Here is a 72,089-nt window from a genome sequence, read left to right as displayed (position 1 = left end):
AGGTCTGGATCCAATAATGTGTCATTTACCAGGTCTGGAACAGATTGGGCCAGATGATCGGAGTGAACCTTTGCCCGGGTGAAGAGTACTCAGCATCACTCGGCCTGGAGGCCTTACAAGCAACCTCTCCTCGCCCCACCTAACTTGCACCTTTCACCTCCTCATCCCTTGTAAACGCTGCTCCACGCTTCAAATAAGATAACATTGTGTGACTAAATTGTACAATGTTTCAGATGTGACATAGTTATATTAAAGAGTTTTTCTCAAAGATTTTTGCTCCTAATGTCAGTGTGGTGTTAGAGTTAGCTCAAAATTTCTAGCCACGAACTCCATTTTCGTACCAAGGCACACATTTCCACGTAGATATGCAGATGGCTGACAAATTAAAAGGAAGAACAAACATTTTGATTTGAAATGTTAACAGCCAAGTTATGGAGGACCTTGCAGAGATGATGTGTATTAGTTGTATTTCTACGTGTCCCAAGTGAACACTTTAACAGTGTTGGCTTGAAAGCCTCCATGCCTCAACAAGGCTTCATCAACCCACCACTAATGGCCTTCACAGGCTCCAGATCTCAACCCGAACTTTTGGAATAATGTGTTAGACAGTGTTCTGCAAAAACATCATCAAAACACCAAATGAGAGAATATCTTTTGGTCGAATGTTGAGCACAGAGACTTGGATAATTTATGACAAGGAAGCAATGAAGCTGTTTTGCAGGCTCAAGGTGGAATAACACCTTACTAAGACACTTTGTGTTGGTTTTTCCATTCATTTGTCACCCATCTGTACGCAGACTTCAGAATGTGGTTTCTGGAAGCCAAACTCCCCAATCTGTCAGTGCCTCTGATGTTTCAAACAGCACTTTGAAACATGCAGCAATATTGAGACCATTCAAAACAAACTCCACCAAGTGCACACCGTCCAAATGGTTCACCAAACCTCAAATAAAAACCATTACTGTCAATAAAATTCTCCATCCAGAGGGAAAAGAACAGGTGCATCCGAATATCATGAAGATAAGTGGAAGGTGCTCTGTGTTTCAAATACAAACGTTCACTACTCTCCCACTTGATGCTAGACCCAAAGACATTGTTCCTACCATCATCACTAGTTTGACATCAGTGAACGGCAGTATGTTCACAGGCAAAGGCAGAGGTTGAGAGGTTGTTGGCTGTGGTTCATCACAGTAAGTGTTTTCCTTCAACAGCATCAGTTTTGGTGGATCTCGTACTCTTAACTTGTGGTGCTCAGTGAAATCCCCTCACCATTGATAATGGGGTGGCACATTGATATTGAGATACTGAGATAAGAGATACTGATAATTTTGGTCCGTTGCTACATAAATTATATCAAAGACCTAATTTAAATGCAGAAAAAGGTTTTCTCTACATCCAAGTATGTCTCTGACCATCCTGCAGAATTTGACATGGGGGCCAAATCACTCTCATTAAGTCATACAAACACTTGAAAATTTGGCTCAACAGACTGTCGTTAAGTTGCATATTCAACATTTGACCCCAAGATGACTGCATTCATCTAAAAGGCTCTGTTGTTAAAGCCTCTGCACCACTTCACATCTCTTCTCTCATTTAAGTCTAGTGTAACTACAGTACTGTGCCAGTAATATCCATAACCTTAGATATTCCATATGTACATATTTACCTTGGCAGAACTAGTTTCAGGTGCTATGCACCTTTTAAATTGAAGAGCTATATAATTTCACGCCCCTGGGAGATTTTAAAGCTTTACTACTATCCCATGTTTTTTTATGACTATTGTAGATTTTCACTTTTCAATTGATTGTCAGTTGTCTGGCATTAGGACTGTTTCTCTGCTGGTTATGTGGCTGTCTGACAATAAATGTTCCTTGTTCTCAGGTCTCTTTTGAAAAGAATTCTTGATGTCAATGACACCTGCTGCTAAAATAAAGATACTTGTAGCATTAGCCTAGTAGCCAAGGCTGTGCATTTTATATTACCTTGTTACATTCTGGAGTCACTGCTTAAGGTTTCAGAGGTTTGGTGCTTGAGTGCATGCTTGTTAGGGTAGATTGGGCAGCTTCAGATTATTGACTTTGGGATCTTAAGGTAACATGTTGTTCAGGTTAAAAGTGTATTTGGTAAAATCTGTCATGCCTACAAGTAAATAAACTATTATTACAAAATTAATGAATACAATTAATTTCAAGATCATATTTTAAAAAACATATATAAATATAATAATGATTGATATCACTTGCCCGCTCACTTTTTTCAGGCATTACTGTAAGCCAACTATCATGTAGTCTCCCTCCCTTGGATCTTGTGTTTTCACAGGCACCATGGTGGGTATATAAGATCATGTTGCTAATGACTGGTAGTAGTGAACTGTGTTTTAGAAAAGCAACTTATCAGCAATTTGTATCCGAGGGAGAGTGCATTTGCTCACAGTGGTAATTACAAACACAGGGGCCAATGGGGTTGAAGGAGAGCAGGAAGTTGGGGCTAAGGGAGCATGTGTGTGAATTTACCACTTCGTCCCTGGTTGACTGGGTCCTGGGCCCGGCCACAGGCCCACACAGAGAGCTGGGGGCCCTGGTCGTCCATAGTGGAGGATGAGAGAGAAGAGAAAGGGAGAGAAGGTTTGAAGGATATAGAGCTATAACCAACTGGCTTCTTCTCATTGTGGCTTCAATCTTTTACAAGATAATAAAAACAAAACTGTCCTAGCCTGGAGAAAAGTGGACAACAACATTACAGGATAAGTGAGAGAAAGTCCATGGCTATTTATACCATTCCACCTTCACCAAGCTCAGAGGAATTTCCTAAAATGTTTTTTTGCTAAGCTAGAGAAGGAGGAAGAATAAAAAGGTGAGAGGAGGGGATACAGACAAGATTTCTGTCTTTAAAAACTCCCACCCCTCCTATTACATAGTTCAAATGTGCAGTGGTGTGCTCACCCAGGCGAAGTCATTCTGGAGGCACCTCAGGAGTATTGTAGCTCCCCTCCGCGGCACAGACTCTGATTTAGTACTGTTAATAAACATGATGTAGTGCTTACAGCGATTGCCCAGACAGGAATGTTTCTTTTTTACTTCTCTTTTTCATACCTACACACACTTTCACATGTTTGCTTGTGGCGCTGAGAGAGAAGAAGAAAATGTGGTGCTGGATGGTTTATTTCAGACCCTTGCTGCTTTAATTATTTAAGCAGAGGACACAGACAAATTCTTTTGGGGCAGGTTTAGCACTGTAAAATGCCACCCCATTTCCTAGAATTATTACAAGGGCTGCGACTGTGGGCTGTTGTTTCCTGGAGCAGCTCCAGCAACTTGTTGGCTGAAAACACCAAGGAGACAGTGCTCAGACTTAAAATACATTTCATCCAATATAATTCTGTGGTGTTTTTATTCTGTTATATTTATACAGTGCACATGTTTTGCTGCTCAGTATACGTACGGAAAGGTGCACTGTCAAAAGTAAATGTCAGGTGAACAAAGCTTTTGTAACTCTGCACAATACCTGACAGGGTACGCATGCAGTAGCATTCAGATAAGGCAAACTTTTGCTCCCTTCTGTGCATAGCTTTGGAGCTTCATTGGTCTGATCATTTACTGTATGCCCAGGAGGGACTATTCACAAAGGTAGTTTGCTTGTTTTGAACCTCCTCAAAAAAAAAAAAAAAAACATACCCAACAACCTGGATTTATGATGGGCCTGCCAGCTTCTCCTTGGCTTCCAGCAACATGCTCCAGGCACAGAGCCCACACGGTCATCCACAGCTGGCTCTTATTACAAATCCATACAGTAGCCATTCTTTTTCACTTACCCCCCTCCCTGTTTGGTGACGCTTATTAGAAATGTAACATACTAGTCTAGGAGTTTGTTACAGATTTATGTGTCACAGGTGCACCCTTTAAAAAAAAAAGAAAAAAAGCGTGTAAGGTTTTACTGTGCAATCTGGGACATGACAACATATCTACATGCAAGAAGGGAAGAGTGATTTTTTTTTAAAAGTCTGGTTAGTAAAGAGAAAGTAAGAGTTCTGAAACTGGGAAACAAATTCTGCATTTGGCCCAAGGCTGGTGAGAAATACGAATTTCTCATGAAACCAAGACTAAATGTAAATGTGGAGATGTTTTTTCTCAAATTCTGAATTCTGCAACAGATGTTAATAAGTGATGTAATTTTGATAGATTCATACATTTCATGATAGGTAATGTAAAGCAGTTATTTTTCCGTAATCACAGATTCCATTTCTACTATTCAGATATATCAAATACAATCTTGTTTCTCTGAGCTCGAGTATTTGCAATCTTAATGTTCGTAAAAATTTCACAAAGTAACATGAGTGTTCACCCTCTCTTGTAAGGATTGTCTGTATTCGAATGAATTTCCTGAACTGCCTCCTGATGGACTCTGACTGGTACCTGGTGTGTCTGCTGCCTGTCTGTCAACACCAGACACCCTGTGCGTGAGCCTTAGTGCCGGCAGACCGTTTCACCCAGAGTCTGCAACTGCTGCCAACACGTGGATGGATCACACCCCTGCCCAGAACACTAGAGGCATAATGGAGCCCTGAAATTACTCCTGACTGACTCCTGGCTTTGAGCAAGCATGGACACATTTAAGAATTAGAAAGCATTCTTCTCCGAGCTTCTCAACATGTGACCAAAGGTGATGAGTTCATGGACTAAGCTTTGAGTTGTAAGCTGGGGTTCTGACAGTGTCTGTCTCTTTCCATCTTTGCCTCAGTCTTCAAGTTTCACAGGCCGCTCTCCCTCAGATCCTGTCCCTCCCCTGCCCCTGTCTCGACTCCTCACTTTGTCTCCATGCTCAACTACACCTCTCCAGTTACGTGGCACCACACCTCCCGGTTGTTATCCCCCTCAGCCTCTCTCCTTTGACTCAATCCCCACCCTCTCATGCTGAGTGGGAGGACACTCAATGCCTTTAATGTGGCCTTGGCCCCATGTTCCTCCTGCCGGTCGGGCTGATCCAGGAGCAGTGGGTCCCAGCTACACCCTGGGTGATTGATGGCAGGGATGCCCTCTCCTCTCACCCTCCATGCCCCACCCCTGGCTAGGCGGACAGCATAGCGTTTCATGAGCTCATCTGTGTGGCGCCCAGGCACCTCAAACGCAGGCACCACTCTTGTCTCGTCCCGCATGACTCCCTGGGGGATACAAAGCATGTGTGACCTCCCTTTACCCAGCCTGCAACCCCATCTACACATGACCCTCCAGTACCCTCACTGTATCATCACTGTCTCCATGCTCAATCCCTCTGACAGCCAGACTTTAACTCACACTAAATACCAGAATATCCCTTCACTCTGTATTTAAATGTCCATCCTAATCTGCTCATTATAGTAGCCATGAAATGAAATGTCTCCATTTCATTCACTACAGGTACATTTTCATGCACCCCCAATTTCCTTTTGTGCTTTAAAAAAAAAAAAAAAAAAAAACCTGAGCGCAAATACATGCATAAATATTACAAAGAAAATGTTCTTGCTTGGCTGAAATGTAACATTTGGCCCACTGAAAAAGAAAAAATAAACAATGGCTTTGCCAACCTTGACATGGCAGTAATTGCTTATACTTCCACTGTAGACAAAATATTGATGTCATACTTTTACATCGACCCCACTATCAGCCCAGTATACCAATGGGTCCATATATGGTAGCTCATTTAAATCATTGAACGAACCAATGGTAAAAGAAAAGTTCGGTTTCACGAACAGCAGTCTCCTGTTTTGGGAGCCATGCAGCCCAACCTGGATTTGATCATTCTGTGTACTACAGCTGATTTACAATTCAGAGGCCGCATCCTTCGGAAGACTATCACAGTCTTAATAGTTGTACTGTTGAGCCTTTGTTGCCCAGGAAAAGAAGGTCACATTTCACGGCTGCATTTTAAGGAGCCTTTGAAATTGGACAGCCTAGTCGCACCGCTGTGACACAATCAGCCTTCAAATGCAGCTTCCGAAGGATGCTGCCTGTGGATGAGAACACACTTCCTCCTTTGCTTCGCCTAATGATAAAACATAACTAGGGGTTGTAATAATCCACTTGCATCTGCTTGATGAGCTATGGGTTCATTTCTCATTAGATTTTTCCATGGGCCTGTGCAGGAAATGATGTTCATGCATTGAGGTGGAAAGTAAGGATGTGGAAGTCATGGTGGTGGGTGGACAAGTATTGTATCAGACCTTCATATGCGAGACTGGAGTTTGCATTCTGCAATCTGCAGTTAAAATGTTTCAGATGCTTACCCCAACCATACCTTAACCATTGTTAATTTGCCATAACCACAACCATACCATTGTTGCCATCTGCAGAAAGTGAGAATTTAAAAAACAAACAAAAACATTAGCACTGAATGAAATTCTGGGTTTTGCACAATTGTCTAATATTGATGTTCTTGTCTGATAAGGCTGCCACTGGAGATCACAAAAAAGAATCAAATTAAGACGGCAAGGGTGTCGCGACTGTGTAATGACAAGATTTGAGTACAAACAAGAGCCCTTGTTCCATGTCAACCCCCACCTGATCACAATAGCAGTAAAACACACCTCAGGGTACACCTGGATCAGAAGAGATAAAACATAAATGTCATTTTAGAAAAGTAGGGAGCAATTACATGTCGTTATGTACACATGTCAGAATTGCCCTCTTGTCCTCTTGATAATATTCACGCAAAGATAGTATTGTGATTAAAACCTGCACCAAATTTTATTTTGTTCAACTTTCATTAGTCCACTTAAAATTTGCACATCATCTTAACAGAAACATAACATGATTATTAGATTTGCGTCATGGTTCTTATCAGGGCTGAAACTACATAACAATTATTTTCATTATCAGTGATTGTTTTCTCAGGCAGTTCTTTGGTCTAAAACATGTCAACAACAAAAAAATCTGTTACCTGTACAATTTCTAAAAGCCCCAGCTACGGTCTTGAAACTTGCCAGACCAAAAGTTCAAAATCCCAAAACAATAAATTAACCATCACAATCAGTAGCCAGAACAAAGGAATCTGGGGTATTTTTGCATGAAAAATGTAATTAAAGATTTATTGATAATCAGACTATTCGCCAAGTCATTTTTTGTAGATAACGAATTGATTAATTGACTAATGATTTCTAGCTCTTACTCTCAGTATGGTATGAAAGGCTGCCCTCATTCCTCAACAACTCACCCTCACCCTTTCATCCAGCTGCCCACCTTACCTTAACCTCCCCTTCAGGAAGCCGGGAGAGGCCTGTCCTCCTCTGCATGTGGGACATTCCAAGTGGGAAGGAATCTGAGGACACTGATCACCTAATCTCTGCGACTGAAGCAGCACCTGTTGGTGCAGCACTGGAGAGGAGGGAAATATCCAGATCAGTGGCAGCTCTTGGTTGACCTGATACACTTCCCTCTGTATCAGATGGTGCTGGCTGCTACTTGACAACCACTCGTCAGTTTACACAGACAGGATGAATGATGGACTTTAATTTCTCACAAAGTTTTGTTAATGTGTGAATTGTTAAAACAGAAGTTGATGACTGATCGAAATATTTGGCTTTGTAATGTTGGCAGTTTGATATCTTGCCTTGTCAACCCTTACTACCCATGCGGTCACTCAATCAGCCCTATTTTGGGGCAGCTCTCCCGCCGCAGAAATATTAGTTTCATCGAAACATTAGAGCAACCTTGATTGCTGTGAGAGCATTGCTGAGGGAGCCATCTGACCCAAATGAAACTAGATCATTCATGTAAGAATAGAGCACCAATGAAAAGACATACAGCACAGTCTAAGAGTCTTGCCTGACAACCAATCAAATATCTTGCCCAGCTGTTCATGAGGTGACCATGTGCTGAAGAGGACCCTGAGAGACTGAGCAGGGACATAAATCACAGAGCAGGACGCTGCAGTTGTTGCTCGTGTCTGCACGTGGTGAAGACACTGAGATTTTTGCCATAGCTGCTTTTGAGAGCTTGTCATTAGATGTGTTTGTGTCATTATTCTGTTTACACTTGGGTTTTGTAAATGTGTCTCTTGTGATAAATCGCTTGCTGCCCATAAACACCTCTGTTTCTTAAAAGTAACCCACCACAATGACTCTTAAATTAGAGCTGAAAAACAAGCAGTTCTATAAAAATCCTCTTTTTATTGGTTTCAGATCATTTCTAAATCTGGAACCCATGATGAATGTTCACTGCTGGCTTCTGCAAATTCACTATAGATGAGTAATATATGTGACATGAGAGCTTGCCTGAATGCCACATGTGTTCTTTGTGTAGACTACAGTGTGAGTGTACCCATGCTTCGGTTGATCTTGATAAATGATCTGGATTGCTCGTGGAGTGAGATTGTTAATGTGGCCAGAGGAGGTCTAGTTTTTCCTCTTGTCCAAGGTTATTTAAACTAAACCAACCATTCCTTTAAATGTCTCAAATCCCGTACAGCATGGGCCACAGCCTTAATGCCTGACAGAGGAACGCTGTTTTGCATGTAGCCTGATTATTATCTGCTACACAAATTGCTAGCAGCTGGGTTGTTCACGGCTGACGGTTCCATAGTTTATGTATTGAAACTGTTGGAATGTGGACAATTACCACTTTCACTTTCTCACAAAAACCCTAATACAGTTTACATAAACTATTCTCTTGAAAATCCTACTTTAAAAGAGCTTTATGAGCCTCCAGGGCTGGTGCAAGCAGATAAAGAATTTGCTTCTCATTTCATGCAGCTCTGTGGTAGCAAGGACAAACAAAAAAGGAAGCTATTTTTCTTGAAAAAGATGATTTTTTTTCACATAATTTCACTTAAACCACGCAAGTCTTTTACATAATTGAGTTTTAACAAGGCTTCATGTAAGTGAAATATGTTGTACCACCCACCTCTAAGGTCCGCTGAAGGTTAAATTTTACCAGACCCGAAGCTGGACTACTATATCTCCGTTGTGATTTAAGGGTCACAGAGAGAGGAAACCGCAAAGAGGGTAGCCAGCAACCTGTTGAACTCCCAATAACTTTCTCCTCAGAGTTTTTGCTGCCCATTGTGTGCCGATTTGTCACAGTGCAGACTTTGTCGGAGTTTTCCGACAATGTGAGTAGATGAATGTCTTTTTATGTTTCATTTTGGCAATGATCATGATTGCTCAAGTAAACGAGAAGACACAACGCGCAAATTTCTAACAGGATCATTTGCAATGCAAAAGTTGATCTAGCTTTTAAGAAAACACAATATTAATATGGATAATCCTGTAATTTTGATTTTGAGTGTCTATTTTTTCAGAGGAGAAGTGGACTGAAAGGAGTCAAGCTGTCCTCTCGTCAAAAGCTGGTGAGCACCTTGCGAGTGGTCGAACAGTTTAACCTATAATTACTACAATTAAAATAATACTCATATTAACAAAGAGAAATTGCTTCCAAATGGTCTTTCACATGCGCAAGAAAAGAAAAGAAAAACAAAAACACATGGCACGGTTTGGCTTCAGAATTTTGGCACCAGAGCGTGACATGTCAAATCTGAATTATGAATCTTGCATATATAAGTAACTGTAGCTGGTTTTATGAAACAGTACAAGAAGGGGTTTTGCTGTGTGACAGTGAACTCACAATTTCAACTTCCAGGAGCAGAATTCATGCTTCACTCTTGTTCTGGTGATGGAGATGGCCATTTTGTTGCTGTACTCTCACAATGCATGCTGGGAATTCCCCATGTACTTTGTAGGGAATGAGTTTGACTACAGGCAAAACAACTCTTGATGTGTGTTAAGCCACCGAGAGGATTTTGAAAGTTGTTCATGGACCACATAACTAAAGAGGTCAAGGAAGGGAGTGGAAAACAAGATGGGGTGTGAACACAGTACAGTGTGTGTGTGTGTGTGTGTGTGTCTTTGTGTGGATTTAGGAGCTTCAATGACTGATCATTTCCATTCTAATCTCTCACACCAAAGTGGTCTCTCAGGACAAAGAGTAAGGTAGAGTCAGGGAAATACAGTAAATATTGCACATACCACCTCGACGTGTCACAACCTTTTTTTACAGGGAAAATTGCAGGGGTTGACATCAAAGTCAAAAGTACACTGCCGAAATCAAAATGTCAGCCGCATGCCCAATAAAAATCACTGGACCCCTCACTCCTGTGATGAAGAGAAACAAGGGAGACTCCAAAGTCAACATAATTTTCCCTCTTTCTTCAGGAAAAAAAAGCCCACTTGCAGGTTTTGCCCTTTTGCTGCTCACAGACTAAGGAGCGCTGTTAAAGAGACCTCCAGCGGCATGACTGCTTGAAGATTTTTTCTTTTTACCTCTGGTAATAACGACCTCATGTCCAGTAAGTGCCCTCCCAGTGAAGTATTGATGTACAGGCCTGTTTTGCTGTGTGACTGTGAGGGAGTGATCAGAGGAGTCCTGCGGACAAAAATCGCACTGCTGACCCTGGACATCAGTGATTGATGTCAAATGTGACCATGAAACCCAACAGGGGTTGTTGTACTTTTGATTTTATTGGCCACCATGTCAGGCTGTCTGCTCTCTGTGGTAAAAAAGACCTGCTTTGCTACAAGTCTTTGCTATAAGTCTTTGTACATGAACGCTGTAGAGACACTGCTGAACAACAGTATAATCATACATTAGGGTTTGGTAAATAAATTCTTGTCCTATTTGTAGAGGCAACAATAAACAGTGATATCCATATGACCACAATGATATAGAATATTATACCCTGGGTAATTCTCTGCTTCTTAATTGTGGAGCACAGAATGATCCATGTTTGGTTTCACGTAGAGATAATGTAGGAATTTACTGTTAAAATAAGATTAAGAAAACATCGGCAAATGGATCTTAAAGAAATTATGTAACTTTCACTAAATAGCAGCCACTGTGGCCTCAGTGTGTATTGAATTAAATAAGGGTGTGTTTTATTGTTTATAAATTTAGTGTTTCATTTGTAAGATTATGTTTTGATTCTATTTTTGTCTATATTTAAAGCAACAATACAACATTCATATACAAAAATATGATTTACCAAAAATATTTTTTTAGGTAAGATAAGATTTTTATCAGTGTAAACAGGAAACTTTTATATTCAACCTGCATCTCCACAAAATTACATTAATATTAGCTACTAATTTGTTTTCCCTGTGATGTTTTGATGGTAAGTTTAATTGCTTCAGTTTTTGTTCTTTTTTTTTTTTTTTGTTAGAAACATATTCCTGTCTTAGAGTGATGGTCATTGTGGATGGTTGGTGTACAATGTGCAGGACTTTGACACAGGAGAGTGGAGTTTAGGGAATATAAGCACAAAGATTGTGGTTTGGGTTAAATGTCAATAAAGTAAACATGTTGTATCTCAGGCTTCAGGTCATAGTGGGCTGTTTCTGTATGAAACCAAGACCACAATGTGTCCCCAACCTTAACAAACTAACAAGTTTAATCATGCTTGAGTGGATATTGTAGGAAACCAAATGAAATGTTGTCAGATTAGTAGTATATTTCTTGGGATGCGGTTGTTATTTGAAACATATCTGCAAAGTATTCACTGCCAACACAAAATACTGAGGGCACATACAAAACGTTGACTTGAAGCATGAGACAGGGTACATTAACTTTTTTTTAATATTTAATCAAAACATGATCTTCCCCCCAACCTCAACCATGTTGAGCCTAAACCTACTGTAACAACAATGTGGGAAGACGGACACCAACCCTGGTCTCTGTGAGCAAAGTTTTGTGCTTTGTGCAGCCAACCATTCAGCCCTCACCCCCTCACTACAACCTCCTTACAATATAGAAGTCACTCTTCCTTGACTGCAAAAAATATTGCCAATGAACATAACCAAGCAGCAATTACAAAGGAAATTAGCTGTACATGATTATATTTTGAGGAGATTGTGTTACAGATAAGTAAGGCGAGATATTTATATCCATCTTATTAGGATAAATAACAGACTTCAGTAGAAAAGAGGGCGTGACCATTACTGAAAGCTTTTGTCTGTACATGCTTCCCCCAGATGTGACTTTTTGAAATTTAATACCAAACTATACTCCTTTTAAAATTCATCAACAGGAGTAAACTGTTGAGAGACCAAAAGGAATAAACACAAATAAAATGAGCACAGACTGACCAGGTTTGTAAACAGGAGCAAGCTGTGTGCAATTTACTGACATCATGTTGCACAATTTCTGGGATCTTAAGTTCAAATTCAAGTTCATGGTGCTACCCCATGCTGCCTTTTCAAGGTTCAAATATGCAAAGCTGATACTGTTGGCAACGGGTCATTTTGTCCGTGCCTGACCAGTGAGCGAGCCATAGCCAGTGGGTGGGGTTTGACCACAGGGACCAACAAACTTGGCTTGATCAGGGTGGGTCTCTGACAAATACTGCGCGGGCAGAACTGCCTATCTGCTGCCTGACTAATGTGTTGATTCTTTATGGAGACTGACTGGAATATGATTCCCACACATCATCATCCATCCATCTATGCCTTCCCTGTGTTTTGCTTGAGCCTGTATACACATACGATTTGTGGAGGCATTTATGTACACACATATGCACATAAATCTACATTGAATATACTGGTTACATAAAATATCATGACTTTCAGACATAACTTTACAGTATTTGTTCTACAGATTACAATAATTTTACATTGGCCAGTCAGGCAGCAGAGGAGGTTCTGTTGTGTTGAATCTAAACTGACTGCTGCTGTTATGTACCAGAATATGTCTCATATGTGTATGTGTGTGGGATTAGTGCAGAGGCTAGATGTGTAGAGAAAAGCAGCGAAGTAGAACACCCTCCCCTCAGCGTCCTCAGAGTGCAGTCAGAGCAATGGGGGAGATGTAAAACACTGGCTGCATTTTTCTCCACATTTGTGCATACTCAGAGAGGAGAAAAATAGACCTGTGGTTTATAATTCCCTGATTTCTCTGGAACATGTATTGAAATGTAAACGAGTACAATAAATTCACTTCTAACGGCCTTCCTGGGAATTAGCCACATAGTCTGGACTTAAGGAACTCTCGTACTTTCATTAAAAGCCACATCATTCCTTGTTAAAGTAACAGTGTCCATCTCAGAGGCTGCAGCATGTGCGTAGTGAAACTGGGTGATAACATCTGTGCTCAGAAACATTGTGGTTAAAACATGGATGCAATGAGTGTGTTGGGTTTTCACCAGTATCTCCTCACACTTTCCAAAATTGACCTTTTTATGGCTACATTGCTGATTATTTTTCATATGGCTCACCTTGTTTATGTAGTGTTGCTGCAGCTGATGGTGCGCTCACTGAAAGATGATGACAATAGCTTCACAAAAAGCTTTCAGTAATGACATTTTAATATGCATCTCCGGGGAGGCCGGGTGGACCAGGTCAGACAGAGGAGAGGATTTCTGTTATGAATGTATAAATGAACTCTTACTTCAGTTGCATGTTCTGGACTCAGAAGTTTGCGCTCTCCTTTGGGTCTGCAGGATGTAAGTCAGCCCAGGAGAGGAAACAGAAGAAGGTATCTCTTTTGCTCTGAAACCTCAAAATTTGCAAATGTATTGATATGGAAAACACATTATGCATGTTATTCATAGACTGTTCTTGTGCATCTGTCATTATAAAAAACAGTGAAGCTTAAAAAAAATTATCCTAATTTCCCTTCTTGCCTGGACTTAGATAAGAAAATTGGTTTAGCTTTGTCCAATCTTCAATGACGGGAGCCCTTATACACTGGGGGGATGGGGGTATGTGCCAGGCTATCTATATCTTGGCTGGGAGAAGTAACTTCCTGGAATCTCCACTGGTTGCCTAGATGCCACCGCTCCTCTCATCTAACTTTGAGCAGGAATGCAATTAAACATATTTCCCAAAATGTCAAACTATTCCTTTAAATACCTCCTGGCATTTTCAAGCAAAAAAACAATGCGTTTGGTCTGTATCAGCTGTTCCCTGGAGCCTTTATGGCATCAATCAGCCATCTAGCCTGTTAGCGTCTGGTGGTATTGCCAGAAAAACATAGCTTGGGAGGCAGTTGGAGCCAATAGGGATGGAGAAAGCAAGGTAGAGAGAAAGAGGAGAAAGACAGCAGGAGAGAGGGCAGCTATGTGCAGGGGAACTGGGGAGGCACTAGGGCGTAATTTAAACAGGCGACGGCTGTTGCACAGACAGGAAATGAGAGGAAGGCTAGTTCCTGGGATGGAACTGAATTGGATGTTTCAGACCCAGACCAGTATCAGAAAGAGGAGACTTATGTGGCGTTGTTAAGGGTAACAGTAAGGTCATTGAGAGCAGCATTTCCCTTTCTGATCACTGAGTGAGCTTGTCAGCACCGCTATCTCAGTTCCCACATCCCTCTCAAATCATTTCAATGGGCTGGATTCAAAGTCTGAAACTCAGGCCGGAGCTGAATAAGACCTCCTGTTGCTCCGCCTGTTTATAAGCTCCGCTCTTATATGCCTCCGCTTTGATTTGAAGTTTTGGGCAGTTTCATCCGATGGAAGGAAGTCAAGTTGAAAAGGCAAGAATTATTTCAATATTACATCAAAAAACAGGATAAAAATTCTGCTTAGGACTTGTCTGAGAATGCCCAATGTGACTGGGTCTTTTTTTTTTTTTTTTTTTTTAGTCTGCAGCTTTGATTTAAAACAGACACACAATACCATAGTCAGAACCCCACTCTACCTAACTGTTCACATGTCAGTGTGCGGGAGGAGCAGGCAGGCCTAAGCTGCTCTGGACTGTGTAACATCCAGCCATCTTGTGAGTTCTCACTGCTCAGACTCATGAAGTGCAGAGTCCAGTGCCAGCCCAGCAGATTACTGCCCCTAATCAATCTGATTAGCCTGAGAGGGTGGACACCTAGGCCCACATCTGGACTGCATGCTCTTGTTCCCCACAGTTTAGTCTGACAGCAACAGAGCCGAAGCATTTGGCTATACAGGAAGCTGATTCTGATCAGTGACGGTGGTGGCAGCAGCCTTTGTGCGCTTGCTAGTGTGTGTATGTACTTAACTGTTGCGTTAGACTCAACCAAGCCAAGTCCTGATAAATGAAGCATGGTAAATACAATCATTGGAGGGATTTCTCACACGCATTAAATTTTAAGTTTAATAGTTGATATGAGGTTTTATTATGACAGATGGCATGAGAGGAACGTGTGGGAACCAAGACATCCGCACTTTTAATGCGATCCCAATTTAACTGTTCAAATGAATTAATTTCTATAGTAAAATTTCATGGCGCTCCCCTGTGAGCTCATTTCAACCATGCTCTAAAGATGGTGAAATACAAGGCCACACGCATCAGCCCAGTTCCCCTCACTTTCACTGCAAGAATAACAGCCACATAAGTCATTCCAGGCCTCCTATTATAAACAGGTGTCACTTTGGTGATAAAAAATGACATCTTAATTCAGAGGCGAGACGCTTTGTCAGAGCGGATTAACACATCATCAGAAGCGATTTATTTTTATTGTGCCAGCATCATTTGGGTGGAGGTCGAGCATGTCAGTGTGTTCTGGCCTCTGCTTCTCTCTGGGGAGAGCCACAGTGACAAGTTCAGCCTTGATGTCTCTCTCTGGATGAAGAATCTCCTGACAGGAGATTAGTACTGTACCGTCGCTCCTGGGAACAGATGAGAATGTTTAAGAGGTGTTTTGTTTTGGTTTTTTTTCCAAAAGTTGCTTCAGTTTCAGTTTAAACATCCATGTTTGTACTTAGATTGTAGGACAGTTTGAAATGTGTAACATTACAGCCAGAATAAAAAGGAAAAGTTAAACATGATAGTATTAAAGCAAAGTTATGGACAATGACAAAGATGTTGATAATGATGAGGATGATGATGGTTTAGTGTCAGCACGGTTCATTACTTTTACCCATTTTGTGTTAGCCAAGAGAACAACAAGAGTCTATTTTAGAGAGGGCATACACTGTGGGAGACCCAGGAGGCAGATTAATGAGGAACATGAAGGTGTGGATCTCACCAACTTTCACTATGGTTATAACTTAATACTCCGTCACAGTAACTGTGTTGAAACGCCTTATTCTTCACTAGCTAACAGCACAGGGGGAACTGACATGCAGTGGTCTCCGCAGGCTTGTGCTCGCTGTGTTTATGGACACGCCCGGCACTAACCGTCTGTTTCTTATAAAGGATATCAAACAGGGAGAGCTGCCTGAGCCACAAAGCACCTGTTTCCGACACTTCCACTACATGTGTTTGCTGCTGTGTTCAAAGACCCTTCAGAGGATGGAGACATCAGTTGTGCTGCTTTTGGAACTACTGTACATGTGAGTTTTTTTTTTTTTTTTTTTTTTTTTTTTTTTTTTTAAATCAAGAAACTTTTGAAGTTGGTGTTAATTTCTACAGCAGTGATATTTTGTTACAGTCACTGCACAGCTTTAGCTATTGTTTGTTCATTTTTTACTTTCTTTTACATTGAAATAAAAGTGACTGTTTTACAAATGGAAAATCTAATTCACCTACATTTCAGGCCATCTTAATTTGAAAATACTATCATATGTTGTTGCAGGACCTTGTTCTCTCTCCTCAAAGCAGTGGGGTTGTCTTACTCTCATTATCTGTCATTTAAACTTTTTCAAATTAGGTTTTCCTCAAAGGTTATACATGCAGTGAGTGATTTTGGCAAGGTCGTTCATGTGAAACAGTACATATGCACACACATCCTGCAGGTTATTAAAGGGAGCCGTTTATGAAAAACACACATTTGAACATCGCGTACAATACAGTATTATGATGACAGTGATGGTGCAGATGGACGGTCAACACTGTGGGTTGTGACAGGGGATGAGCCAAATGTGATAAGGACAGAGGAAAAACAGTTTCAGGAAGACAGCAGGGTTTTTGTGTCTCACAGCTCCTGCTGTATGAATAGATACTAACATTTATAAACACACGTGAAGTGATAAAGCCAAGCCCTTAGGAAGGAGAGGAAACAGCGTTATCGCCAATGTTGTTGCTAGCAGCAGGGTGGTTTCAGGTAGGGTGTGTGTGTGTGTGTGTGTGTGTGTGTGTGTGTGTGTGTGTGTGTGTGTGTGTTTTGTTTTACTTAACAAGTCAGTTCAGATAAACACCTTTGCAACCCATTAGTTGAGCTAATGGTTTTACTCAATTGTTCTCAAATCCTTTCAATGAAGAAAATAATGCCAGCTGATAAAAAGTTTGTTGTGTTACATTGTCTGAAGTCTAGAGTCCCATTAAAGTTTCAGAAAGGATCCGCATAATGTATATTTTGTTGTATATCTATGTCTGGCGAGCATGGTATACCTGAACAAACATGTGTAAAGACATTTGCATAGACAACCAATGCAGTGTAAACAGAACTATGTGCACCCCTACTGTTCTTATAAGGTTCTGGACTACATCTGAGCCATTACTCACATACATACATACAGTATGTATGTATGTATGTATGTATGTATGCACACACACACACACACACACACACACACACACACACACACACACACACACACACACACACACACACACTTCTATCTTTGTGAGGACACTTATTGACATAATGCATTCCCTAGCCCCTTACCCTAACCTTAACCATCACAACTGAGTGCCTAACCCTAACCCTGACCCTCACCTTAACTTAAACCTAATTCTAACCATAACTCTAAAACCAAGTCTTAACGCTTTCGAATTCCGCTGTCTGTTGCTGAGTGATACTATGGTACCGTAGTGGTGTAAGCCAAGACCTTTCCTCCAGGAATGCAGCGTTCGAAACCAACTATGCACGATCCGTGTTAACTCTTTATCCCCCTTCATGTCTTAGGACCCTAACCCTAACCACTCCCTACCCCAACCCTAATCTTAACCATTGACCTTTCCTAACCTCAACCTGACCCTAATCCTAACCATAACCTGTTACCCTACCCCATGTTAACCCTTCTCCCCCGTGATCCTATCTTTTAGGTCAATTCTAACCCTCAAACTAACCCTAACTTGGTATAGCGGTTCAGACTGAGGACACTGGTATGAGAAGCCTGGGTTCAAACCCAGACTTTAACACAATTTTAGACAGTGTCCACGGTCCATAAGATTTTAACAATCTGAACCCTACCATTACATTTAGGGCTGTTTTTAAATCCTTTTACATATTTATTTAATTATTTTTGGGTCTTTTTAGAATTACTTTTAACCCCAATTTCTATTTCCGGTTTTATATGGTTATATCCTTTGGTGGTCTAATGGATAAGGCAGAGGGCACCCACATGGGAACTCTAGATTCAAACCCAGCTTGGGACCAAAAAAAACCTTACAGTTACAGTGAGTGCCGACTGCCTCCCCCTCTAAAAACAAAGGTTTTTTATCCATTTTTAATCTGATTACCACCTTAAGGGACAACCTTTTAAACCGTGGGGTTTTATTTTAATTTTTTTTAATTATTTATTTACTTTTTATTTAGACCCTCTTATAAATTGTCATTTTTCTGTGTCCCCTTGGTGGTGGAGTGGCTTAGGCTATGGACCTTCCCGGTTCAAAACCCGGTCCCGGCAGAAGACTCAATTACACAGTAAAAGATCTTAATGTCCATGGCCTTCACCTTCCACCACCCCTAAGTTATTTGAAAACACCGAAACCCAACAAGAAGTTTTTAAGGGAGACCTATTTATTATTCTTTTTATATTCTATTTTTATGGGTTCTCGTGTGCCCGTGCCCCTCGTAGCACTCGTAAGAGTGCTGCGTTTTTCACCTAACCTAACCTTAACCTAATTCTAACCATAACTCTAAAACCAAGTCTTAACGCTCAAAATGTGATTTTAAGGTGTCTCAAAAAGTGAGGACCGGTCAAAATGTCCTCACTTTCCCAAAATGTCCTCACTCTGTTAGTAAAATATTTTTTTTTTTTGGTCCAAGCAAGTACAAGTACATGTACAAGTACACACACACACACACACACACACACACACACAGAGAGAGAGAGAGATTAGAAATCCAGTTACACGTGTATATGGCTAAGAAATTGGCATTCTCAAAGAGATATCTGGGGAAATTGGGTTTCACTAGTCTCCTAACATAATTATGGAGGCTGAGTTTTTCTTATGTGTGATGATTAAGAAATCAGGTTACTGCCAGTTACTTAACAGTTACTTTAATTAAAAATGGAGAGAAATCAACATTCAAGTATCCTGCAAACTCTGTGTAGACAGGTGGGTCAGCAGATCAACAACGGCAGCCGCGACGCACACGCCACACAGCCAGCTTGTCTCCTGCATAAATGTATGTGCAGTCTGTTGTGGTTGAGGGGCAAGTCATATAGCCCGCTCGTTGATCACATTACCACAGTGATCATACAACGTGCTGCCCTGCAAATGCCTGAACAGGAAGTTGCCACAGTAGAAACAAAACTGGATGGTGAGCTATGTCATGTCAGCTAACCGCAGTTCAGTGGCAACAGACAGCTCTGTGTAAAAGGGAGGGGATGTTTGTCATCTGGATGTCATCAGCTCTTTATTCTGCCTTTGTTCACACGCGCTCTGACCCATCTCCTCACAGGGCTTATGGGAGCAGTTCTGTGCACAGCTACATACACAACACCTTTACTGTACACAACTGTATGCAGAAACATTCAGACAAACTTGTGCATTAAACTTCTACCTCCACTCCTCCTCTTTCCTCTGCCCTCCTCCTACCCCTGACCCCCCGGTAATGAAAACAAGATGTTTTTATTCTCCTAGGACTGTGGGCAGCAGCAGTGCAGCTCAAGTTAGGGCTCCCTCTCCCCTCCTCTCTACGGTCGCTCTATAAATACTCTTACGACTGCCTTAAATATGTGACAAAAATACATTAACACAGAGTTTATGGGCACACATGTGGCTGGTAAGAAAAAAAAAGAGTTTACAAACACCCACCAGCCTGACAAAGATGGTGAAGTGACAGCTGAGCTTTGTGGACCTGCAGAGGATCCTGGTCACTCTGATGGACTGAGATGAGGCGTACTGATGGGGACATAGGAAAATGGGGAGTTTGTGATGCCTGTGGTTAAGTGTTTGAATGTACTGTAAGCATCTACAGTTTCCACTAAGTGAGGTGAGTATTACTCCCAGACTCTGCACCTGATCTTCATTTTTCAATATGTAACCAATCTTCTCACAATTAGGCACCAAATTTAAGCATAAACATGCCAGATATTCATCTTGTTTACATCAAAGCATCACTATACCCGCCCTGCTCCACCTCCCCCTACATCAGCAACGTCCCACCCAGGCTAAATTCTGCCTCAGTCTGTCACTGAGCTCAGTTCTTCTCCTGCCTCACATTAGTCCTAATCAAGGTCAATTCCTTTTTGTTCTTACTTTGTTTGAAGCCAGCTATCTGTGTGTGATGAGGACAGATGGATGCTGTTGTGGCACTTCTGTGTATATTTTTCTCATAACCAGAGAGACGTGGCCAGCCTCCTACAAAATCTGTGTCAGCCTGAACTGTAGCCTTACAGTTACACGTGGCTGCATCTTCTCTCCATCTCTACATGTTACTTTTTCAAAACATACAAATCCAGTTGCAGTTGTGAACTATGTTTATGTAAAATGCCTATGACTTAAAACCATAACATGACTTTTTATTATAGCTCTCTATAGATCTTACATGCCACAATATTTTTCATTAAACATGACAAGGGAGCCCTGCTTCTTTCATATGCTTTCACTTTAGCAGTGCTTCCCTCAAGAGAACCACAACCACCACCGTGCCAGAACACTCTGTGCCTTATGGAGGAAACCGGGGTTACTAATTAAAGCAGAAAATACCTGAGTGACAGAAACGTGTACCTTCTTAACCAGAGCCACTCTTTACTAAGGTGCAGAGTAGATTAGTAATATGTGCTTTCAAATCATGATCACCAACAGGATTGCTGTGTCCCCATTGTTATTCAGTGGAAGGAGCGGCTAAGTGTAGACAGCAAGCTGTGTGGGTTTTACGCTTCACTGATGCAGTTACAGTTCAAATTATTTGAACTTTACACCTGTTCGCCATTGACATTAACAGCATATCAAGTCAGTTTATCATGGAAGAAGCACATCTGAGCCTCCAGAAAGGTTGTTTTTGCATAGGCCCTTTTGGTGGGTTGTAGTCGTGCAGAGCCGAGCCAAGCTAAGCTAAGCTGTGACAGCGTGCATTTTCACTACAGTTTCAAAGCAGGGGATAGCTGCACCGGAATGGTCCTGCTTAGCAGTCGGGCCGAGCGGGGCAGCCACCACAGGAGAGCTGTGTCATCAATTAAAAATCCTCTGCATTTTTGTGACTGGCTTTTTTATTTGGAATAAAAAGAAACAGAGAAATTAAAAAAAATAAAAATAAAACGAAGTCTACTACTATCAGATGGTTGAACAATGAAGTGCTGGCGCTTATTGCAGTGTGGCTGGAGGAGAAAATCCAGTGCAACCTCGATGGCTCCACACAGACAGCCAGACTGTTTAAGGGAAAGAATAAGAGATGAAGGCGGGAAAGCACGAGTACAAGAAACACAACACAGGACTGCTGCAACTGTGGGGCAAATCGAACCCCCCCGCCCCCCATATAATCAAGGTGAGCAAGCTAGTAATGCTGTCTTCCACTTGTTGCTCTTCACAGCGGCTCAGCAACACCAATGGAAAAACCCTTTTAGTTTAACTGAAATCATCATTATCAATAAAAGATCATTGCATGTCAGCAATCAGACAGAGCTCCTAACTTTAGGGTGCAACGCTAACTACAACTTGCAAAAAAAAAAAAAAAAAAATCTGTCTATTTATGCATTTGCGTATTTGGATATATTTTTCTGGGTACATGTCTATATTCCTGTGTCCCCATAGGCTCTATTTATTTTTGCTAAAACAGTTGAGAATAATGTAATCTTTCTTTAGGACTCTTTTCTCTCACACACTTTTAATAAAATGTTGAACATGCAGTAGTATTGGTGCATGATTCCTGCATGCACTACTTGTCTGTAGCATAGGTCAATGTGCATGTGTCTGCATGCCTGTCCCTCTCTTTGTGAGCTCTCAAGCGTGAGTGTGTGAATGTGAGTATGCCGTGATTGACACCAGTGTTTAGGAGGTTGTTTTGGGTCAGCTGAGCATCTCAGGCTACCTATTGTTCAGTGTTTCTGGACATTTCAGCCTTGAATTAATTCAGTGCTGGTTTACACCACTTCTGTGTTTGGGAAAAGTGATAGATCTCAATCAGCAGACCATTATCTTTAGCAGGCAATTATGCACATTGTCACTTTTGCATTTAGCCCTGTGACTCTGAGGTCACAGGGGCCCAGTGTAACACAAGCCGTGTGGACGACACCCCAGCCTCTCATATACATAGTCTTCCAGGGTAAAGCACCCCCAAGGGGCCTTTCTGCACAAGCACTCAGAAAAGCCAGTTTTACTCAATTCTTTACTGAACTAACTGCAGTGTGTCACCGTTTAGTGCTTCCAAGCAGCAAAACGGAGTTTAAAGGTTGAGGGAAGCTACAACATCCTAAACTCATTCTTCAAAGTGTTATGGTTTCAGATGGTATGATGGTGACTGGGCTGAAGGCCTTGAGCCCAAAGAGCATGTGGGTTTTTATACTGACCAAAGACACCAAAGCAGCTGATTTCACTGATTAGCACACGCTCATTCAGAGGAGGGGGGATGGCTGAGTGAAATCACCTGGTTCGGCGATTACACTGAAAACTTACAGCGTCTTGGTCTTTTAAGTTGCAATGGTTGTTTAAGAAATTGACTTGAATGCGAAAAATGTGTTTCCATGTCAATTTTGCAAAATATTACTTTGTTGAATAGTCTGAAAAACCACCTCATGCAAGCGTAGACATTTTTTTGCAATATTTGAGAGTTTTTTCAAAATTCATATGTTCCCATTACTCATTTTTAAGTTTGCAATTTCAAATTGAGCATTAAGCAGGTTAATGGAAACACATCTTATGACCGGTTCAAGCAAAACTGGCTAGATTTAGTACCACGGGTTGGCAGACGTCCTGCTTGTGTAAATTTCCAAATCAGCTTGTTCAAAAGTAAAATATAGCAGGCTATACCTGCAAGAAAATATGAAGGTGTAATTTGACTGTATAATATGTAAGGTGTTGAATGATGTCAGGTAATGCAGGATGGGAAGGCATGATGCAGTGCACTCTCGGACAATCTCCATGGCTATATTTCATATGAGCATTTCAGGGGAATATTTAAAATAAAGAGAGGCGATCCAGCACAAATATGAATGGCTGACTTTAAACACCTTAATGGCCCTCAGTCCAGGACTTGGCAGTGGCTGGAGTTATGAGTAATATCCGTCCGCAAGCAGCTAGTTCATTTAAGAGACGAGCAATAAATGGCTCAAGTTAGGGGGAGGAAAATTGTGCAGTTCATTTTAAACAAGGTATGGACTTGTCCATTTCCTTTGTTTTGCAGTTCCAGAATGGAAATCGTAAATAATAAATAATAGCCAGTATTTTGTGGTTTCATATTTAGTGTGGCACAACAAGGGTGCCCTGAGAAATCATGCCGCAAAGTAACTTGTAACAGAGTAACCAAATCCAGATTTTGGGTTAGAAGTTCATGGATGCCTCTCTTATTTGAAGCTCCACATTCAAACTTTGACCTTCGAGTCAGGCAGCTCTACCCTCAAGCTATTTAAAAGTCACCATGACGGTACTAAACACATTCTTTAACATCTTCTCTGCAGTGACATACTTTTTAAACAGCATTCGTCCATTTCTTTTTTAGCCCCAGTAATCTCCATGCTTCCTCCTCTAAGCCAATCCTCATGTTTTCTCTAGCACTGCTTGTCCCAACCTTGGGAAAAAGTCCATTTCCTCCTTGTTCCAAGTTCTCCCACTGAGGGACGAAGTGTGTCCCTAAGTTCAAGCAGCACCCCAGGCAATGTGAGGGGTGAGGAGAACAAGAGGTGGACCAGTGTTAGAGCCAGGCAATACTCTCCAGTGTGTGGGAGAAAATTGCAGGGTTACTGACCTTACAGGGAAATAAGAAAGGCTTGAGAAAATACACAACAAACAGGAGGCAGATCACAGTCATCTTCAGCTCATGGTTCTGATAAATATTGTCTGCATGACATGGGGAGGTCACAGCGTGGGTCAGCTATTCAGCTCTGAAGGCCATTAGCTATATAACAAGAGTAATTTAAAGGTGACAATAAAGGGTTGGAAAAGAAGGATGTAAGAAGGATGAAACAGATAGCAATATTATCATTATAGCCATCATCATTAAAGGTCAGTGACAACAATTAAAAAACACTGACGAAATCATCTTCAACATCATTATTATCACTGACATAGTGAGGAGTGAGTGGTGTTAATCAGAATAACATCTTCAGTACGTCTCGTGTCTTCTGCCATCTTTGCAGAATTAATTTGCCAGAATACTCCATCAGATCCAGCCTAGTCTCACCAAATGTCGTATGAATAACTTTCCAATGCCAGATTACGGGGTGTCTCTGAGTGGTCATTTAAACACTTCAGATTAACCACTTCTTTTCTGGTATCGTCCTTAAGGGGATGAAGTTGAACTTCATTGATTAGTACTGCATGTATCGGGGAAGAGTAGGATTTATGGGCCTTATGGCTCTGAACCCTACTCTCCAACATTAAAAAAAAACAACATTAAAAGAATGCTTGTGTGATGCAGTGGCTTACACAATGTCAGATTTTAGCACAGAATGGTAAACTGTCAAATAGAAAAACACACATTTGAGGATTTGTACACTCATTCATATTCTTTATCACTGTTTTAATTTGATTGCAATGGCTATTTGATGTTGCCAGTCAGAAAAGTTATTTGTGCAAGAAAACATGCTCTCCTTTTAATTTATCCATGTTTCTACTAAATTCTAATGGGTGCATGCTGCAAAATCTAATGCCCGATGTGCTCTGGCACATTATGTAAATGTCATGTCAGGGCAAAGACTGTGCTGCCACTTCCTTATAGTTCCCATAGTCATATCCAAACTCACAGACATACCACATACACAGTGGAAGTGACTGACCTGTACAACTGTGATGACAAATACAATGCTCCACAAGGTACCTGCTTACGCTGCAGAGCTGAACAGTATCTGTTTCCAGGCAAGCTGAGAGCACATGGGTTGCTGTCAGCTGGACAGCAACTACATCAGCTGTAACGCATTTTCTACGGTATTACACAACTGTATGCTTTCAGTGATTTTGGGTGTGTGGTCACATACATATAATTACATTTTTGGACATACATCTAACAAATTCATTAATCAAACTTCTTGCAGATACTTGAAGTGGAAAATGTCAGAGTGTGAAAGAGAAACTTGAGCCATTATTGTGGCATATACCAACAGATGTCTGGATGGCACTACTGCCCAATAACAGATTAGCAAATGAGATTTCATCAGTGTCTGGGCACAGAGTGTGAGTGAGGAGGACAGGGGTTGAAAGACAAATTTTGCCACAGGCCAAGATTAGACAGTAGCGTGATGGATGTTCTCCTGCTTCTAATGAAGCTCCTGTCTCATATTAGCCCAGGGTGAGGGAAACAGAAAGGGAGGGAAGGAAAAAAGGCTGCAATGGGGGGCCAGGAGCAAAGAGTTATCTCATGCTAACTTAGTTAGCTGATAGGCTCCAGGGATACAGGAGGAGAGGGGTCAAGACCCCAACCAACATCCCCCAAGGGACCGAGGCACAGAGAAGTCAACATTCCTGAGAAACTCTGAGACCTTCCTCCCCTAGAGAGATGGAGAGATGAGGGAAAGAGCGATGGAGGGAGGAGACAGAGAGCCTAAGAGAGAAAAAGAATGACAGAACTTTGCATGTTCTTTCCATTTACCCTCCTTGCAGAACAATGAATACACAAACACACAAAAACACACAACTCTCCATGCATCGCATACATTTTCCAGGCATTATTAGTGACTCATAAACTCACATTGACCTATGAACACTAATTCCTGTCATTATTTATGAAATATTTTTAGGCAAACTCCTAAAATAGTCTTTCTCTCCTCTTCTCTCCTCCCCTTGGTGAAGACATTTCCAGTGCAGCAGTGGCTGGCGCCTGCAGAAGTCTGAGGAGCAAGAGGAATTCTTACTAGTTGTTTGGCAGAGAGCCATCGTTAGAACGATATAGCATGTCAGGTTTATCGCTTACATGTGTATGCAAAAACAATTTGCATAATCTGTACTTGTATTTGTTTATGAGGCACAGTTTAGATAAAATATATGTGTGCACCCAGCTGGTCTAAAAGTATTTGGCAGATGTGGTGCTGGTTAAGACTCTGACTAATGCTGCGGGTGCAGGACACTGATAATCACATTATTCATCAGCCTCGTCATTAATGCTTACTCAGCTGATAATGGAGCTGAGCCCTAGAGTTATGGCTGCCTCTCCTGGGATCTGTGCGGTGGTTGCCGACTGTCTGTACATGATAAGCTTTCAGATGTCTAACCATAAAACTGCTCTCAGTTTTATGCTTTTCCTTTGTCTCTTTAAGATTATTTATTTATTAGAAGGATGGGAACTAAAAGTTCTGAGCAGGGAATGACCATGGGCCTTTCTGTTACATCTGCCAATTTCAGTATGTAAAGTACTTGGGATGAATGTGGGCCAGACAGGCTGTGTAAAGTATGTGCCTCTTGCACTGCAGCCACAATTTAAGGTCTGACAACAATTTAATTGATGCACTGTAATGGCACTTTGTCTGACCTCACAACTAAATCCCCATCACTCCCCCTACTGTACGGAGAGCACACAAAGCTCATAGGGTTTTAAATCTGTGCAACCAGTGTGTTGTGAAATCAGGAATATGTGGATAAAACTGAGGCTGCAACAACACAATGTTTTTTGTTTTTTTGGTTTTTTGCAAACACATATTCCCCGTGCTACACGTGTGTGGCATCGTGTGTTTTCATGACAACAAGCAACTGTAAGTAGAAAAGCAGATCACAGAGGGAGTGCAGAATCCCACAATAACATGATTGTTTTGGTTCCCAAATCATTTTCCCAGTTCAAAGTGAGTGCAATCACCAAAAAAAAAAACAATGATTCCTGCCTGTTCTGTGCAGCAGACATTATTTTGTCCTGTCTGTAAGCCTTTATCTTTCTTCACCAGATCTAATACAGCAGAGCTTTGACAGCCCTCATTCTACTCTCAATCCCACCTTGTCATCCGCACGTCGCTCTTGACAGCCCACACTGCAGAAAGCCCCCTCCAAACATGTAGGAATGTATGGGAAATATAGCTTCTTGGAATGCCACTGGCAATCACTGGCAGCTAACAAAGGAACAAGAAGGCAGTCACAAGTCTTCACAAACCTCCACACTAACCTTTCAGCGTTCTCAATCACTCATCGATAGCCCTCTTTTGCATTTAACTGCGGGTTATGTGCAGTGAGAGGAAGTAAATGTAGCATTGCCTGTAATGGCACAGTGCTGTCTCGCTGGTCTGAATGGGAGCCATGCCCTCCAGACACCCCTCGTCTGGGCTGAAACCCTGCAATATCTGGCAGCGGCGGTTGGTGTGCTCAAGAGGTGGAAGGATATTCAAACTTTCATCGTTGGTTAAAAATAGCCTTCCCCCTCTCTCAGACAAAAAAAGAGAGCCCTGCTAATAATCACAGCTCTGTACTGGCTGTCTCAAGCATCTGGTCTGAGAATGTGTCATTTTTTAGGAGGGGCCTGGGAAACTGTAGACACCACGCTTGCTGCCCAGAATAAGAACCATGGGAATGATTGAAGGGGTCTTTTTTTTTGTGTGTGTGGGCCGCTGAACTAGAACTAGTCTGTCTCCAGGATTGGACTGCCTTCCTCGCCGCCTCTGGGCTGCCTGGCCAGGCATAACTCACTCAGCGGCTGGGTTGCCAAAAACAGATGATTTTATGGTAACACATAAATGGAGGGGGACATGATGAGGTCAGGGAATCATGGACATGGGAGAGATGTCATCTCTCGAGGGCCAGACAGAAGTCTCATATCTCGGACTGCGAATGTGTTTGAGTGTTTTGTGACATGGCTATGCAAATAAATTAAAATTACTACACTATTAAATGACTGCTTGACTTTTGGCCTATTTTTCCAGGCATGTCCTTTAAAGTTGAGGTTCGCTTGACCCGTAACAGTTTGACGTTTTTGGACATACGCCTATTTGTTTTCTTGCTGAGAGTTCAGTGAGAGGATCAATACCACTGTCATATTTGTCTTTTAGATGTAAAGATACAGACAGCAGCTGCATAGCTTAGCTTCACTTAGCCTGGCTAGTTCTCTCCCCCTGTTTCCAGTCTTTATGCTAAGCTAAGTTAACTGGCTGATGGCTGTGGCTTCATATACCACACAGATATCAAAGTAATTGATCTAGCACTTAGCAAGAGAGTGGATATATGTATTTATCTTTTAAGACTGGATTGAACATTCACAGTTTTGCTGAAATCACTTGGTGATTGGCACAAGAAATAGAGAGAACAAGCTGTTGTATCCATAATCTCCGAATTATAAACGTGCCATTTCCTTTATGAGATAATGTTACACACTAAAATGCAAAACCAGTCATATTAGCCACAATGATGCTAACTTTATGGGGCACAGAACATGATGCAACTTCAGGTAGGTTACATACACAACAATTGGTCTGTGGTATCAGTCATTTATAATCAATCCGTACAACTGAATGGGAGATGAAATTTAACATGAACACAAACAGTTTTTCTTGTTTAGTTGCTCTAACATTGACTTGGTCTCCTTCTTAACCAGTCATTGTAAATTGAGTAATTAGGGAGAGTTTAATTACAGTATAATAATAAGAAACTAGACAAGAAAGTTGTCTATATTCATTTGCGCGATTGATGTATTACGTGGAGTGTCTTAGCCATGAAACTGTCAAAGTATTACCACCACTATTTCTATATTATATTGGAGGTGACAGGTGCACTGGTGTGAATTGTCTCAAGCAAAAGTGTGACCCACTATGAGTCACCTGGCTGAGGAGGGGAGGCTGCTGCTGCCGTTAACTTGGCTAACAATTAGCCTGTATAACAGACAGAGGTGTTCAAGGGAGACAAACTGGTTAATGAGTGCTGTCAGACAAGGCTTGTCATGGGAAGCCTTTATATGTAACCTGAGAGAGGTGAAAACCCTCACAGCAGAAAGACATTGCAGATTTTCTGAATGGGTGCTGTGCTTCAGATCCCTGTGATCTTGCAGTTTTTAAACAAAGACAGTATAAGCATCTGCTGTTCTGAGAACAACCACTGTACCACAGATGCTGGGTGTTAAATTTCAGCAGGACAACCGAATGAGCTAGCAAACTTGCATCATGCACGTGCCTCATTTGTTTTAACGTAATCTCTCCCGTCACATGCACATGCAGCAGCTCTGCCCTCTTAACAATTTTAATGCAGTGGACTGTCATGGAAATCAGTCCGGTTGATGTTTGCATGAAGATAAAGGTTTACCCCACTGCAGGTGTTTGAATACACTACATTTGAACTGTGCCATTCAACACATTTGAAAGATAACATATTAAATTTGAATGAGATTTGAACTAGATTTTTTTTTTTTTTTTTACAACCCATTGCATCCAACAGGCACATGACGTGTTGCTACATTGATCAGTTATGATTGGTTTTCATAACTTTGGTCTCCAAATGAGGGTTTTCTATTTTCCTCACATGTCATTCTGTGGTAGCACCACAATGAGCGAGCGACAAACTGTGAATGAGGCATTTGATTTCTTCTTGGATTACAGCCCTGCTGAGGACAGCGATATTAAACGTGAAGAAGTAGTGGTGGAGGACGTGTGTGAAAAAAAGGACAAAAACTGAAAATGATCCCGTCAATGAACTGTGAAGAATTAACAGATGGAGAACAGACACATGCAATGACTATCACATACTGAAACTTAATCACTAAGCACAAATGCACTTACAGCTGTGGGACAAATTTTAACTGTTCATTAATCTGCAACTGGAGTGGAGGTACTATAACCATTTTACAGATTTTAATATGTATATGTCACAGTTTATATAAAGATGCTGACTGTCAGTATGTATAATAATTATGCTCATTTACTCAAAATTGAGTGGTAATTTAAGAACAAAGACCTTTAAATGACAAATCCCTTGCAACTGTGCAGAGCCTCTTTTGACTGGAAAGAATTAACAGATTACAAGCAATTGCATCATATTTTATGTCTCATTATGATTTTTATACAATCACGTGAGGCTGGTCAGTTTTGAAAAGGAACACAAATATTGGAAAGTTGTCCAATGCAATGTGAAGATTAAGATACCAAAAAACTGAATAATCATTTTGTTTAGGGAAAATGCACAACAAAATGCAAAACATTCATGAGCCCAAATCTCCCATTTTAAGTCGGCTCTCCTCTGCTTTGTTTTCCATTTTGCCATCTGTGAACCAAACCACTGCCAAAAGAGAAGAACAGGCACTAAATATGCTCTGAGAGGCAGCATTTGATGTTTATTAACCACGCAGTTTAGTGCTTAAACTGATAAAAAACCAGCTCTGATTTGTCAGCTCAGTTTGTGTGACAGTGTGTCCTGCGATGTGTTCCTCAGGCCTGTCTGACTTTTATTGCAATAAAAATAAATCACATATAAAGTCTAAATGTGTCACTCCGTAGTTAACGTATAACCACACACAGAAAATACACAGAACCAAGAACCTAGAAAACCAGTACACATTATCATTTCTTCATCTCCTTCAGGCACCGCGACATGTGTGTAAGAAGTAAACTGAAATTACTATAGAAATTTTGGATTGTATTATACATTTACAAGGACATTGCCATCTCAAATCATCAGTGCAACTCACAGAATTATTATTTTTTATTATATTTTAACATAATCTACTTTTAATTCAGTGGGAGATTTTGTTAAAGGTTAACATATCCATTGTAAATTCATAACGGATTTCACTTCATTTTACCTCTAATATATTTACTCAGTGGAGGTCAGAGAGATTGCAGTACAGTGAGGGAGCTCCCTATGTGTGTTTGTAATCGGGTATCCACTTACTACCAATCAAAGCTCCATTACTACTGCGTTTTAAGGCATTAGAGATGTCAACATTGTTAAGGCATGTGTATTGTTTTCTCAGTCAAGGAAAATTAGAAAATGAATTCCTCTGGGCTGAAGTGGAGTGTGTTCACGAGGGGGAGTAAGTGAGGCCCGTGTGTGTGTGTGTGTGTGTGTGTTGGGTGGGGGGGGTCAGAGGGTGGGGTTTCTGCTGGCTGAGGGAAGGTGGTGGTGGTGGTATTTTGGGGGGGGGGGGGGGGGGGGGGGGGGTCGAAATTATGCTCAGTCACTAGCAGATCATTTTCACTGAGACAGCTGAATTGTGGGAAAAGAGGAAACATGGTGGCTCTGCCATTTGTTTTGCTTGCCGCAGCCTCTCATCCAGACATGCTGATTACATACTGATTAAAGACGCAAACACAAACACTTTTCTACCAGACGCATCACTGTTCATATTGTGGAGAAAATTGTTTGTTTGAAAACTGCGGCCCTGGCAAACTGCAGTGCACAACCTTTTACCAGGATGTTGTGGTACGGATGTGAAAGGAAAAGAACAAGCTCATGAATTTTACCTGGTATTTTTGTCTTAGCAAAATAGGTACATTAGCTAAACCATAGTGCGCTCATTGTGTGCTCATTTAGTAGCAACTATTGACCTTATACAGAGAAACTCCTCTCTCTTTACGTCCCCCTACATCCCCTCCTCTCCATCCCTGGCAAGGAAATGGCAGCTCCAGCGCAGTTGAGAGCAGTTATGGCATTAGGACAACAGAGGCGTGGCTGGCCTTAAATGAGGGGACAAATTGTAGTGCATGGAGGAGGGCCAGCAGCCAGCAGTGGCACATGGGAGGTGGCCCCTGAGCAGCTCAGCGGGGTCAAACCGGCCTCCCTGCCATGTGAACAGGAAAGGTGTGTGAACTTTTGCCTTGTCCCGCTCAGTCCATCATCCAGCAAATGGAGCACATCAGCCACACTGGGGGAGAGAGAGAGCCTGGCTGGGGTGGGTGCAGAGGGGTGGGGGTAGGTGAACACCTCACACAGGCTCCCTTTGTGCTCTGAGCAGGGGTTTGCATTACTTTGGGGTTGGGGGGGGGGGCAGCTGCAAACTGCAGTAAAGGAGAAGGGCGGGGGAATATTAGAGCAATACGAGGAGAAGACCATATTGTTGGAGCAATTACCACTTATTGATTATCATGCGCAAACAGATGATCATCTGTCTCCTCATTTAAGGTGTCACCTGGTCTTCATTTTCTACTCAGTAACCATTCATTAACGGTGTGTTGTCTCAAATGGGAGACAGTCCTTTCTCTCTCCGCTTTTCACAAACACAGGTGTAACTTATAAATTAATAATGGCTGCAGCTCACGTAGTGGTGCCAGTGCGAGGGCCCTGGTGCGGCACATGCTCACCTCCTGGCATAGCTTACTGGCACTCTTTAATGGAAAAGGACCATGATTCATGTTGTTAGTTTCATCTGTGCTTTTCCTGCTCTGCTTTGATATCTATTTTGGAAATTCTGGTAAGCATGAGCATTATAATATGCAAAACAGTGTGTACATTCTGCAGTGGAGTATGTGAACGTGAATAATGAGTCATGTAATGTAAACTGTTCTATCATTTATCAAATGAGATGAGAGACAGAGGACTGGGGGACTTCTTGAAATGTTCTGATATGCAAAAACAGATGTCTTAGGATTTGTGAGTTTGTGTGTTTAGATACATTCAAACAAATGTTTAACATGTTTGGATACTGGTAAGTGTTGCTGGCGCCCTGTGATTGGTGGGTTTTAATCAGGATCAAATTTATATATTATGTTGCTGGTGCTGTTTGACAATGTGACTGTTACCTAAGGAAAGTCTGAGGACTGTAAAGTGACTGCAAGTTATTGATTGTGCAGAATCGTTTCACTACTTATTAGCGCAATTATAAAGCAATTTGTATTTGTATGCCGATGAACATAGTAGTATCTACTGTTTGTCTGCATGTTAAAGGAGTTATCTTTCTTCCAGTATTTGGAGCACTGGGCAGGGGAACTCTTGACTATATGTGAGGAAATGCCTCTGATTTGGTGGGTAAAGTGCCAGGACAGCTCTGGTCCAGACCTGCTGTCCAATGCTGGTTCGAACCCACAAAGAAACCTTAAGAAAATATCAATCCACTCTCTCTCTCTCTCTCCCCCATCTCTCTCTCTACTTACACTTTTATTTAGTTCACTCATGGATGCATCCATCCAAACACTTACACATGCCCTTAAATGCACACTAATATTTCATCCAAATGTAGCTAAATTCTGATATTACTATCACTGTAACTGGCGCTATTTTGAGATTTGAGTAAATATAACCGTCCAGACTGCTCCACTTCCTCCCAATGGGAGCTGAGTGGGAGTTCAAAAAGATTTAGAGGACCAGTTTAAAACTGAATATTTTAAGATATGTTTATTATTCCGGAGTAGCTGTCAAGATATTTCAGTGAATTTCCTTCAATGTGGCTGTTTATAGTTTACACTGCTGCAGTTCAGATGTTAACATTCCTCATCAGTCAGTGTTTTGATCACTGATAGTCAATTCATGGAACATTTTTCCTGATCATATAAGTTGCTCCTGTAGTATATTAGACAACATCTGCTTTTAATGTGTCTGGACTACTTGGGACCGGAAGTAAAGTTGGAAAAAAGCCCTGCTATAGTGTGAAAGGACTCTTGTGTCCTGTGTCGATGGCTTGGTGAGAATCAAAGAAACTGTTTTTCCCTCATTACTGGTCAGCAAATATGAGAGTGGATGTGATGAGGCAACTGAGCAGATTAGAGACTGAATGTTCAGTTAATTATAAATCAATACTAAAATAATATACCAACTATAAAATTAATTTACTAAATACAGCACTTGTTATTGACTACGCATTTTTCTATGATTGAAAAAGATTACTAGTATAAATATTTAAAACAGGGGCTTTTCCAGTCAGATCTGGGAAAGAAAAAAAAAAAGATCCTGGGCTCTTTCACAACACTTGATAGTGAAAGTTAGTCATGTAATCTAATTAAGATGTCACTAAATGGATAGAATATTGAAGGGAAAAAGTCACAGATTTAGTCAATCGCTACGATTGATTTAATTAACTGCAAATCTCTTGCTGTGACCCCTGTAATCCTGTTTTTTTGCCTTTTTTCACCCGCTAAAAATTAAAGTTTAACTATAAATAGAGGTGGATAATGCAGTTGACCCGAGGGGTTAATTCTCAGGCTTTTGGATGCTTTCATCCCCTGGAGGCCCTCAGTCCATGCTCTCCTCAGGTTACATTACCATGAACTCGAGAACCACCACAAGGAAATGAGTTCATATGGAGAAATGAAGCCCGGATTTGGTCTGCTCGGGCACCTTTGTAGGCACTCCCAAGATGAGAGGCCGGGAACAGGCTGGGCCTAAGTCCCGATTAATACCCTGATTCCACACTACGTCATGAGGTCAGTGGGAATTCAAATAAAGAGAGAAATCGTGGAATAAAAGGAGTGAATCACTGACTACAGGGGCTACAGCAAACGTGATCACTTTGTCAGAACGTGTAGTAGCTTTCCTGTTTCAACACCTGTCACAAAGATAGGCAAACTTACATGTGAGGAGAGAGAAACTTAAATGAAATGTCTCAATTAATACCAGATGAAAGGGCTTGTTGAGTACAGCCACTCTGAGCTGTGTCTGTGCATGCTGTAGAGCTGGCAGCTTTGCTGACTAATTGTTCCTTTACATAATCCTAAAATGTTTTTACATAATCTCAAATACTGTTTACACATGAAAACTCTCCAGGATTAGTGTTATAAAGTGCTTCACAGTGCCAGGATAAATATACATCTTATGCGACGGACCCAACCGTTTCTGCATTTATCTTTCTACATTTGTTCAGCTAATCAAAATACAGTTGGATAAATAGGTGTATGTGGCCTAAGTACACATACAGAAGTCAAACAGCGGATGACACGTCAGTCAGTCTGCACCTTTTATATCTAGTATTTATTTGCCCACGTTAGTGACACTTAGGACCTGAGGCCATGGGATTTGTGTCACACTAACATGATATATGCATCACGCTACAACACATTCACACACCACAGGCTCACACAATCTCACAGTGTACAAACAAACACACGTGTGCACACAGCCACAGTCACCCCCCAAATAAAAAAAAAAAAAAAAAAGCACTGATTGCCTGAGCAGCTGAGCTACGCTGAGGTCTGGAAGCTCCATTGAAATTGCTGCTGTAGTGGACTTGAAGGTAAAAGTGCCTCCTGGGGTGCTGAGCTCTGGGAAAATGGTCACTCAAGATTTGTTACTGAGGGCATCAGCTAACACATGGCCATCCTATGTAGCTTCTAGGTATAGGTGCAACTTAGAAAAAACATTTCTAAGTAACACATTTGCTGTTGTTAAGTCAAACAAACAATGTTCTCCACTTGTATTTTTAAAGGACCATGCCACATTTTTAATCGAGCCATATAAAGTTTATAATGCTCCAACTAATCATTTTCAAAAGCATGCTGTGGACATTTTCTTTGTGAAACATTCTGGAGATCCATTAAATCAAGTCTTTATCAATTTTACTTGCATGATAACAATTGGTTTTCATATGAAAATGAACAGAAAACACTGACAATAAATGAAGAAAAACACCAACCAATCTGACAAACACTACAGCATAGTTTACACAATACAATGTTCCTGATTTGATTTGGAGATTTTGTAGTAAATGGGTGAAATGTCACTGCTGTGATCCTGAGAGCATGAAAGGGCTGTGAATGGATCACTGTTCTGCCTGGAAAATAATACATAAGAGGAGAAAAGGGGGACATTTCTTTGTCTCCAGAGTGTTTGGTGTGTGTGTGTGTGTGTGTGTGTGTGTGTGTGTGTGGCCTTGCAGGAAGCAGTACACAGATCCTGTGTAACAGTGTGATGCAAGTGTCAGACAGTCCAAAATGTGCTATATCTCCACTGCTGACCTTTTTAACAAGAAAGTATCTAGACCAAGAGACATAAATGGGCAGAACTGCATCAGTCTTTTAATTATGATTACATACCACAGTGTGTAGACCTGTCCCAAATCACTCCTGCTCTAACTGCACAAGCCCCCCCACCCCCCGAACTGCCTCAGCACCTCCAAGCCCCCAATGCATGCATTAATCTTGTACACCCGGGAGGAAAAAAAACCCAGCAGCTGCCAATGAAGTCCCACCCAGCGAGCTCTGTCCCAGGAGTTCTACTAATTCCAAGGTCATGCGGATGCCTCGGCCCCTTTCCTCTCACCCCGTCTGCTTACCTCAGCTGCAAGGGAAGGAGAGGAAGTGAGCGACAGAACCAAAGAGAGAGGTTTTCAAAAGTAGCTCTGCCACACAGACGTTTGGTTGTTTGGTTGAAGTGAGAAGTTCCCTCATGCAACAGATCTGAGAGCCCAGATTACTGAGGTATGATGGTTCTTGTATTCCTGGAGGTGGGAGGACAGGGGAAAACTTGATGCTGTCTTCTGATTTCATTAGTGGCACCCAGAGGAGCATCAGACTTTTCTGAATCTCATGGCCTCTTTTAATCTTCTCTTTCACTGGAGACGTAGAGGCTTGACCAAAATCTGTCTTGCTTTTGCTGATGTGTGGGAAAAAATTAGAAAACAAACCACACGAGCTGACATAAAAAATATCTTGAACAAAACATGTGATTCTTCTTTTATTTTTGTGAATAAATCAGAGTCTCACAGTCCAATGGAAAATTCAATGAAAATTATGTCATTTTCCATTGTCCAGTCAGGTGTCCACAGCTGCTGTTACACTACTGCATAATCTCCATTTTTCTTTGTCTCTCTGACTTTCTCTAACTCTCTTAGTTTGACCACTTTACAGGTTTACATCATAAAACTTGGGCATAAAAATCAAACTAACTACTGTCACCACATTACAAATGAAATAGTGACAACAAGAAAATGGCAAGTATGTTTTAACATACACAATATGCAATTAATACTTTCATTATTTTTTACTTCTGGGACCCACTCTAACAACTGTATGTCCGCCTATGACTCACGTACTTAAGTTCTGCATGAGTGAAGTCTTTTAGCCCTGTTTTCTCAACACTCCTTTTCAGTGCGAGAAACGTGTTGAAAGGATGCCTTCTTTGTATTGGTTATAAGTGAGATACTCACGGTAATAAATGGCAACTCCTGTCAACAGTGTGAACTTTCTTGCCAACCTTGGATGTGCAGTGAAATGTTAAACTTTGGACAGAGGTCTGCAGCTCCCCATGTGCAGCAAATATTAGCTTACAATTCTCACATAGCGTTCCAAAATACTGAACTTGAATGAAAACAAACTTATCACCTGCTGTACGTCCCTGCATAGAGCAAAAGTGCGTTCAGCCTGCAGAATATAGTGCTGCGGCTAAGCCTTTGTTTTCCCAGGTAATCAGGTTTTCTTTTTGTCCTTTTCCCAACCCCATGTTTAATTCTAATTCAATCAGCAAGTCCATATGTTGCAACTTTTTTTCTATGTCAAGCATGGGGCCTATCGGGCTGTTGCATTAATCATCCCTTAAAGCCAGCTCTCCCACCAGTGTCCAACAGACTCATTAGCTGAACCTGAGATGTGGTAGTCATAAATCCTGTTGGGGGTTTGCAATGGTATGTGACAACCATGAGAGAAATTATCAGCTTGGTGATCCACCATGTTGGCCATTGCTAAGAGACAGCGGTGAGTTACTTACAAGGGAGGGACTCCGGGAGTGGCAGAAAGAGGTTAGGTTCAACAGGCCCCTGCATCCAATCCTCAATACAGGTTGGTGGGTAGTGGGACCCTGACAGTGGGAGATGAATGGGAGGGAATTATCTACTCACTCGGCCAGATAATTGCTCCATTTGGCCCTGAGTTAGAGAATAGCTTCTAATTAGCTCCCTGCTGTCCCCTAGACCTTCACTCCTCCCCCAAAAGGAAAACACTCTCACACATGTTGGAGGTTTAACCAACTGGGTCACTTTGATGACACCTAAAAAGTAGCAAACACCTTACCCAGTTGGCGGCATGTCTGGTTTGAATGATTTTCCACTTTAAAGGAGAGAAAAGGTTCAGTGTTAGTAAACCCTGATTACCAATTTGGTGCAAGTTGGCCTTCACACTGTTGATGAATGATTTGCTGATCTGCACAAGTTTATCTCATCTTAGGTGTTTGTCATATGCAAATGATCTTTGTGATCTGATGTGTGAAAATGACAAATAATATGTGTGAAAGGAAAAGGTTTCATTATCTTAATGTGAAATGCATTTATGTGCTTTCTGGCAAAGGAGAAGGAGAAAGGAGACAACCAACATAACTTACATAACTGTATAGTAAACATGAGGCTACAACTGGAAGTCAGTTGTCTTAGCTTAGCATAAAGATTGGAAAACAAGGGGAAACAGTTAGCCTGGCTCTGTCAAAAAGCAACAATATCCACCTAGCACTAAGGTTCACTAGTTTTAAATGAGGTTACATTTTATGCTTTGTCTTTGGCAGTGGCCAGGACACCAGCAGAACCACCAGGAAGTTACTGCTCCCAGCCAAGAATTAGTTTGGCACATAACCCCCAGTAAAACTTCAAACTGTCATTTTTACACTTTGGTTATAATACAGTTTAATGTGTTACATAGTGAGCTTTAGAGGTGCTGCTAGGTGGATTAATGCACCTACTTCAGTGTTAAGTTGAAGCTCTGAGAAGGAAATTTGCATCCAAAGTTACTACACCAAATTCGAAGAACCTTTTGGGCTATTATCACCTTACTGGTAATAAAGAGGTGAACCACCCTCCTCACTGATTGGCTGTTTTCACCATCAGTGGGGGGCCATTTACAACTGAACTTCTCTAATTAGCATTCTGTTTATTTGTTCTCACAGTTCAAGAGCAACAAACTTCACCCATTTCCTCCTGTTGCTGATAGGATCCATAAACCCAGGGTCTCAACAGCAGCCTGACCTACTAGCAAGACAAGAACTAAAGTTACACTGCAGCCAATCTATGCAGCTTTATTGCTGAGTGCATAAAACTTTAACTTTTTAAATGATGGATGTTTTTGTGTCAAGAATCCAGATAACAGCCAGGACTTTTGCAATTCTCTATTGAAATACAGTTGGAAGAGTGGGAAACAAAAGTCATTCAGTAGTATTAAAGATCAAACAGGCACAGTGGGTCAGTTGGGACTTCTGTGTGGAAGATAACCTCCAGTGCTGGCAGCAGTAGAGGGCGGTGACAGCTTTAGTGCACATGCCTGTGTCCCTGCGAGTGGACTGCATGGGGACCCCTGACATGTGGAAGCCTGCAGAGAGTGGCCCAGCTCTGGGCTGCCGTTAGGGTTGAGTGGGGTTAAAGTGGGTGATGATGGTTGGAAGGATAGCGGGACAGGAGAAGGTTTAAAGCACGGTGATAACCACCCTGACAACTGTTAACCCCGATTTGCAATGAGGGCGGCAGACTACAGAAGACGTGGCATGAAGTGTAGATGCATGTGTTAAAAATCCAGCAGGCGGGCTGAGACTTTATGTCGCACTCTGAATGTGGGAGAAGACGAGCACTACTGTCACTGCAATGGAACAGTAATATAATGGTTAAAACAAGCATTAATCCCCCCCATACATGCGCGCACACACACACACACTTATTATTCATGAATTTTTCATGGTAGACTCGATTTCAGGTTCATATTTTCATATTTGTGGAATTCCATCTCATCTGTCAACTGTTTGTTTGAAGTGATTTGCGATATCCCAATGTAACCACAGGAACTAAGGGCTGTGGAGATTTCATTGGCAAAAGGGTGGGGAATAATGGGAAAGGCACCCTGGGAAAATAAACTGCAGCCAGTTATCCCTGTATGCAACACAATCCTTTCTCAAACTCCCCTGTTTATGGATGTTGGGATTTCTATCTGCAAGTGTGACATATTTCTCATCCAGATCACATGACTGACCATCAGAGTAAAGGTGGCATGTACGCAGGGAAACGTATGGCAAAATGATTTGTACTTTGTGAAAGCACGGCCACCTGATTTGTCGATTGAACTGACATGTTCGAGTGCAGGCAAATACTTAAACACACTCACTAACAGTCAGAAAACTGATGGAGGTTCAGCAGTCCTCAGAAACAGCAGTATATCATGAAGTCATTTGTCTTTAGTTTTGTTTGACAAGCAGAGAATTATCACTTTTCCTTAAGAGAAAGGTTAGAGAAAATAAGGGGCAAGAGAGCATAAAAGTTTACTACAAAGGTAGATAAGAAATGTGGAGTTCATTGTAGTCATATTTAAGTTTTAAAAGTCAGACATTATGTGCATGTGTTATATTCAAACCGAAATAGAACTTCAACAGCATATAACCCAGTTTTGGTGACTTACATACTGTATAAATCACCCTGTAAACTTGGTATTGGTGAGTTGAGAATGTGTCACACATCACCTCTGGGAGAAAGAGCGTAGCAGAGCTCAGCAAAGTGGATGGGGCTGATAAAGCTGGATTGTCTGGCTGTAATCAGAGCCAGATGTGGTCAGGCCCTCGCCATGGTGGTCCGACCACATCTGCTGCGTCAGGGGGAGAAGAAGTAAGGGGGACGGGGGGTGTGGGGGGGGCACAGCTGGATGACCTCTGACCCAGAGAAGGGAACCACGAGCCAAGGCTGACAGCTGCCATGGACGAGGCAGGCGACCTGCTATCATCTCCTTCGCTCACATGGTTTACGACTCTGCTCAGTTGTTTAGGATGAGCTCTGTTTTGCTAAGCCGCTTTCAAATTTCTGCAATTTTTTTATTATTGTTATTTAATTTAATGTTTGGAGATTGTGTTTACAATCTGTTCATCAGGCAGAGATGAGATATTCAGCATGGGAAATGGCACAAATGTGGCTGCAGTGTCCTCAGATGAGCTGACTGAATGTGTTTTGATATGATACACAGTAATGAGCACATTTATTGGCACATTTATGATTTTACCTGTCAAAGTGTTTTATCTTGACATTATCTTGGCGTTTTGAGCAAACGTTTTCATGTTACTTTCACATTGCATATTTTCATTCCAGCTTACTTATAGGCTCACTTTTCTTCAACTTCTTGTACACTAGCAAGTTCAAAAGCAATCTGATCTTGGAGAAGAAAAAAAAAACATAAAAATGCAAACATCTGTGCTGAGTGGAATTTTTGTATTACTGAGATTTAATGATAAAATAACACAACTCTTTTTAACCCACATTTCTACTTTGCATCTTCTTAAATTACAAGAAAAAATACCAACTAGAACTTGTGTTACTTTTTACTTTCTTTCTAACATTATACCTTTTTAAAAACATGGGCCAGACAAGGACATTTGGTAAATGCCCAAATTTCTAAAGCTGCCGGCAAAAGCTAGAAGCAAACAGGCCCAGTAAAGCTGTCACGGCAGCAAGTAGACTGGCTGACATTATCTGCACGTTCACTATTAACCCAGAGGCAGGAACTGTAGCTTGATGATGGACAGCCTTGTGGTTGAAGCTTGCCGGGGGCTATTAGTAGATCATTGGAGGAGTTACTTTTCCCCTCACGTTCTGTCCTTGGAGGGAAAAAAAAGGATCTTGATGTGATTCAGCTGTTTAACAGGGAAAATAAGATAGCTGCTGAGGTTAGCCATTTATTCCACCTTCATGAGATTGTAATCCTGAGGATGACAGGGACGTTTTTTATGTGGCTGGATTTTTTTATTTTTCAAGGTTTTGAAAGTCTACAAATTGCTTGTTATAGGTTTTTATATTCTTACTTTCCACAGCAGGGAGTTTCTGCTTTTGCTTTCACAATGTGTGATTTTTTTTCTTTTTTTCATATTTAGGAATGTTATTTAATCTTATCTTCATTTTTCTGAATAATTCATTGTTATTTGAGGCCTGATTACCAAGGCACATTTACGCTTTTGGTGTGCATTGACCCTTATATATTTTGGTCCTTGGATATTTTTATACCCTTATATAGAAAATATGTGTTTTACATGTTTCTTCAGCTACACACAGGGTAACACCCCATTTCAGCCAAAAAGGCGATATTCTTTATCACACAAAGTCCTTTCATATCTGGTCTTGATGGATATGGAGGGCAGGCAGTCAGACATAACTCCCTACACTTCAGCCCTGTGTGGTGCAGCGATAGGGGTGAGTCGACATCACCATGGCAGCGGGCACACTATCTCCTGCGCTTGATGATGGAGTTGCCATAAAAAAAGAGATTTATCTGTCTTCACAACGCCAGAGACGAACAAGGTGCCGCATGAAGTATCACCACAACGTCCTGTCTCCTTAGTTTCATTGCTTCAGGTGCCTCATACTTCCCTCCCTGCACCCCCTCATTTTACTACAGTGAAGGTATGCATTTATCAAGAGGAAGAGACCTAAATCATTTCTTGCATCCAAGCTAGGGGTTGGAATTCCAGGGCTGATATGGCTGAACACACTTGTGCTTGAGTATGCGTGCATGCTTGTGCACACGCCTCTGCTTAGGTGCAGTGTTTCTTGTTGCTGTTCAAGTTCTCTCCTCAGTGTGGTCTGAAGGATACGGGAGAGGATTCCAGGTAACTATGGTAAGAAAACCATCCATTTACACTTCAATTCATGATTTAGAGCCACCTGAACTGTAAAAATATTTCAAGCAGCGATTCACAGTTCAAAAGGTGTGGGGTTATTTCAGGCACCTTGTTTGAATGGCAGTTTGATTTAAGGCAAAAACGGTGCAGACAACATTCCATACCTTTGGACACTAATTAGTAAGTCCGGAAGCCAGTGAATTATTGCTTGAGCAGTGGGTTATTGCCAACTGTCAGCTGCCACCATCAATTAGTCCATCAGCACCTTAAATGTACTATATTATGAATTGTTATCTGACTTGAAGTACAGGTTTGCCGTTTGAAACGAGGCACTCAGATGCACCCATAGTGACATGTATGATTTGTAAACAGATTCAAAACAAAGAAGCACCAAGAGGAAATACTTGTCTTTCTTCTAAATTAAACCCTAACATATATATATATAAAACAATACATCTGGATAGGTAGTAATAATCATAATGGATTTTATCAGATTAATTGCACAGCAACAATTCAGCTGATATTTCTGCCTCTTTTGACTGATTAAGTTCAATAATAGCACAGTGAGTTGGCATCGACTGTTTTTTGCTCCCTCAGCAACTCCATTGATGACATGTATCAGTAGAGAGTAGGCACAGCTTCTCCATTTTCAGTTGTCAAAAAAAATCTCACTGAAACATAACAAATTCCTTACTGTCTGCCTTTCACCAACCGAATTTAAGTAAATGTGTTTTTGCCAAGAAAAGAAAAAACAAAACAGGAGTAATGTAGCTCAGGAGGGATGTATTTTCTTCTGACATCTTGTTATGAGCACCCCACACTCCATTACATAAGTGCGATAACACCCAGGACTACGGTAAAAGAAATGGGGGAGAAAAAAAAAAGAGAGAGAGAGAGCGCAAAGGCACCTCCTTCAGAGCTCAGGCATTTCCTTCTGGGATATCCCCTTCTTCTGACCTCTGAGGGGAAAAGGAGAAATGGTGGAGAGGAAAAAGTGAATGTAAAAGTGGTAGAGTCCATTAGGGCGTGTCTTCGTGAGGGTTTGGGAGGGGGGGGGGGCATGCTACAATGTGTTGTAGAGCAAGCTACAATGACCTTTAATGGATTTGAATGACAGGCTGTCAGTGCTGGATCAGCCGGCAAGGAGTGGCTGGAAAGAGGCCCTTTCTCTATTGTTCTCTCTGTGACGTTCCCTGCCATGCTTCAGTGAGGGCAGGTGCTTCAGGGTGTCAAAATAGGAAGACCCACAGACAGGCTTGGCTGCAGTCCATGCTCCTCTGACATGTGACAAAAGCTCCACTCTCACCTCAGCACAAAAGGGAGACCAAAAGTGAGAGCAGGTCGGTTACAAAGAGCTGCTACAGACTCCGCGCTTTGCTCAAACGGGAAAGGCCTGACTAACCTTTGGACCCAAATGAGTGCTCTGGAAAGATTTGGTCATCTCCTATTTCTTCTTTTGCGAGCCATAATGTGGGTATCACACTGATAAGTTTGCACGGATGATGATGATATATGATCACCTTTACATAAAGTGCACAATGAACAACACAACTTGACAAAGAGCTTTTTTCAGTTGCCTTAAAGCATCACTAAATATCAAACAATCTGAGACAAAATAGGGATCTCGGGTGCAGATCTTACTTGTTTTAAAAATCTAAAATGATAAAATATAGATTAATATGACGGCAGGTTGAATGTATAATAAATGAATAAAGGTCACAGATGAAGAATAACATACCTTACCAGGACAGTGTCCAAATGCGGAGTCAAAGAAGGAGCCAAGTTGTTATCAAAGCCCAAGTGATTCTTTTCCACAAGATTTTCCTGTCAGGATGTTATGAATGTCTCCATGTTCAGTGGTTGGTGATAAATGGTGTCGCTTTTGCTGTGCTGATGTCATATAACAGCCTCAAGGCCCAACTTCCCCTCCAGTAAGTGTGCGCTGAAGGATGCACTCGCTGTGTCCTGTCCAGGACAGATGGCTTGTGTGTGGGTGTCAGAGGGGTCTATAGATGGCTATGTGTTTTTCCTACTTTCCATCACTGTAAAAATTCTTTTCGGGGTCTTTAGCCATTGGTTACCCACATGTTTCCCCCTTTTTAAGTTTCAGAAGCCTGAACACATTTCTGTACAGGAGCAATTAGATCTATCATCATTACAGCTGAGCAGACGGCCATTATTTACACTAGTTACTGCGTTATTGATTATATTTCATCCCCAGTATGTGCAACATGAGGGTGGAATGTATTTATGTTGGCAGTGAAAAACGTTTCCCCTACAATAATGTATGCCATGGCATTAAACTAACAACCCTCTGTGCTTTGTTTGTTTTCATAGTATATCTAGCCTTTACTTTACAACTGGGTGATTGGGTTAGGTTTCCTGCTGTGTAAAGAAAGCTGTGGCAGGAATGTCAATGCTTTCTGACAAAAATGTGTATTCAACACTTAAAACACTTTCTCCATTGTGACATCTTCTCAATGTAGGAACTGACCATTCCCCTGAACAGTGATCGTCCACGGATTTGTCAGTGCTTAGAAACTGTAGCTCGACACGGCAGGACTTTCAAACTGTGCATTTCTCTACATCCCTAAACAATGTTCAGGGAGCTCTAATAAGAGCAATACTGGCAATTGAAAGAGATTTCTTTTTCTTTATCATGTTTCCAAAACAAAAAATGTAAGGAATAGATTGTGTTTATCTCCTCTAATACGAGTTGCAGATGTTACCATGTCTGGCTAACTAACATATCAATGTATGGCAGTACATAATAAATTCCAACATCAAGGAACACATCATTTACTAACTACATTAAATGAACGCATGATACATTACATTACAGAACATGAGTTTGTTGTTATGTGTAGTATTTCCAGACTCTGTTCAAAGCTGGTCTTAGATGCTAGCAGAATTGGCAGCTCTGTCTCACTCATTGGATACAGGGAAGTTTACACCCCAGCAAACGATACAAACTTGGTAAAAGTAACCAGCTGAACAACACAAGGGAGTTAGAAGGAATTACATTACATTATTTTTTTTATATAGCTCTACACTGCAAGACAAGAACAATATTAGCTTTAGCCTAAATCTAGATTTTAGAGAAGTTAGCAGGAGACAGCCCAATTAATCATGGAGTTAACATTAGCTTATAGGCCGGCTAATAAAATCTATCAACTGAAAGTTGTAATTTCAGCCAACAGTCACCGGCTAATAAATAATTGAAACAAATGAATAGATAAATTTATAAATAATAAACTGTCTTTATCATCAGAAAACTGCTTACATTAAGAGCAAGAATGGTGGCCTTGATATACATAGAAACAGTAACCAGGGGGCGGGGCTTAGTGAATGATCAGTTGTTCAGTGTGATGATATTTTCACTGTGATTTCTAAATGCGGGAAATTACTGTAGAATTTACTGGTGAGAAACCTTTGATATTTGTAATGCATACTGTAATGTGTTCATCCACAGGCACCCAGGTATTAAAGGGTTAATTGTAACTTGACTCATTGGGTGAACTTTCCAACCCACTTTCATGACTCCCGTCTTAGAGGCTTGTAGCCTAATCTTGACTGAGATATTCATTGATTTTTAAAACTCAGAAACATTAGAGCTTATTTTAAATCTGCCTGTGTGCCCACGTGCATGTGAGTAAGTGTAATTTTTGGATTACTTTCTCTCATTTTCCTCTTAACTTTATCTCCTCTGTCAGTGTTAGTGAGACTGCTGGCTGACTAAGTTTTCCCAATGTCAGGGGAGTCTGTGGCCATTGTTCTAGGCACTGACGGCAGCAGAGCTGTCGTTGATGGACAACACCACTGATTCCCTTGTGCTTCCTGTACAGACCCAGACACAGCTCACAGTTTGCTTCACTGCTCTTATCATGCATGTCACCGTGCCAGGAGAGAAGAAAAAAGAAGGGGAAGCTGGGGGAGTATTAAGAGCAAGAAGAGGGTTTTTCCTCTACACTCTTTTGCTTGACAAAAAGCCAATATCCAATCTGAGTCGATGACTGAAGAATCTGCATATTAGTTTCAGTGTGTGCTTTATTTGAGGCAGAGGTAGGAGCTAAAATACCACTTTCATTACGATTCTCTTTCTCCCTGTTTGGGCACGACGAGATGCAAGATTGTTGCTGCTGATAAGATAAGAATGTAGCAGTCGCCTGCTCTGGTTGCTGGTGCAGAAGGAGGAAATGCCTATCTGATGGGGTTTTCAAATTGGATTTTGAATGGCCAGACAGGGAAGGAGAAAAATATTTACACTATTGACATCTCCATCTCTGGGTGTTGCAGGCAAAGCCTCGGGGCAGTGTTATAAACAACAGAAACACATAAAATTTAACAGATAAATTTACAAGATTGCGGAGGTGTGGCTAAAGGCGTTTGGCTGATGTATTTCACATGTTAGTATCTCACACTTCTCCCTGGATTTTCAACTAATTTAATTAATAAAATGTATTATGATAAATCTAGATATGTGCTGAAAACCACCTCACTGGATGTATGAAGGTGTTTTCAAAAAGTTTAATTTGATATTAGACTAAGTAAAATTATTTAAACTTAAACCATGTTGTGATATACAGTGACCATAATCTACACACCTAACCTGTATCTACATAAATCTAACCATAATCCCAACCCTTAATTTAACTCTAACCAGTCTGTGAGTATCTACATACTTCAACTTTTTAATATCAGTCTTGACATTTCCAAATGAAATGGAACATATTTTTTAAATTAGCAGTGTCATGCAAATAGAAGGACAATTTGTCATGAAAAGACTGACCTCAGGTCCATTTTAGGTCAGCTCCAGCATGGCATTAATATTAGTCAGCTTAATGACTGAGTGCATCATACACTTTTTTTTCCAGGATATTGGGTTCATTAAAGATTAAAGGACTCAAACAAGACGAAAGTATTTTGTTATATTATTGCTATAATAAATCTATAATTTCATTTGTATTTGAGGCTACTATTTAAAGTTTTTATGATGAGCCGTCAACTGTAATGAAGCTGGACGAAAATACGTGGAGCCATTGCTGTGTTATTGTCCATATGAGAAAGGTGAAGCCTGTGTATACCCCGACAGCGGGTGGAGATACAGGCCGAGGTGGCCTCTGCTTCCTTCTGTCTCCCTGCCCTTACTGTCCTCTAACACGCATCACGCCACAAATATTTCTCATTACTTTCAGAGAAAAGACGTTTGAGTCACTGCAGATCAGATATGCAGGGTGAGGTTTGTGGAAGAAACACAAGGTCTAAGTCTATTATGCACGTGAACATTTTGTAATGGTCACATACTCCTTACCGATGAAGGAAACCACCATGACACCCTCGCATTATCATATCATTTAAATCACTCACACAAAGCTACCTTTGTGTTTATTTTCCTTTGCAGCAACAGCATTTCCTGTATGCAACCAGGACTGTCTGAGTCCCTCTCAACTGCTGTGCTAAATACCAGAGAAGCACAGACAGAAGCTGAATCCAAGACATTTAAAAGTGGACTGACTTACTGGACTCTTGACCTTACTGTCAAGCAGTTGTCATACCCCATATGTTTGTCCTCTCATATGGCAAAGGCAAGTCAATTATTGAGAAAGCGCATGAACAGTGGGGTCAATGTGTTTTTCCAGAGGTTAAATCAAGTGTGTAACCTCCACATTGAAGATTGATGGTTGCCTCATGACAGCAAATGAAACACACAGCCTGGGATTTTTCTAAACTTCGGACTGGCCGGCAGCTCTGGCCCTCAATTTGAAGGAGGTGCTGTGCCAGGTGGCTGAAATACAGAGCTGTTTATTTCAGTGAACTGCTGGGGACTGCAGCCCTGCGAGCAGCCCCAGCGCTTTCATGTTTCCCCATACGGCGTGCCCTATGCAATCTGCCCGCCTGTTATGAGCATGAAGTAAACAAAACATTAGGTCATCATAAATCACCGGCCAATGATATGTCTGGAGCTGAGATTAGACAACCAGAGTAGCACGGCGGAGCACAGAGCAGGGAAGCCAGCCTCTGGTCCTGCAGCCTGCAGCTAATTCTCTCCTCCAAGGTCCCAATGTGTAAGATCATTATTAAAATTGCAGCTCAATTAAGATAAGGCTAAATTACTTTCTCTGTCTCCCTCTTTGATGTCAAGGGGATTTTTCTACATTGGAAAAAGAGGCAGTTTAAAAGGAGCAGGGGGAGACAATCGCTTTGAGCACGCTTTGATGTCGGGAGTCGTAGCATTGCATGGGGTTTGGGTTTGATTGGAAATGTGCATGCTTATTTTTTTTTTCGAGGTTATTTTCAGACAAAGCTGCATTTTCAAAAGTGAATGCTACATCTCATTTGCTTCATTGCAGAGACAATTTAAGCTTTTGGCAAAATGAGTAAGAATTGTGAGTGGGCATTTATGTGTGTGCATATGTGTGTTACATTCCACTTCTCCTGAACTCTTCATTTCAGTTGCCACAGGCCCTGAGCGCTGAAACATGACTTCTTTTCTTCTGGGTCCGCCCATGTCTATGCTGAATCGGTGTAATTGAACTTGTTTCCTACTGTGTGGAGAGGATGGTGAACAGACCAAAGGGTGCAGTGTATATGAAAACCTCCACAGGATAAAACGCTGTTTGTTTAATCCCACTGGAAGATCTGATTGCCACTGGCAAGAGATAATACAGAGGAGCATAATGCTAATGTGCAGTAGAAGAAGAGTGACTCCCAAGTCTTACTATAATACTCTTTGTTTTGATAAAATTATCAATGTTATATCAGAAAAAAAAAATCTCCTCACTGCCTTTAAGTACAAGTATAATTTTTCACCAGAACTAATTCAAGCGCTTAACCCCTCTGTCCATTGTTCATGCTTGTTCTCTTTGTCTTAAAGTTCACGTATTTGCCTGACTTCTCACTGTAAACACAATGGCAGAAACATCAGAGGCCCCTGGACTGGGGATGTTTATATGAGCGGAGAGCCTGGAGATGGAACAGAGATATGAGTGCTGATCTGTGAAAGGAACCACCGCTGTATCGCTGCTGCTCGCCATCACACACAAACACCATCTGGATGCCTCTCACCAGACAAAGAAGACCTCACACCTGCACACCCGACAGAAACACACACAGAGAACCACAGATAATATGTGAATTTGTCCAAACTGTGTGACGCCATAAGTGTAAAGTTCTGACTTTTCTGGGGGTTTGTTGGATGCCATAACTGCCGCAGGTTCACCTTTGAAACGACTAACTAACACACTGAGAACCGTCAGCTCCTCCTCTCTGACCTTTTCTTTCACTGATTCTGTCTTTTGGTGTCTTCAAGATCAAATCCTGCTAACTCCGGTTGTTTGTAATCTTTCATTCTTTTCCCGCTCCTTGACTTTCTTCACCTCTGAGTTTGATTTTTAAAAGCTCTTTACAACGCGGCCAAGCATGAAAACGGAGAAAGGACAACTTAAAGCAACTTAGTTAACTGACAGAAGAGTAAACAATGGGCGGCTGAAAAAGACTGTCGGGAGGAAGGGTTTTCCTCTCAGAGGTCAGAGGGCAGTTTGTTCATTGACACTGGTGCAGACAGTTGACATTTGAGATACATTGTGGATCATGCTGTTTTTCATATGTAGGATTGTTGTATTTGTTTGTATGTTGGTATGTTATGTGTTTGGCAAGAATGTCTTACAATGATTCAATGTTTCTTTTGTTGCCATGTTTTTTTTTGTTTTTTTTTTAGGTTTTGCTTTTGTTCCACGTTGTGTACTTCATTGCTTCCACAAGCTTATACTGTATGTTGATGCTGTTTCAAGTCACAGGAAACATGTTTATTCACGGTTAAAGCTGCCAATAGGATCCATGTGGTGATTATGTTTTGCCTCATCTGCACACACACAAGTTCTTTTTATTGTTTTTTTTAATTAACTTGTGCATCTCCTCAGAAACTGTGAAAATTTGCAATAGCTGTGGCTTAGGTCAGTGTTATTCTTTGAAAAAAGTTTGTTTTCCCTTTCCTTGCCTGTGTTTCACCTCACACCCTCCATAACAGCATGTTACTTGTGTGTGTGTGTGTGTGTGTGTGTGTGTGTGTGTGTGTGTGTGTGTGTGTGTGTGTGTGTGTGTGTGTGTGTGGTAGTTGTGACAGGGAGGGGTGGCAGGTAAATCCCCACTTCCTGCTACTTTGGTTGCAGGGACTGATCACAATCTAGGTGAAACATGGAGCAGCATGTATGATTGCAAGACTGTCACTTGAACACAGCTATACCTTTGGGTGCTCTCTCTCCCACTCTCTCTTACACACACACACACACACTGTCATTGTCAGCCTCTCAGGAGCACAGTGTTGTGAATAAAACTGCAACCATGGCAAAGTCAATCAGTCACGCTGTAATTGACCTGCAAGGAAATTGATGTTTAATGTTTGCTCATGTTTCAAGCTTGAAATAATGTTTTATCATAGTAACAAGTGTCATCACGTAACTAATAGAAATGTAGAGTCAGTAGAATTTGCAGGCACGTAATCCAGCAACTGAAATGAATCCAGTGACTCACCTAAACATCACTTACCACATCTGTCAGCATTATAAAGGCAGGAAAGACTGGGGAGAAAGAGCAGGAAAGAAAGACACAACATCTTCTCTAATTGGATGTGTTATTGTTGACATTCTGATTTTCTGTAGTAGCTTTGAATTTTCATCACTTCCCCATCAGATAACTTCATAAACTGCCGACCTCCTCGCATGATTGACAGAGCTAATATGTGATCAGATATATTCATCTCTGATGGGTGTAAAAAAACAGCAGACGAATCTGTTTTTAATAAGTCAACTGCAGTGCATTGGATTAGGTCTCGGCGTCCCCGAGAGCACAGAGCTGTGCTGAACAGTGCCTTTTTGATTACACAATCGCTGCTGCCATTTGGACTTCAAAATAAAAGTGAAGGCAGGAGAGGGAAGATCTGACAAAGCAATAAGTGGGAAATAATTCAGAAGGAAGTCTGCTGCAGACAGTTTTCATGGTCACACACATTAAAAAAAAAACAAAAAACTAATACACATGATTTCATATTCCCTCTACTAGTGGAGCACTACACTGACTCTGCCAGGAATTAATGGGCTTCTTTAAGAATTTAGCTGGCTTTATCTCCACACACACACACACACACACAGGCCCTATTAAAATCAAATTTCAAGTTTGTTTTCCTCAGTGATCCAACTCCTGTGTGAAGCCACTTTTTCTTGTATAAAGATGACATTTAGTTTTCAGCCCAATTCATCACTGTCTGTTCCTCTGGCTGGTGTGACACTCTCTTTTCTCCTCCTCGGAGGGACTATAGGACCCAAAGCTGAGATGGGCCATTTCCAGTACTGTCTCCTTATTCTTTTGCCAACCCGCCTCCCTGAGCTTAAAAGATGTGAGGATCAGAGGAGAGCCCGGTGAAAACTGATGATGTCAACGTGCATGCACATATGCATAGATTCTTTGAAAATGAATTTGCAGTCATCGTAAAATTCTGTCCCTTTTGATTGCTGATTAAATGTATGTTTTTAATGAATTTATTGCCCTGAACAAGTGTTTTCTGATTTTGTCTCAAGTCCCGAGGGTTGAGAAATAGTAGCATTAAGTTTAAGGTGAATTTAATGAGAAAGGAGGTCTTGAAAATTCTCAAAAAGTAGCACAGAATGTTGATTATATGCATCACCAATGAATTAATGTCTCTATTTATTTGTTGCTTTTATTTTTTTCTTCAGGAACAACATTTCAGAATAAAAGGAAAGGATGTAATGCCTTTGCATTTCATAACCCTATAATATTCAGGTTGTAGTAATATTGAAGCTAATATTTTATACACATTTATTTATATTTCTGAACCAGAAGATGATGGGGCCTGACTGTCATTTTAAATCTGTTGTCAAACTTGTCTTCACATTAAAAGAAGAGACAGCTTTTATGTCCGTCTTGCATTCTAAGTCTGCTGTTGATGTTTTCATAGCCCAGTGGCAGCCTTGCACTCATAAAATGATATGAGACCCACGAAAGACACAGACAACTGCTACTGTGGCTCAAATAGCAGTAGCTGGACGGCTCTGGAGTGGCCCTCTCATGTCACGAGTTACAGAGTTCAAGTTGGTTGAGGTTGGGAGTTTGCTATCAGCAGCCCACCATACAAATTAATTTGTTCTTTATTTGAATGTATATATGTAGGTATGTTGTGTTCAGCCACATGTATTTAAAATGTAAGTTGCAATAAGCAGTGCCAGCATTTTGCAATTGATAATCACTGCACTTCATTGTTTTATTGAACAATTTATTCTGTTGTAATCTAATTAGTTTTTTTTATTATTATTATTGTATCACATTTCATGAGCTTAAGAGACTGCGTGCTATGCAAACATAAAAAAAATAGTATTAATTAATAGTAATGATCAAGGCATGAAATCCACTAAAGAGCTGGCAAATCGTTCATTCTTTTACATGTCTAACTCTTGTTTATTCAGTGCTTTAGAAAATAAACACCATACATTCCCTTCCATGCATGTTTGTTATGACTCTATATATTTGAAAAATTCAGTGTAGCCTATAAAAGAAGACAAATTAAACATGCAAATATATAAATATAAGAACGCACTCATTACCCACATCTTCGACAGAGTGACGCTTCATCCCTGACCATTCAGATTAAAAGGAAGGTTGTAAAGTCGATGTATATGAGACCTTCAAAAAATATATTCATAAAATGAAACTACTTGACAATAAATTACTGTATGTCATGCCAGTATAATTGGGACATTCAAGTGTTCGGTGCGTAAAAAAGGTGCTATAATTAGAAAACCGCAGGCCCGAGCTGCAGAAAAGCAGGTTTTGTGTAACTTGAAGGCAACTCTGTTCGTTCTTGAGGTATCTCGCCAAGGCTGTCGGGTTATTCGCAGGTCGGCCGTTTCCCCCCCAGGTCTGAATTCACACACAGTGCCCCATTATCCCACCATCCCCGTGCTTACGAGGTCTGCATGAGTTCACTTCTTCTGACTCGGAGATGCTGCACCGATTTCAAGGATCATCATTTGATCCAGAAGCCTTGTTTACACCTCATCGCTCTGCCTGTTTTGACAAAGCCGAGTGAATCATTTCTTTGACAATTATCATTTGTCTTTAAAATGAGACGTGCAGGATAAGAGGCTGCACGCAGCGGTTATTTTTCCCTCCGAGAGACAAGTGGTGCACCTCCAACCTTTCACTCGTTTGGCCGCAGAGCAGACAGCATTTGCGTCTATGGACTCTTAATTAGAAGCAGATGGCGCTTGGAGCTCGGGTCTTGTAGCCTGCACTGTAACGCAGAGCTAAAAAACACACAGCAGTTTCCATACTGAGCTGAAAGCTCGGTCATTCAGCCATACAGGTGCACACAGTCTGCAGGGGCTCAGTGAGACCTCAGTGCATCTACTCCCTCTTTCTCTGCCCCCCCCCCCCCCCCCCCCCGGTTTAAACTGAACTGCACAGAGGATGAGTGACAAACAGCGCGTTACTGCTCTGTCTGTAGGTTGCCTCTTCTGGGAAAAGCTTTGGCCCGGTTGCATTGCATTTTACGCACAGCTAGCGACCAGTAAGGCTGGAATAATCATCGGTTCCTAGATTACCAAAAACTGCAAGCATTATAGACTGAAGACTCACTGCTCTTTAACTATCCCCGCGACCGTAAAGGCACCAGAGAGATGGTGAAATAAAATCGTGGAAAAATGTCTATCCCGTCTGGTCCTGTCTGCATCGAGATAAAAAAATACATGAGCACATTAAGCCTCCGTCAAATAAATGCAGCATCTCTGCTGCAAAAACTTCAGCTACAAATAAATGTCGATTATTTCAATTTAATTCCCGTTAACGGCCAATTTGCCCTGCGGAAAGTCACGCTTATCAAGGCAATGATAACAACATGGTGACACTTTTGAGTTTTGCCTCCGGTGCTTGGCTGTGCATCGGCTAATGTGACTGTTAACCACAACAAATTCGTCCGCCACATTTAAATAAAAGTGTATTCCGAGAGATTGTTTTGTATCCAGCCTCGTCGATATTGTATCCATAGGTACACACAGCCCACTGGCACACACGATTAGCTGGTTTAGATCATTACCCCCCCCCCCCCCAATAATAATATTCGCATCATCTGAAATCATGTGCCAGGAGAAAAAGAAGACAAATTTAATTCAAATTTATTTTATGGTACGCTTTAAAACCCACGAAGTAACAAGTCCAAGTTGGAGACGTGGTTTTGATTTGTTGAATATTCAAGTCGTGACCACCACAGACGCTTTTGTCTTTGCTATTCGACCCAAAGCAGTGAGGGAAGTTGTGCGTTTTCAGGAATGTAGCGGAACGTTTGAGGAAAAAGCAGAGCAAAGTCTTAAACAGGAGCCCCAAACAGACATGGGCCCCTGTTCGGGAGATTAAGCCATATGCAACATCTGATTACATTTGATATTGTTGTTGTTGTTGTTGTTGAAATGACTGCCATACTCGTCTGTACTTTAGGTGGGGGCATATCCTAACTGCTAAAGCAAAAATAGAAACTCTTATTCTTTCGACTCCTCTCTCCGAGAAGGGAAATGAAAGTTAAATTCAATTTGTACCTGTTTTGCAGTGGGACCCCTGTGGGACGCATGGAGGGCCCCGGGCTCCATAGGAAACTATAGGCTCGTTGCTAATTGCAGTATCAGTTCATTTCCAGAGCCAGAAGTATCAGCTATAATCTTCTTTTCAACCGGTTTCTGCCTAGTGGAATTTGTAGCTTCTTTATGTGAAGCTTGTTTGTCTTTTTTTTTTTTTTTTTTAATTGTTTTATTTACAGTTATTTACAGGGATTCAAATAAAACACACTAAGTTAAACATTGCTCTGGTGCTCCTTCTCACCCTCTCTCTCTCTCTCTCTCTCTCTCTCTTTCTCTGCTATGTCCTATTATAATGTTGATGGTGCTCTGGCGACCGACATCCTCCTCATTGACCCCCGTCTCCCTTTCTGCCTTTTCCGTCCCATGAAAAACGATTCCAGCTCTCTGATTGAATTTTATTTCTTCCTGACCTGGTCTATTCTGTGAGGGCGCCATCAATCTTTTGACTAACACGACGTTTGTTTATTGGGCCTATACTTGGGAAAGTATCTAATGACTTTTATGAGCCTGATTGTAGTTGTTGCAATCGGAGAGCTGAGGGAGACACAAGCAGGATTTCATCGTGGCTGCACTGAACAATTCATATATTTTAGTTTTGTTTTGTTTCCCCCCCCCCCCCAGGACAAATATCGACCATGCCAGTGAGGGGCGTACACGTCATTAAAGTCCTGCAGCTACCCTCAAGATGTTTTGTTCCGATGTGTCCTCTCGCTGTTGCCGTCGCTCTTGTCTTTTTGATCCAAAGGCCTGAAGCAACCGAATGATATGAATAATAAGCCCATGCACCAAAGCCACCCTCCATTTAAGAAACGAGGTTTCAGAATCACATTAGACAAGTTGTGATGTGACAGGCTTTTTAATCATGACAGGGTTCTGACCGAGCGTCTGCGGGACATGTTGCCACCCCCCCCCCCTCTCTGTTTCTCTGAGGAAACATGCAAAAAGTATCAAAACTGGCCTCATAATGTTGGTGAGTAAAAGACTTTCGATACGAAATCAAGCAGCTCGAATTCAAATGTGCAAAGTATCTATGTGTATTATTATTATTGTTGTTGTTGTTGTTGTATTTAGCCTATTAACGTATTATTCATTTTATCCTATTTATTAACAAATTTTGTTCTTATTACCTTGTTATAATATTTTAATATTTTATAATATATATATTTTTTTCCTTATAGGTACCAGTACTGCAACGGCTAAAGTATTATTATTATTATTATTATTATTATTATCATTATTATTATTATTATTATTATTATTATTGGCGATGTTTTTGTAAACTGTAGCCATGTGCGGTCAATCCAAGCAAAAACTAATCTGATATATTTTTTTTTAATAATTTATATATTAATGACATTTAAAATAGATATCTGTCAGTTATTAGTAGCCTTAATATCTGAAACTGCCCAAATAATGAAATAAAATAAAATAAAAATAAAATGGAATAAAATAGAATAAAGCTGCCTTGACATATATTGTATTCACATTTTGTATTGAAATTTCTACTGATAAACCACATAAAACCTAAATAAATGCGTATTTTGGGGTCATTTATAAGTTGTCATTTAATGTGATGAAAAGAGACTGATTCCCTGTCACGTTGAGGGGAACCAGCTGTGAAAGCCTTTATAACTCATTGAAAAACGAGTGCCAACCAGGATTACAATAAACCCTCAATTTGACATTTCAAATGCATAAAGCCATTTTAATAGGCCATTCCTTCATCCTTTGCATTCAAACATCCAGACTCTGAAACAGTGGGATGAGCAACGCGCACCAAAACCTGACGGTCTCGGTTGTCTCCGCGTCGCGTCAGCGTCGCGTCAGACTGGTGAGAATTGAGGCATCAAAACTGAGGTGACAACGGGACTATCTTTGGCATGTGTGGTATGATATTAAGTAAGCAGTGGTATGCGCCAGTAAACACACAGCGCAATCCAAAACAAAGTGGCGCTGTGTGCAGGCTCTAGGCCTCGGGGTCAACAGTATCTCCAATCATCTCTCATGGACGTTTCTAATGTGACAACGAAAGCACGAATTGAATATGAAGCACGAATGAGAGAGTTAGAAATAAACACATCTTTTACATGAATTTTCTCTTTGGACGTGTGCAAGCCGGAGGATTGTATAGCCTACTCCCTAAAGCATTTTCCAAAGGATGGGAAACAGTTTATACGTGTATTTCCAGGGTATTATCATTATTAAATAAATATATACTTTTAGTGACAGTAAGAGCTTAATCTTTTAGGCAGTATAAGCCCAAACATCCTTAAATTGTTTTCAATATCTTTTGATGAACTCACGTAAAGAAATTAAACCTCACAGGGTCAGATTAAATTAATAACGAGGTCTATTCACCCTCCACACAAAACTAATACGGATCAGACTGAGTGTAAAATATCACTAGCCTGTATTCAAGTCTGTAAGAAACGAGGCGTAACTCTAAGTCACATAAAATGACAATTTATTAAACAAACAAACAAATCCTTCAAAATACTTTTCAACAAATGAAGAATCTTTGAAATAGTACGGCGATATACATGTTCCTTTTTTTTTTTTAAACTTTTATAATGGAACATTTGTTTTGGACAATTAAGGCAGTTCAATTTAGAAACACTTTTTGGTGTTTGGTCCATAATATCCGGCTACAGTTTAGAAATAAATTACTATATGCAATTTACACGTCCATGGAAACTGACATATTTTTAACATAGGCTATCACATGAAGCCACAAAAGCAAAGAGAGACTTACGTGTTATTTGCAGTAACACTGTTCTTTAGAAAAAAAAAAAAAAAAAAAACAAGCTCAAGTCTTTTCTGGTTTTGTTTTCATATTAGTCCTTGTGGTGTGGGGAGGTGAGGGGGGGGGGGGAAGAAAAAACAGAATTTTACTGAAAGAGTTCAAACATCGTGAGGAAAATGTCCAGCTTTCTTTCTTCTTTATCCCCCCCTTTTTTCTTTTTTTTTTTTTTTTGCTTTTTTGTTTTTTGGTTTTTTTGGGGTTTTTTTTTTTTTTTGGTCAGAACTTGCTGCAGTCATATACGAAAGTTCCCGAAGTGCGATAGATGGATTGGCTCGGTGGGAATGACATCTGACAGCTGTTATTCCCATTCACCGGTGAGTTATTCAAGCCAATTCTTTGGGATTCAAACATCTCTCGGACTGAATGGAAGTTCTGCTGCTGTGCTGGGTAAGCTGCGCCCAGATGACCCAGGTCTCCGGCCTGGTTGAGGTACCATGAGGTCAGCCTCCCTTGGTGGGGATGGTGGCCCTCCTGCCCAGAGTTTAGATTACCGTGGGTCAGAGAGGATGAGGTGGTTGTGACTGAGTAATCTGGCAACGTTTCGTCCACGGTGGTGCTCGGTGCCAAGTGGCTAGATCTGTCCCCGGCGTACAAACTCATGGCTTGCATGTTACAATGATAGGTTGCATTGGAGGTAGTGGAGATGGAGTTCTGGTTACAGGGTGAACTATAGACAGATGTCTGACTTGGAGAATAGTTTAAGGACAAAGACGGTGTTATACCTGTCCTGGTGGAGGCCGTGAGGCTGGAGGTGAGCTCTGTGGCCCCTTGTGGGGACCCCCGGAGGGAGGTCATGATGTTGTCTACGCTGAAGCCCTGCGTGGAGGCCTGGCCGTGGTGCTGGTGGTGCTCGGAGCTGTCCATGCCGATGGACCTATTGGAGGGGATGCTGTGAGGGCTCCCGCTGGACATGCTGCTGCTGTCCGGGCTCTCGATTTTGGGCACTGTGCTCAAAGACGGCGAGTCGGCCTGCGGCGGCGTGACTGTGCCGTTCTCAGTCTTAATATCCTGGATCCTCACAGGCTGGGAGCCCTGCACCGGCTGCTCCTGCTCCCGGCCTTGCTGCCTCGGCGGCAGCTCCTTCTGCAGCCGCTCTTCTTTCTCTTTCAGCGCGTCCTTCTTTTTGAACCGCCGCCTCCTCCTCAAGAAGCTCCCGTTTTCAAACATGTTGTAAGAGTCCGGGTCCAGCGTCCAGTAGCTGCCTTTCCCGGGTTTCTTATCATCACGGGGCACCTTGACAAAACACTCATTCAGAGACAGATTGTGTCTGATGCTATTCTGCCAGCCCTGCTTGTTGTCTCGGTAAAATGGAAACCTTTCCATGATAAACTGGTAAATCCCGTTCAGGGTCACCTTCTTGTCAGGAGAGTTTTGGATAGCCATGGTGATGAGCGCAATGTAGCTATAGGGGGGTTTGACCATATCCTTGGGCTGAGGTTGAGGGGTGTACGGTCCATATGCCCGGGCCATGCTGGCAGGGTATTGGTCATGAGCCGCATGAGAGTACATGTTCATAGGTGCTGGCATCCCCGTGTATCCCCCACCGGCAGCGGCCCGGTAGTAGCTCGGGTCGCTGCTGATGTACGGCACGACGCCCAGTGAGTTGGGACTGGAGACGGAGTAGCGAGCCTGCATGTCTTCACTTTGATCCGGCGCAAAAAAAAAAAATATATATATATATATATATATATAGCTCCAAAATACGGAGAGCTCCACTTCTCCCTCCTCTGAAGGCAGAGGCGCTCAAATCACAGCTCCTCACTGCTCACCTCAAAAGAGAAAGAGAGGAAAAGCCTAAACAACAGTGCAGCGTGCTGGACCTCGGCAGCGTTTAAGCCGTCCCCATCTCCGTGCCTTCTATGAAACGCACATCGAAAAAGTTCTGAACTTTGGACATCCGTCACCACACAGGACTTTTGCGCAGTTAAATTCTTTCCTCCTTTTTGCTGCCAGCGGAGCTCCTCCCCAAAAAAGTGCTCGGGTCGTCCAATGGGAAGCCGGGGAGAGAGAGAGAGAGAGAGCGCGCAGGGCTCCTCGGCCACACTCGGAGGCTTTTAGCAAAACGAGAGAAGGTGTCGGTGACTCCCAGCCCCACTCCAGCCGAGACTTCAGATGTGACAGAGCAAACTCACATGTACACACGATCAGATCACGGAGCGCACACTGCGTCGCAAACAGGCATCCACCGTCAGGCCTGGGGTTGTCTTCAGAAAACAAACAAAACAAAACAAAAACAAAAAACAAAAACAGGAGGAGTTATCTCTCAAGTTTCAAAATGTAATATCTATAAATGAGTCCGGATGTTACAGCATTAAATGGTTCTGATCATTTCTTAAAAATCACACGTTTTATGCCAAAGCAAGCTGTGGATTTATTTGCCACGCGCTCTTAATGAGAAGTTAATGAATGACTTTGTGTTTGCACTTTCATTCCGCTTGTTTATTTGGTTTTTTTGTTTGTTTTTGTTTTTGTTTTTTTTTTATTTGAAAAGATATCAAGGCCACTAAACCAAATGGCATCGTTTACATGGAGTTTTAATGTCTTTTAAAGAGCATTTTATTAGTTATGAGCTTCGACACCAGCAGCAGATCACCGAGAGATCAAAGCAGGACCAGAGGCTCAGTGGGCGGTGAAGTGAGATCTCTCATCACAACGGGAATTAACGACAGTTTGGGCTCAGAGTGACCAGGGTGAGAGTTTATTCAAGAAAAGGGTTTGAAACAGGGAACCAAATGGGACCATGACACCTTATAGCTGTGTGGGTCTTTTCATCCAGTATCTGATCTGTTGAGAGGTTGGAGGCCTTTCCAGAGTTTATTGTCGCAATAGGTGAATAAACAAAACTGATTATGTATATAATTTTTTTTCAGCATCAATACACAATTATTGACAACCACCTTATTTGCTTTATTCTCACTCGTGTAACACCTCTATTATTATTAGTAGTAGTAGTTTTTTTGTTTGTTTGTTTTTTGTTTTTTTAATCACTAGAGAGTTAATTAGGTGTTTCATGGCAGTCTGGGGATTTTTCATTAATTCCAAGGTTGCGTTTTGGAGAGTGAATCAAAAGGATAGCCATTTTTGATCAGAGATAGAAAAATATTCAATAATCCGACCTCTGAAGGCCTCTGTATCGCCCTGCTGTCAAAGGCGACTGCGCATGAAATTGTTAATGGTCATTGTGAGGCAAAGTTACAGGCCCAGTATCTCTGTAATCCTCTGCAGGTCGTCTTAATTAAATGTCCGTGCAGTGGCCTAGTGCTGCGCCGGTTTCTCCTTACATGGACCCGGGTATGAACTTTTTCCACCGCCCTGGGCTGTTTACACAATTCACGACGGGCCCTCTACTTAATACCGTGGCCTGCCCACCCAGCCCTCCTCAACTCTTTATTATTATTTAAAGCATCCACGGCTGAAGCGCAGTGAAAAACACCAGTAAGTGTCAAAATAATAGCAAAGCAACAGGTGAAACAGCCCGTTTGATGGTCGTTGTCTAGCCTATTTTTTCCAGCCACTGTAATTGTAACAGAAGGGGGACATCATTGTCATTACAATAAATGTTATTCTGTTGTCATGAGGTAGGCACCTGTTTAAAAATATGTTTGGTATACAATTTAATTTATTTAATGTTAGGCCTGTTTTTATTTCTATTTCTGTTTATTTATTTGTGCTATTTGTGCTTTTGTGGTTCCATACTGCATTTTACCGTTTTATTATTAGCCAGTGTTTCAAAAAATAAAAATGGATCTAACAATGGGAGTATGGATATCCCTTATTAACATAGCTATGCGCATATTGATAAAGTCTAAAGTATAAAAAACGTAATCAGGTAATACATTCTATTTGCATTATTATCTCCAAATACTGATGTTGACTTAAAAACCTAATCCAGCTCACAATAAGGCTGTTATTTTAAGAGAGAGACAGAAAGAGAGAGAGAGAGAGAGAGAGAGAGAGAGAGAGAGAGAGAGAGAGGTTCATCATAACTAGGAATTTGGCTCCCTCTGGCGTTCAGAGAGGGTAAAGTTCTTTGCAGTCCTAACAACCATTACTGATTTGTGTGACTTTAACTGGAGTTTACTGGAGAGTATCCAAAACCTTAGGGAAGTCCAAACTTTAACCGCCACCAACCATTTTATAGAAGAATGTTCAAACCTAACTGAAAAAACAAAAATAAAAACAGATGGCTGACAAGATTAATACAGTTAGGATTCATTTCACTGGTGTGTGTTTGTGGTGATGGCTGGTTGATAGGAGTCCCCCGCCGAGCAAAGAGGTTGCAGAACATTTATGAGACACTGCTGCCACCTCATGGTCTACCTCAGTACTACAGGGGTTGGCTGCATGGGCATAAGAGATCTTTAGTTATCATGAAAGACAAGAAGGCACCACCAGATGAGAGAAAAGCAGGACTATAATACTGAGATGCACTAATCACAACGCTACAATGTCATTGCACAGTTGCTTGTATGTATGACTGGTACTGAACATTAAGAAATATGGTTCATGCTTTTGGTTCACAAGTGGCTTCATTGTGAACATTCCCTCTGTGGCGAAGCATGAACATAGTTATTGGCTATCTAATGTGTAATATACAGTATTTTATTGGCCATTACAAAGACTCAGAAGACATAACACCTTTGCTGTCAACACCAGTCCTCTGTATTAACAGCGTACCAATCCTGGCCTCCATGGAAAGGTGCAACATAAAGGCTTACAATGCATAACAGCACTTTTCAGTAAACCAACTGAACTTGACCAAATCCTGTGCTCAGGGCTTATTTCCATACTCAAACAAGAAAGCAAAGATGATGCTTTGAGATGAAAAGGTAGCACTGTAACCTTTCAGTGGTATTCTATTTAGTGTCAGATTCTGATTGTTCATTTCAAACACAATATGTAGGCATTGATATGACCTCGAATTAACCATCAAAACGTTCGCAGATGCTCTTTTTTTTTAAGAGCTGGATCCATGTTTGTTCATGGGCCTCAGGCCATTTTTCTATTTCGGTTTTTCCTGTATCAACACATTTTCTGACTTATTTAATTCATTTACTGCACCTCATTAAATCACTTCTATAGAACAGAGCTTCTGTTTGACTGTACACGTCCACAGGAAATTCGGGGCCAGGAGGAAAAACCTTACCAACAGCTCTGACAGACGCAGTCTGACAAGTCAGTGGCCTCCAGGTTGGATCCATCCCTCTCGGGGTCCCCTGTATCATCCTTTTCAGTGACATGTTGAATGAAATTGCTGATTTGAGATCAATATGCAATGTGTTGCAAGCCCCTTGAGTAAATTACAACTCCCGGCTTTGTAGGGCAGCCAGACAGAAACAATGATGATGACATGCTGAAACCCAATCACAGTGGAGTCAGACTTTCGGACCCCACTGTGTGTATTGTAAACATTAATCACAGCGTTACGGAGGGACCAGAATGTAGTGGCACATCTGGTCTTTGATCACACGTCACTCTGCTGCTCACTGACGTCCGCTGGCTACCGTGGCTGCTCGAATCAAATTGAAGTCACTAATGCTGGCTTACAGAGTGACTTCTGGGTCTGCACTCATGCACTTGCACTGAATCATACAGGCGTTTGCTCCTTCTTGGCCGCTGTGCTCCTCCAAGGAATGTCATCTGGCATTGCAATCCCTACACACAAAGCAATCTTACTCCAGACTGTTCTCTTTTGTGGTTCCCTGATGGTGGAACAAGCTACAAAATGCCGAGCTGTTTCTCTATCCTCAAGAATCTCTTGAAGACTCATCTCTTGCGAGAGCACCTCCTGTCCTAACGCCTCTAACACCATAACATGCCAAACTAGCTCTTTCTATGCACTTTGGGTGATCTCCCCACACTTTCCTTATTGGATAGATTAAGTACTTGGTGGCTTCATCAAGGTCTTCATACTGAAGCTTTAATGTTGTCCCTCATTTTAAGTCACTGTGGATAGGAGCATCTGCCAAATGAGTACATGTAGACACAAGTGCTTACAAGGACACTGAGGTATCACGAACTAAGATGTAACATTAATTTATGACTTAGTATTTGTAAATTTGAATTAAATATTCATGTTCACACATTTCAGATTTTTCAAGGTCCAGTCATCCGGCTTCATTTTTGGATAACTCAATGAATAGATGCTGCTGTTGTTGTGAAGGCTCTTAAAAGAAAAAGAAAAGAATCAAGTGAACTATCTAGTCGCCTAGAAATGTTGAAATCAATGTTTGCCATATGACTGCCAGATAACCATCAAAGTCACAGTGGTCAAGTGTGTTAAATACTGCCGCTGTGTCGTTTTATTAGTCCACAGATAGGCTAAAATGTATTCATAATTCTCTTTAGCACCGTCAAAAGTAGAGATATCAACAAGCTCATAAAACAGCCACAGGGGCTTTCCTCTTAAAAACCTGCTCTGAAAATTGCACTGATCATTGTAATCAATATTTCTGTCACCACTGAAATTGTCAACATACAGCCCTATAATATTTCTAAACATTTCCACACTTAACCTGTCAGAACTGGACTCACTAATGGACTTGTATAAAATGATCATATTCGGACGTCAAATTAACGTTATGAGATGGGACTTGTTGCACTGGAATGAATATCATTGCCATGAACTTAAAACTAGCTTTATTATATCAGCTATATCAATGTGTTGTCAATGTGGGACTGCCTGTTTACTGCTCCTCAAGATGTCGGCCTATACACATTCACACAATAAAACGATCACAAATCTGAAACCTTTTGAATAAACAATATCACTCGAACCTTCATATCAATTTTACAGAGTTTATAAGCCTGTATGCCTATACTCAAAATTTCTGGTTATTTTTCTATAGACTGTTCAGCCTGAAAAAAAAAGTTTGTATCCAATGAGTGAAGAGTTTTTCTATCAAGTCAGACTCGAACCGTATTAACTTCCACATTAGTTTTGGTCGTCAGTTTTCTCAGAAAACCTCCCAGTCTGGGACCTTTATCAGAGGTACAGAGAGCCACTAAGACGCATTTGTGGATCACTAACGAAAGAACTGCTGTTATCTGCTATATTCAGTGTTTGAATGTGGCGTAATGACCGAGTGGTTCTTGCTATTCTCCCTAACAGAGAGAGAGAGAGAGAGCAGGGAATTCAACGTTCAGTCATCACAAGGTGGCGGTAGAGTCACGTAAAAAACCAACAGGACTGACGAAGGATGGACGTTTTAAATCTCATAACTTCCTGTTCAAAATGGTAAATGATTATAATTCTAATTTATTTATTTATTTCCTCTTCCTTGTTTCTCTCGGATTATTAGTTTGATAACAATAATTACATCACAATTATGGGACAAATAGGACACAAATGACTCTGGAATGATCCTCAGCGTAGGAACAGACAAGAGAATGATTCCTTTCTTTTCAATCATTTTAAACTTCCACAACATGAAATGTGTGGGTTATGTCTAAAAAAAAAAAAAAATTTTTTAAATGAAAAATCATTTAAAAAAAAAAACCAAAACTATAACATATTCTTGTTCATCTTAGGCTGATAAGCAGCCTACAGTCCGCCGGCTGTCCAGTATGAAAATGAGAAGGAAGAAAGCAAAAGATATGGAATTCATGGTGCTATTAATGTATCGATATTGATTTTTGTACCTTAAATGTTTATTTATTTAATTATTTTAAAAATACTGCTAAGATGTCGTAAATCAAGAAAGTGACGATGAAACCCAACACTTTTAAAGGTCAAGAATATATAGAAATAACTGAAGACAGTAATCAGGTTCTGTGCCAATTTGTTCGGACATAATAATAATAATAATAATAATAATAATAATAATAATAATAATAATAATAATAATAATAATAATAAACTCTTGTGGCAGATAAAAATAGATATAAGCGAAGAAAAGAACTACGTTGCTGATTTAAAAAAAACCTTAGTGTATAAAAAAACTTTTTCATCAGAAACATTTTCCAACAGACATTGAACGCTTCCAAAATAAAAATAAATCTTTTTAATGACTTGTTGCAGGGAATCAGTAACAATTTCAGTAAAAACGGGACAACAAAACTAAGTGCATGAATAAAGATTAAATCTGGTACGTGTTCTATGTATTACTGCAGTAAAAATGTAGATATTGCTTATCCATGTGCGTAAAGTGAAGTGCCACATGTCCCCATATTATAAACGGTTTAAAAGGTCAAAGTTCACTGACGAAAACTGTCTCTGCTTCCACACTGAGTCTGCAGAAAATAAAGGCTCCTTTTCGTCACCACAAGTTTCGTTACAAAGAAAACTCCACCTGAGGGTTAAATTTAGACGAACAGTAGCCTATACTGTCCAGTTTAGTCTCTGAAGGCTATTTGCATCTTCTTCTGTCACATGACACATGGCTTTACATCCTGATAGACACTCTGGTGATGGTGATGATGAAGCTGATGATAATAAGATCCTCCGCTGCTGGGATGAAGGGAAGAGATCCCATTGAGGTTGAGGACGAAGTCCTTCCTGTCACACACAGGAGCTGAGTGGCTGGAATATCGGGACAGTCCCACTGGAAACAAAACAGGCCACATGAGGTTAATCCATCATTTCTTTAGTCGCAACTGTATCTGCATTCTCTACGGTTAATGTCTATTATTTTTTATTATTTATTATTATAACAAGACATAATATGCAATTTCAGTTATGTGTGATTCACGTAAAATGTTGGGATGTCACTTTTAATAAGGAAGGCTACCGTTTATTAAGTGTTTTATCCAGTGGCTTTAGTAATGATTAAAAACATTTACTAAGGCTTCATAGATCATTTATAAACCTTTTAACAACTTTTGCCACGTTGCCAAACATCATTGCCTTTGTCATTTGGTAATTATGCAGCTATGACCCATTAGCAGATCGTGGCTTTCTGATTTTCTAATTAACCATAAAACCAATGTGTATCTTGGTGGAGGAAGTTAAACACAACTAAAAAGTTTCTCTTATTCATAGTTTACGACGGACCTATTAAGTAATAATAAACCATTAATAAAGCCACCAGTTAGCTTGTAAAGCCTTCATAAAGGTGTTTTATCAGAGAGTGGTACCAACTAGTTCCATCATTTGTAGCCTATCAAAAAAAAAAAAAACATGAACAATCAATAAAAGATAATGAAACAGTATAAATAATACAATAGTCCAGTGGAAAGAGCCTGATTATTGAGCTGCTGTGGCTCATGGTAAAGGCCTAAGAGAAAGTTGCACTGAAACCAATACACGTTTTTTTTTCCATCAATAAGAATATGTTTGTGACAGCGTGTTTAAAGCCACGTCACGCTATTGTGCATATTTTCAATACATTAAGCTTTTAGAGGCCGCTTTTTAAATAAACTTAAAGATTAAACGCTATGAGGTGTATAAGATTGCGCTCATTTTCAAACACAATTTATTGATGAATGATGATAAACTGAAACTGAAAATTTTTTTTTTTTTTTTTTTAGATTTTTACTCTCGCGACGATACAATCAGGTCAGTTAAGTTTTAATTAGTTTTTCGTATTATATTTCACACCTGTACTTGTTCAAAAACTGGTTTCTACGTGTATTTAATTTACACATGAATGCAGCCTGGATGAAACGTGCATTGTGAAGATCTAATTTCTACAAATGTACAAATTCGTTTCATTCTATTCGAGTGGTGACTTTCTGGCTGATAACCCATCAGTGGAGTCGGCGTTAACTCTGAACTGTGAGCCTAACGACTCATCGAGGTGCGAATCGTTCTCAGAAAATTAAAATACAGAGCCAGGCTGATGCAGGTGAGTGCACCGTGAGGCTTTACCTGAGATGTCAGAGGAATCTCGGGCATTATGGTGCAGGTAGCCCTGGTCCAGAGAGTAGGACGACACCCCCGTGTGCAGAGCAGAAGAAGTGGGACTGCTTGATGCCAGCGACTGCTGCTTCATGTATGAAGGTACACCAGGTGAGCTCCAGTGTGAGGCTGCATTTGCATAGGGCGACTGACAGTCCAGAGCGCCGACCATCGCCGGAGAGGACTGCAGGGGGCTGCTGCTGCTGTCCGGGCAGAAGTCCGCGTTAGAGCCCCCCTGACAGGCAGCCATGTACGATGACCCGGAGCTGGATGACATTTGTGGGACGTGGTGCCCCCCGCCGAGCCCGTCGAAGCCGCTTGGCACCGGATTACCCATCAAGTCTAAGTTATAGCTGTTATGGCATGCTAATGAGCCTGAGGGTGATTGGAAATCAAAGTTCTGAGGCAGCATAGACGCACCAAATCCGATTCCGTTCATCATCCTGTACATGGGTTTCAAAGCTTGGCATTTCCTGCGGAACCCCCGGGGTCTGCGACGAAAGGAGCCCTCCTCGAACATAAACTCACTGCCCGGGTCGATGGTCCAGTAGTGCCCCTTGCCAGGTCTGCCGAGACCTTTAGGCAGCTTTATAAAACACTCGTTCAGAGACAGGTTGTGTCTGACGGAGTTCTTCCATCCTTGGTACGATCCCCTGAAGAAAGGGAACCGGGCCTGCAAGAACTGATAGATCTCGCTTAAAGTAAGCCTCTTGGTCGGCGAGCTTTGGATTGCCATCACAATGAGGGCAATATATGAGTAGGGGGGCTTTTCTGGACGCCTCAAACCCGAGTTTCCCTTCTTCCCTTTGGCTGATGCGGTGTGTGCGCTCTCCATCACCGGCTGTGCGCTCAGCAGAGCTGTATTCAGAGCGCCGGCCGCTGAGCTGGAACGGGGAGGATTAGATGGATCCAAATGTTGCTGGGAGCTCTCGGTCGTCATGGTTGCGCCTCTTTTTTTGGGTCCGACCGCTGTGGGGTCTCTGTAACACTTGGGCGACTCAGTTTCGCTATATTTCGAACGCTATTAAAGGTTCCCTGATGTAACAATTGAGGAGGTCAGTGCGATGCTCTGCGCGTTTAGAACCGTGAAAATCAAGAAACGCCAGCCGCTGTGCCTCCTGCCTCTCTCTGTCCATTGCTGGCAATAATCCCAAATGAGGGGGGGAATAAAGCTCCTCGACTTTGCTTGCGCATATCCACCCGGCCAAACACAACTCGACCACCTATCAATTCTTAAATCTCTCTCTGCCCCTCTATCCCACAAATCCCTCCAAGAAATCTCCAGGAACTACTCCCTCCCCATCTGGACAGGATCCAGACTAGAAGCCGGACACGGCACAGTGGAGTAAGACAAATCTCCTCCTACCACTTCTCTTTCCAAAACACCTCTGGCCACATTTATCAGAGCAATATTTGGCACGATAACTTGACAAGTCCTGACGGATAAAGAGACACGGTTTGGATAAATTACTCCCCGTGTCTCCGTATCTGCAAAAAACTGACAATGCCTGCATGTGATTTTAATGTTGTGAAGGTGTAAAGGAGAAGGAGTCCTGATTTGTTTGGGATCTGTTCAGGGTTAGGGCTCTGACATGAGGGGAAGCATGCTTTTTCCATCAGAGCGTGCCAACATACCACACACAGCGCATAAGTGTCAGTTTACCTCTTGGGGCCTGGATTACATCCCTGGAGAAATGAATTGATTGTAAAATCTAAAAAAAAAAAAAAAAATTAAATCCCAAGGAAGGATTCAGATAATGTTTATAACTGTAAATGGCTTCTTTGTGCCCTGGCGTCAAGTTTGAGCAAATCACCAGATTTAGGACGTGAAATAATCTCCCATGACCCCAGCAAAGTTAAAACACAATCCAGGCGGAATATCAGCAACATCAAACTCACAAACCCTGCTGCGCTCAGGATGCGCAGCTGCTTTAAAGGAAATTTACTTTCTAGCCTCAGAAGAATGGGCCTACTTGGAAGACGTTTCTTCCTATTGTGGATTCCAGCTCCGTTTTGCTCAGGATGCACCATTTGTATAAATTCCTTCCTGCGCATGTGCGGTGACTGAGGCGACAGCTATTTGCAGCGCCAGACAGAAAACATAAATATTGAATGCCCCTATCCGGCAAGCAGCGAGCCTCTTGAACACTGAAAAGTAAATACTTATAAGGCAATTTCTTTTTGCAGCATGAAGGATAGAGGAAAAAATCACACATCAATAATCATATAATAAGGGGCTATCATTATAATAAGTATTATATGATAAGACATATGTGTTGTTGTTGTTGTTGTTGTTGTTGTTGTTGTTATTATTATAATAACCCCCCCAGTAGCATTTGGAGAGGCAGGCTATGACCCTGGGGGACTAACAATATATAAATAGGAGGCCCCTGGTGCGCTTGTAACCAGCCCAGCAGCAGAGCAGGTGGAGTCATGTGAACACGCCCAGATGAGCATGTAACAGGTGTTAACGTCTCATACAGGTGTCACTTCTAATTTAGCTCCACAGGAACCATCATGGCTGCTTTGTGAGTCATCCAAAGTTATGTTCACAAGAATAGAAAACACAGATCAGCATGAGTCCGTTTTTTTTATTTCACTGTAAAGAGCATATTTTTAAAGAAGCAGACACACAGACACACACACAAAAAAAACAGTCAAAGTGCATATATTCATATACATATTATTATTATTGTTGTATATATTATTGAACAAACGACAAAGTTGATTGTCGGTAACATTTACAACAATTGTGTATAAAATATCCACTCTAATAAGGCTTTAAAAATGGAAATGACCAAAGGTACAAAAAATAAGAAAGTGTAACACCATGACACCACAATAATGTCAAATCCAACCACAGATGGAAAAACCGTCTGTGGTCATTGCCTCCTGTGTCCATCATCAGTGCACATCGATGATTTTTAACCACCAAATAAAAGAGAGTTTAATTCTGATACTCCATGACTGTCTGTGAAAGCAGCCCAGCGCCATAGACGTTTGACACATGCGCAGCAGCGCAGTAGTCCACATGGCAAGGTGCCTTAACGTATGGAAAAGAGGCAGGTGCGTTTGAATGAGGCGCCAGTAGCTCAGTGTAGCGTGGCCAGGTGAGGGCGGGGAGGAGAGGAAACTGCTCCTTGTTGGAGTCTCTCTTGAAGGGCCTGCTGAGGATGCTGTCTATAGCAAATGAACTGGTGAACTTGGCGCATGAATCAGTCTGGCTGGCGGCCGCAGATTGCGGAGTGCTCTGCGGCTCCTCTGCGTGCTCGGACACCTCCGGCTCCGCGCTGCCGAACCTTTTGTTGATGCGCTTCCTCCTGCGCCGAAACACCCCGTCGGCGAACGTGTATTCGCTCTGAGGATTGAGCATCCAGTAGTTGTCCTTCCCCCAGGGTCTCGACGGGTCGCGGAGCACTTTGAGAAAGCAGTCATTCAGGGACAAGTTGTGTCGAACCGAGTTCCTCCAGCCGGTGTAGCTGCCCCTGAAGAACGGGAACTTTTTCATCAGATAGTCGTTTATTTCCGCCAAAGTCAGACGTCCGCACGGGGAGTCCCGGATAGCCATGGCGATGAGAGCGATGTACGAAAACGGAGGTTTGGGTCTCCGTGTGTACGGCTTTGACTTGCTGCTGCCGCCGCACGGAGTAACAGGTGGCGGGCTGTGCGCCACGCAGTCCCCATCCGACCCCAGCTCCTCCTCAGCAGAAAGAGGAGAGCGCACACTCCCCTCTGCATCACTGGACATCTCTAAATGTTTCATGTCATAGTGGCTCCCGCACAACACCTCCAGCTTCATGTTTTCTGATTGTCTCTGCTGCTGCTGCTGCTGCTGCTGTATGAGATCTGTCCACTGCGCTCTCCGCGGGGTAAAGTCCGTGACTTGTGTGCGTCAGGACGCAGGCTGCTTTGAATAGTATCCAACAATTTCCTTCGTCGTTGTCATACCTGCAAGAGGACTAACAGCCCGTCTCACCTACAGTCTGTGTGAGCTGCAGTTTATAGCCGGCTCACCTCAGGACCAACCCCAAGAGGGCGGGGCTAGAATATTTGGTGCATCACACAAAATTTTCACATTGCGTGCATGATTGTCTATAATAAAAGCCGGATCATGACAAAAGTTTCATCACGACCCTAAATTAAAGCATTTAGCAATTAGTTGGAGGTTCTTTTCACTGAAAACACCATGCAGTGCAGCTTTATGACTGTCTCACCTGTGAACTGTGACCTGCCGAA

The 72,089-nt window shown here is 41.5% G+C and overlaps 3 protein-coding genes across 3 annotated transcripts; all 3 read right to left on the bottom strand.

Moving 5' to 3' along the window:
* Window positions 1–57,659: 57,659 nt before the first annotated feature.
* foxc1a (forkhead box C1a) lies at window positions 57,660–59,936 on the bottom strand. Its single transcript, XM_071492351.1, has one exon. The coding sequence runs from the start codon at window positions 59,648–59,650 to the stop codon at window positions 58,232–58,234; it is 1,419 nt and encodes a 472-aa protein (XP_071348452.1). The 5' UTR covers window positions 59,651–59,936; the 3' UTR covers window positions 57,660–58,231.
* A 4,701-nt stretch (window positions 59,937–64,637) lies between these two features.
* Window positions 64,638–69,666, bottom strand: LOC139628687 (forkhead box protein F2-like). The gene is made up of 2 exons (XM_071490650.1): window positions 67,824–69,666; window positions 64,638–66,558 (listed from the first exon to the last, which is right to left on the bottom strand). Exons 1-2 carry the CDS (start codon window positions 68,791–68,793, stop codon window positions 66,383–66,385), a joined length of 1,146 nt encoding a protein of 381 aa, XP_071346751.1. The 5' UTR covers window positions 68,794–69,666; the 3' UTR covers window positions 64,638–66,382.
* Window positions 69,667–70,424: 758 nt separating this feature from the next.
* On the bottom strand, window positions 70,425–71,836 carry LOC139628688 (forkhead box protein Q1-like). Its single transcript, XM_071490651.1, has one exon. It carries the CDS (start codon window positions 71,650–71,652, stop codon window positions 70,801–70,803), a length of 852 nt encoding a protein of 283 aa, XP_071346752.1. The 5' UTR covers window positions 71,653–71,836; the 3' UTR covers window positions 70,425–70,800.
* Between the last annotated feature and the right edge of the window lie 253 nt (window positions 71,837–72,089).

The sequence above is a fragment of the Trachinotus anak genome, unplaced genomic scaffold (assembly GCF_046630095.1).
Source record: "Trachinotus anak isolate AG129_WGS33_773 ecotype Australia unplaced genomic scaffold, CSIRO_AGI_Tana_v1 ptg000012l, whole genome shotgun sequence".
Taxonomy (NCBI): Eukaryota; Metazoa; Chordata; class Actinopteri; order Carangiformes; family Carangidae; genus Trachinotus; species Trachinotus anak.
The sequence above is the reverse complement of the archived record's forward strand: the minus strand, read 5'-3'. Positions and strand labels throughout refer to the sequence as shown.

What these genes read in the sequence shown, in the direction of transcription:
- foxc1a (XM_071492351.1), bottom strand. Translation starts at nt 59,650, where the DNA reads ATGCAGGCTCGCTACTCCGTCTCCAGTCCCAACTCACTGGGCGTCGTG.
- LOC139628687 (XM_071490650.1), bottom strand. Translation starts at nt 68,793, where the DNA reads ATGACGACCGAGAGCTCCCAGCAACATTTGGATCCATCTAATCCTCCC. An exon ending in AGATTCCTCTGACATCTCAG is followed by an intron (nt 66,559 to 67,823) that starts GTAAAGCCTCAC and finishes TTTTGTTTCCAG; the next exon opens with TGGGACTGTCCCGATATTCC.
- LOC139628688 (XM_071490651.1), bottom strand. Translation starts at nt 71,652, where the DNA reads ATGAAGCTGGAGGTGTTGTGCGGGAGCCACTATGACATGAAACATTTA.